Below are 72089 nucleotides of genomic sequence, written 5' to 3'. Positions count from 1 at the left end.
GCAAACCAACCTGAAGAGGAGGAAAAAGGGGTAAAATTGGTTACTAAAATCTACGCCATTGTTTGTAAATGTTAACCTAAAGGATCTGCCAAAAAGAAAAAAATGTTGTGCTTCCAAATATTGCAGCAGTCACGGCCTAGCCGATCTCACGAGCTTCTAGCCAATTTGAAGCAGAAACATGAACACACGAAGGGAAAGGTAAAATGAATAAAAGAAAATAAACGGGGGGGGGGGCGGATATAAACAGGGATAAAACATGTAAGAACTCAGCTGGAGGTGAAAGCGTAAAACCTGCTGAGGGACTTTGATTAGAACAAATTAGCCGAATTGAAGATCAGAATTCAGTCCGTCAAGTCAGGCAAAAATCGCAAAATAACTCCAGACCCCCGCTGCCGGCTCACGCCAACAGCGGCGAGTGGCTAATCCCTGAGTAGGATACACAAACGGGTAAACGGACCAACGTACAGCACTATAACACGCTAAAACAGCACAACAAGATCTTAACACTTTAACTTAAAACATACGTCGCGCGAGCAAAAATCTCAAACGACGGGGCGAATATATCGCTTGTAACAAGACGACTTCCATCGCCCCACCGCCTGGATTTCCGCCCTTGAAAAACCCGCAGCCGTCGTCGCAGCTCCTATGCGGAAGGAGTGTGTTCCGAAATCGGAGGGTGAAAGGCCCAAGCTCGTCAGACAGCGACCCAGCATCCAACGAAATTGATACTTTGTCACTGGCAGCCCGTTGTAGTGCAGCAACCACGACCCTCGACAGTCGGGCCTTACTGCCGCATATTGCACAGCCAACCGTACTGGGCATATGCTCTCCTCAAGTGACGAAACTAGTGTGACCCATCGACCTCTCCCCACCTGGTCCGTCTTAGAGCGTCGCAATCTGCAAAGCAAGGACCCTTCACCCACCACTACATCCCCGACGAGCATGCGCGAATCTGCTCTCTTAGAAGGCGCTACCAGTTCCGGAATCCTAAAGGCTCCGTGGTAAGCCATGGAGAACGCCACTCTAAAAAGCAGCGATTCAAACATGGACGACGCGATAGCTCCGACCGCCCCAATGACGCCCGGCATTAAGGCCGCATCAATGGGCCGCCTCCTGTCAGGCGGCGTCGGCGCCACCCGCGCCCATCCTTTCATCGCCTTCAGCAGAATACCACTTCTCGTAACGTCGGGAACACCCTTAATTTTGCTGAAGAACGAGATGCCTGCCAAGTACCGGGATACGACCGCTCTGGACCTACCCGAAACATAAAGCTGCCACATAAAAGAAAGCATCATCCGATGCCCGCTCTTACCTCGTTGATTCCGTCCTCGAGCAAATTCCTCCCACTCGCTCCAAGCTTGGTCGTAAGCCTTAAGCGTGGATGGCGCGACCGATCGCAGTGCTAGACCTTCCAGTCCGGCCCGATGACCTGCCAGACATAACCGGGACAGTGAAAACCCTGTTCGTCAGCCTCGGGAGCCAACAAGCAAAACCTGTCCCACTGCCCTCGTGACAACGCGTCAGCGATACCATTCTCCAGCCCCGGCACGTGTTGCGCGCGAAACCACACGTTCTTGCGTAGGCATGTCAATAGCAACTGCCCTAGCACCCGTAGAACCACAAGCGACTTTGCCCTTTGGTTGTTAATCGCGTGCACCACGCCCAGATTGTCGCATCTAAACAGGATGCTGCGATGTGCCAGCCTCTCGCCCCAGATCTCCAGCGCAGCCATGATGGGAAAAAGCTCAAGGAGCAAAAGGTCCTTCGTCAGACCCGCACGATGCCAATCCGCCGGCCATGAGGCCGCGCACCAAGATCCCTCCAGATAGCAACCGAATCCGGAGGCACCCGCTGCGTCGGTGAACAGCTGCAGTCTAGCGCTGTCGACTGTTGGGGCCTGCCATATACACACCCCGTTAAAATCCTCCAGGAACGAGGCCCATACTGCCAGATCCCGTTTTATCTCAGCGGACAAACATACGAAATGGTGTGGTCTGGCGCACCCCGCGGTCGCCCTTTCTAGCTTCCGGCAGAAAACCCTGCCCATCGGGATAACCCGACAAGCAAAGTTCAACATGCCCAGCAAGGATTGCGCCTGTCACAGCTTAACCTTGCGCGACCCCACGAACCGGCAAATGGCGTCGCGGAGCTTTGCCACTTTGTCTACAGGCAGCCGGCATAATCCCGCCACCGTGTCACTCTCGATGCCCAGAAATGACAGGCAAGAAACCGGCCCCTCAGTTTTATCTACGGCTACTGGGACTCCGAAGTGGCAAAACAAAGCTCGAATGCTGAAAAGCAACTCGCCACATCGCGGTGAATTCGCTGGTCCCGTACAGAGGAAGTCATCGAGGTAATGGGCGACCCCGTGACCTCCCGACGAAGACTCCACGCACCAATGCAGGAAGGTACTAAAACGTTCGAAATACGAGCATGACACGGAACATCCCATCGGCAAACATTTGTCGATGAAATATTCCGTCCCAATCCGGAAACCCATAAAGCGGAATGAGTCCGGATGCAGCGGCAGCAACCGAAAAGCGGACTCAACATCAATCTTTGCCATGAGGGCCCCAGCGCCGTAGCTGCGGACCAGCTCCAGCGCCTCGTCGAACGACTGATACACCACCAAGCAATGAGCCGGAGGTATTGCGTCGTTGACCGACGCCCCCGCCGGGTAAGAAAGATGTTGGATAAGCCGAAAAGAGCCTGGAGTCTTTTTGGGAACCACCCCCACCGGGGAGATGACCAAGCCTTCCACCGGGGGTGATGAAAACGGCCCCTCCATCCTGCCCAGCCTGACCTCTTTGTCAACCTTTTCTCGTAGCACCAAAGGCAAGGCTCGAGCAGACTGGAGGTTCCTCTGGGCCCGTACCGTAACATCGCTCGCAACGGGCAAGCGAAAACCAAAACGAAAACCTGAATACAAAAACGAGGCATCCGCCCTATTCGGATACCAATCCAACCATCTGCCCATCGTATCCAAATTAATTGGCGTTGGCGCCCTGAGGAGCGCTCCCGCCGGGGGCAGATCTTGGGTAAGTTTGCTTACTACGGGGACCTTGCCGACTACCCTTGAAGCAGGAGGAGGCCGAGTGGGAACCGCCACAATGCAGGCACGCGTGCCGAAACCGACACTGCTTGCCGTAGGAACATGTCGCGTTGTTAAACGCGAAACATTTTCCCTTCGCCGCGGGCTGCCCCCCTGCCCGGACGGCCGACCTACCGGGCTTGGCCGATCCGCCGTCCGCGCCGGGCACATGGGCGGACGACCCTGCGCGGTGCCCGTCCGCCCCCGCGCTCCGGGGCTCCTTACTCTGCTGTGAGGCCCGAGTGACCTTGAGCCAGACTTCTACGTCCTTAAACCCGAAGTCCATAACGTGCAACCCGTCCTGCTTCTCCCGGAACTCCTCATCGTATCTACGCCATTCGGTGCCCGACGACGTGTGCTGCATATCATGCACGAGATGCAGGTACCGAATGACATTCATGTGCTCCTCTGGCCTATCCTCAAGGTAACAAGCCGCGAAGACCCAAAAGCCGGCCAGCCAGTTATCGAAGGTACGGAACGCCTCGGCCCCGATGCCCTTCTTAGCAGCTGCCGCCTTGAATTCTTTCTTAGCGTCTTTTGTCAAGACGAACACATCTACGTAGTCCCCCCTGCGAATCTTTCTGCGGCAGCTGTCCCTTAGCCCCCGCATGACTGCAGTATACTCGCAGCGGACCACGCCAGGTAGGTCGCGTCGCTTCTTGGCCCTGCGAGAGTCCCTGCTAAGCCGCCTTCGCCTCTTCCGCCTCTCCCGCTGCCCCGCCGCCTTCTTGGCGTATTTAGTCGCCCGTTTCTTCGCCCTAGTCGTGCTACTGACTTCGGACGCTGGCGATGACAGGGAAGACGAGGAGGAAGAAGAGGATGAAGAGGAAGAGCTGCGCGAACTCGAACGCGTGTCAGAACCCGACCCCGACTGCTCCACCTCACCTGAAGCCGTAGACTGTTCGGACCCGGATTCCTCTGGCGTGACATACGCGACATCCTCATTCTCCGATGCCGACACCTCCGCACCTTCTTGATAATCTGCGGGAAAAAGAGGGGAGAGGACCCGGACAACAGCAGTGGCGCGCGCCTAGCCCCTCTGGGGGCAGGCGTCCCTGGTAACCGTCCTCGCTCGCCCTGTCCGGGCTGCTGATGGAGCTGCGCCGCGGCCACTCCCAGCTCACGACAGGCGCGTGCCACCCGCTGGGCGGCTGATATGTTATGCGTCCCAGATCCGCCCGCCACCTCCCCGGAACCGTCATCGAGCTCCGGGGCTGCGGCCAGCGGCCCCAGCGCCGCCACGACCGTGGCCAGGGCAGACGCCAGCGTACCGGGAGGGTTAGCGCCACCCCGAGACGCTGCGCCGTCCCCTGAGGGATGCCGGGCCAGTGGCGGCGTGCCCCGAGCCGCCCGGCTCCCAGGATTCGCCTCACTATGCCCCGCTGTCCTGCGCCCAGGTCGACTCGGCGGGGAGATGCCAGGGCCGCTGAGATACTGCGACCCGGCTTCCCACATATCACCACCCCGCACCCGGCCCCCGGGGCCTGTTCTACCATGTCTCCCTTCCCCCCCGCGGGAGCCCACTCCCCGCTGGGCGGAGCCAGCTCCACCATCGGGGTCGGCTCTGCGCCGGGAAAAGCTGCCTGCAATCCGCTCTGCGCCCGCCGCACCTACATTACTTGTTCCCCTAACACCTGGTTGATCCCTGCCAGGCCTCCTCCCCCCCCGCTCCACGCCGTGTTCCGGCTGCAGAGGAGAGGGCTGGGGGGACAAAGAGGACTGCGGCGCCGCTGCGCGCACCCGTGCGCGAGCGACGCCGCTAGAGCCGTGCGCGTGTCCCACCTCCTCCAGCCCGGGCATCCTCGGCTGAGGTCTCTGCTGGAGACGCCGCGCGAGGCCCTGCGACAGGCCTCGCTCGGCGCGTGACGAACTCCCGCCCGGTTCCCTCCCCCCGCCCGGGCCCACTATCCGGCCCCGGCAAGGAGGGAGAGATTGGAACCGAGCGAGAAGATCCGGATGGGCGCCCGGCACGGCGCGCTTGCGCGCGCCCGCGGGCACCCGGTGAGGGAGCATCCCCGGCCGTGATCGGAGGCGAGGGCTGTTGCCCATCCACCTCCGGGCGGCCAGACCGCCTCTCCACTCCTGTGCGTCGGCCGCGCCCGCCTATCAAGGCCGGACCGGCCGCCGTCGTAGCGATAGTCCGCGCCCGATGCCCTGCACCCCCGGAACCCATTAAGGCCCCAGGGGACGGGACGCCGTCTCCAGGGCAAGCCACCCCTTCCACGGGACTAGCCCCGTAACGGGCTGGGGTCCTGGCGGACCTACGCGGGCGAGAGGCAGCCATAAGGTAATCTAAACAATTGCAGGCCCAAATAAAACAAATGTAATGGGGAGATTCTGCACAGCAGCACTCACCCCAAGGCAAATTCACCAGCAAAGAGACCACAAAATGGCCTAGCCTGTCCTATATATATTAACCCTCCCCTTTTCCTAAGGGCTGTACTTCCTCACAGCTAGGTCCACCCCTCACAAGATGTTTAACTCATTCCTTTCCTATGCAGTCAATTCTCTCTCCTTCTCACACTGCAATGTAGATCTGAGCTAGGATATGCCCCTTCCACACCTAACTCTCTGCACATGTTACATCTGCCCCCTGCAGTGCAGCATGGTGTTACCCAGGTGCTCAGTTACTGGCTGCTTCTGCATGTAGCCCACACATGCTGGGCAGCTTTATTCTCACACTGCAATGTAGCTCTCAGCTAGGACATGCCCCTCCCACACCTAACTCTCTGCACATGTTACATCTGCCCCCTGCAGTGCAGCATGGTGATACCCAGGTGCTCAGTTACTGGCTGCTTCTGCATATAGCCCACACATGCTGGGCAGCTTTATTCTCACACTGCAATGTAGATCTGAGCTAGGACATGCCCCTCCCACACCTAACTCTCTGCACATGTTACATCTGCCCCCTGCAGTGCAGCATGGTGTTACCCAGGTGCTCAGTTACTGGCTGCTACTGCATATAGCCCACACATGCTGGGCAGCTTTATTCTCACACTGCACTGTAGATCTGAGCTAGGACATGCCCCTCCCACACCTAACTCTCTGCACATGTTACATCTGCCCCCTGCAGTGCAGCATGGTGTTACCCAGGGGCTCAGTTACTGGCACCTTCTGCATGTAGCCCACGCATGCTGGGCAGCTTTATTCTCACATTGCAATGTAGATCTGAGCTAGGACATGCCCCTCCCACACCTAACTCTCTGCACATGTTACATCTGCCCCCTGCAGTGCAGCATGGTGTTACCCAGGGGCTCAGTTACTGGCTGCTTCTGCATATAGCCCACACATGCTGGGCAGCTTTATTCTCACACTGCAATGTAGATCTGAGCTAGGACATGCCCCTCCCACACCTAACTCTCTGCACATGTTACATCTGCCCCCTGCAGTGCAGCATGATGTTACCCAGGGGCTCAGTTACTGGCACCTTCTGCATGTAGCCCACGCATGCTGGGCAGCTTTATTCTCACACTGCAATGTAGATCTGAGCTAGGATATGCCCCTCCCACACCTAACTCTCTGCACATGTTACATCTGCCCCCTGCAGCGCAGCATGGTGTTACCCAGGTGCTCAGTTACTGGCTGCTTCTGCATAGAGCCCACACATGCTGGGCAGCTTTATTCTCACACTGCAATGTAGCTCTCAGCTAGGACATGCCCCTCCCACACCTAACTATCTGCACATGTTACATCTGCCCCCTGCAGTGCAGCATGGTGTTACCCAGGTGCTCAGTTACTGGCTGCTTCTGCATATAGCTCACACATGCTGGGCAGCTTTATTCTCACACTGCAATGTAGATCTGAGCAAGGACATGCCCCTCCCACACCTAACTCTCTGCACATGTTACATCTGCCCCCTGCAGTGCAGCATGGTGTTACCCAGGTGCTCAGTTACTGGCTGCTTCTGCATAGAGCCCACGCATGCTGGGCAGCTTTATTCTCGCACTGCAATGTAGATCTGAGCTAGGACATGCCCCTCCCACACCTAACTCTCTGCACATGTTACATCTGCCCCCTGCAGTGCTGCATGGTGTTACCCAGGGGCTCAGTTACTGGCTGCTTCTGCATATAGCCCACACATGCTGGGCAGCTTTATTCTCACACTGCACTGTAGATCTGAGCTAGGACATGCCCCTCCCACACCTAACTCTCTGTACATGTTACATCTGCCCCCTGCAGTGCAGCATGGTGTTACCCAGGGGCTCAGTTACTGGCACCTTCTGCATGTAGCCCACGCATGCTGGGCAGCTTTATTCTCACATTGCAATGTAGATCTGAGCTAGGACATGCCCCTCCCACACCTAACTCTCTGCACATGTTACATCTGCCCCCTACAGTGCAGCATGGTGTTACCCAGGGGCTCAGTTACTGGCACCTTCTGCATGTAGCCCACGCATGCTGGGCAGCTTTATTCTCACACTGCAATGTAGATCTGAGCTAGGATATGCCCCTCCCACACCTAACTCTCTGCACATGTTACATCTGCCCCCTGCAGCGCAGCATGGTGTTACCCAGGTGCTCAGTTACTGGCTGCTTCTGCATAGAGCCCACACATGCTGGGCAGCTTTATTCTCACACTGCAATGTAGCTCTCAGCTAGGACATGCCCCTCCCACACCTAACTATCTGCACATGTTACATCTGCCCCCTGCAGCGCAGCATGGTGTTACCCAGGTGCTCAGTTACTGGCTGCTTCTGCATAGAGCCCACGCATGCTGGGCAGCTTTATTCTCACACTGCAATGTAGATCTGAGCTAGGACACGCCCCTCCCACACCTAACTCTCTGCATATGTTACACGCTCCCGAAAAGGGGGTGTGGCCTAAGAAAATGGGGCGTGACTTTGCGGGATCGCGGGCCACCCCCCCGTTTTCATCACTGAGGGGTCATGTCCAGCGCTCTGTGAGCCGCTGGCATGCCCCCTCTCCCTGCACTGAATAGACGCTGTGTGCATGCGCACAGCGTCTATTCACCGCTGCTCTGCTAAGCAGGGCAGCGAGTGCCTGAGCCTCCCAAAAAACGGGACTGTCCCGCGAAAATCGGGACAGTTGGGAGGTATGCATCTGCCCCCCTGCGGTGCAGCATGGTGTTATCCAGGTGCTCAGTTACTGGCTGCTTCTGCATGTAGTCCACACATGCTGGGCAGCTTTATTCTCACACTGCAATGTAGCTCTGAGCTAGGACACACCCCTCCCAAACCTAACTCTCTGCACATGTTACATCTGCCCCACTGTGGTGCAGCATGGTGTTACCCAGGTGCTCAGTTACTGGCTGCTTCTGCATGTAGCCCACTCATGCTGGACAGCTTTATTTTCACACTGCAATGCAGAGCCGGCCCTAACCAATATGATGCCCTAGGCAAGATTTTGGCTGGTGCCCCCTAGCACCACTGCTATTTCCACCTCTGACCCAGCACCCCTTTCCCAGCACCATCACCCCTCACCCATAGCAGTCCTCATTTTGGTGCTCCTACCCCTATATTTTAAATAGGAACATTGTGCACAAAAGGGGCGTGTTCTTGCTGGGAAGGGGCATGGCCACACAATAGTGCCCCCAATTCGAATTATACCACACAGCAGTGCAACTTTATTCACATTATATCATGCGATAGTGTCCCTTATTCACGTTACATCACACAGTAGTACCAATTTACCTTATATACGTTACTCCTCACAGTAGTGCCCCTTATTCACATTGCATCACACTGAATGCCTCCTTATTCACATTACACCACACCATATTGCCTTTATTCAAATTAGACCACATAGGAGTGCCCTTTCTACATGTTACGCCACACAGTAGAGCACCTTATACACATAATGCCACACATTGGTAATGCATTTATACACCTAATATCACACAGTAAGGCCCTTACACATATGACACACATTATTAATGTCCTTACACATTAAGCCAACATTTATTAATGCCCTTATACACATAATGTCCCTTACACATATGCAGTGGCGGATCCAGAAAAAAATTCCGGGGGGGGGGGGCACCATAAGTGGTTGTGCTATCAAGGAGGGGTGGAGTTAGAAGTGGAGTGGGCGTGACCAAGTTTCAGTGGGTGTGATCAATTGTGTGAGGGGCTGTGGTCACGTGCTCAATGTGAGTATCGAGTGTGTCTATGGTCGAAATGCGCTGCTGGAGGGGGTACAGGTCCACAGTTAGTTGGGGGTCATTCCGACCCGTTCGCACGCTACTGGTTTTCGCAGCTGTGCGAATGGGTAGGAACTGCGCATACGCAGTGGATGCAATGCGCAGGCGCGTTATTGCCCAGCGACGGCCGTTGCTGGGCAACGACAAGAACACTGAAGAAAGCGATCGCATCGGCGATCGCATGAAGATTGACATCAGGAAGGTCACCACCACCCAGCAAAAGACCGCTCACAGCAGCACCATTCTCCCTGCAGGTCAACCCCACACTCCCCTTCCCCCAGCAAAAGACTGCTCAGCCTCACAGCAGCACCATTCTCCCTCCCCAGGTCACCCTCCGGGCCCCCCCCCCCCCAAAAAACAAAACAAAAACAAAAGACCGCTCGCCAGCAGGAAGTAGGGGCCAGTCAGGCAGGCGTTGTCGTCTTGCTCGGTGGGCGGCGCTGGCGGCTGCTGTCCCGGACGGACCCTTGCGCTGCTGTGTACGGGTGGGCAGCGGGCTGCTGGTCACACAGGCGCACACCACTGTGCACTGTTCCTGGGTGCTGACCTTCAGCGGCGGCGGGCTGGATCTGTGAAGTTCCTCCTCCTGCTCGGCTGCTCTGCACTGACTACATGTCACATTTCTCCAGGGAGCCAATCAGGAGGAGGAACACACGTGAGCAGAGCAGCAGCAGCAGGTGACAGGGGAAGATGGGGACATGTCGGTGCGAGTGCGCGCAGCGGCGCGGTCAATACAATTATTTTTTTTAAATGACAGGGGGGGCACGTGCCTTGGTGCCCCCCCCCCCCCCTGAATCCGCCACTGCACATATGCCGCACATTATTAATGCCCTTATACACATAATGTCCCTTACACATATGCCGCACATTATTAATGCTCTTATGCACATAATGTCCCTTACACATAAGTCGAACACTATTGCACAATCAACACACCTGCACACACACACACACACAGCACTCACACTGCCGCTAACACTGTGACCTCTGCCTCTGCTTAGATACAGATGTGTCCTCATACATCTTTCCTCAATACACCATGCAGCTCCCATCCAGCTCTGCTAATGTTGGAAGCCTTTTTTTTTTTTTTTTGCTTTAAATGCATCTTATGGATGGTGTAGTGGTGAGTATTACTGCCTCACAGCACTGAGGTCATGGGTTCTATTCCCACCATGGCCCTAACTGTGTGGAGTTTGTACGTTCTCCCCGTGCTTGCGTGTGTTTCCTCCGGGTACTCCGGTTTCCTCCCACAATCCAATAATATACTGGTAGGTTAATTGGCTCTCAACAAAATTACCCCTAGTGTGAATGTGTGTGTACATGTGATAGGGAATATAGATTGTAAGCTCCACTGGGGCAGGGACTGATGTGAATGGCCAAATATTCTCTGTACAGCGCTGCGGAATATGTGTGCGCTATATAAGTAACTGGTAATAATAATAATCTTATTAGCGTTGCTATGTGACTAGGATGCTCAAGCAGCTTCTGCTGATTAGAATGATATGTGACATGTGTGCGACTGTATCTGCATACGAAAAGCTTAGAGATGAGCGGGTTCGGTTCGTCGAGATCCGAAAGCCCCCCCCCCCCCCCCCCCGAACTTCACCTATTTTACACGGGTCTGAGGCAGCCTCGGATCTTCCCGCCTTGCTCGGTTAATCCGAACGCGGCCGAACATCGTCATCCTGCTGTCGGATTCTCGCGAGATTCGTATTCTATATAAAGAGCCGCGCGTCGCCGCCATTTTCACTCGTGCATTGGAGATTGAACGGAGAGGACGTGGCTACGTTTTCTGCCTGAAAAGCTCCATGTCTGTGCTCAGTGTGCTGCAAGTATCTGTGCTCAGTGTGCTGCATTTTGGTGACCAACAGTATATAGTAGTACAGTACAGTAGGCCATTGCTGTATCTGGCAGCTCCGTGTCACTGCAAGTATCCATTCCATATCTGTGCTGCATTTTTGTGAGCAGTATATATAGTATTACAGTGCAGCATTTTGGTGACCAACAGTATATAGTTGTACAGTACATTACAGTAGGCCATTGCTGTATCTTGCAGCTCCGTGTCACTGCCAGTATCCATTCCATATCTGTGCTGCATTTTTGTAAGCAGTATATATAGTAGTACAGTACAGCATTTTGGCGACCAACGGTATATAGTTGTACAGTACAGTAGGCCATTGCTGTATCTTGCAGCTCTGTGTCACTGCAAGTATCCATTCCATATCTGTGCTGCATTTTTGTGAGCAGTATACTGTATATAGTAGTACAGTGCAGCATTTTGGTGACCAACAGTATATAGTTGTGTACAGTAGGCCATTGCTGTATTTTACAGCTCCGTGTCACTGCAAGTATCCATTCCATATCTGTGCTGCATTTTTGTAAGCAGTATATATAGTAGTACAGTGCAGCATTTTGGTGACCAACAGTATATAGTTGTACAGTACAGTAGGCCATTGCTGTATCTTGCAGCTCCGTGTCACTGCAAGTATCCATTCCATATCTGTGCTGCATTTTTGTAAGCAGTATATATAGTAGTACAGTGCAGCATTTTGGTGACCAACAGTATATAGTTGTACAGTAGGCCATTGCTGTATCTTGCAGCTCCGTGTGACTGCAAGTATCCATTCCATATCTGTGCTGAATTTTTGTGAGCAGTGTATATATAGTAGTACAGTGCAGCATTTTGGTGACCAACAGTATATAGTTGTACAGTACAGTAGGCCATTGCTGTATCTTGCAGCTCCGTGTGACTGCAAGTATCCATTCCATATCTGTGCTGCATTTTTGTGAGCAGTATATATAGTAGTACAGTGCAGCATTTTGGTGACCAACAGTATATAGTTGTACAGTAGGCCATTGCTGTATCTTGCAGCTCCGTGTCACTGCAAGTATCCATATCTGTGCTGCATTGTTGTGAGCAGTATATATAGTAGTACAGTGCAGCATTTTGATGACCAACAGTAGTTAGTTGTACAGTACAGTAGGCCATTGCTGTATCTTGCAGCTCCGTGTCACTGCAAGTATCCATTCCATATCTGTGCTGCATTTTTGTAAGCAGTATATATAGTAGTACAGTGCAGCATTTTGGTGACCAACAGTATATAGTTGTACAGTAGGCCATTGCTGTATCTTGCAGCTCTGTGTCACTGCAAGTATCCATATCTGTGCTGCATTGTTATGAGCAGTGTATGTATGTATATATATATATATATACAGATACATATTACCGGCACTCCTTAGGGTGGCTATTGCATTTCTGTGCTGGTTGCCCTCACAAACGGAAATAGATAACATCAAGTGGTGCGGCACTCCAGACGAAAAAAATTTCTCATAACGGCAGTGTTAGCAGCAACGTTTCAATGCCTTTATTGTGGCATTTTCATCAGGCTTTTAGACAAAGACATACAAAGATTCTTACCTTATATCCCCACCCGTCAGTAAGTGATGCCGTTCGGGTAGCGGGACCACGCACCCGTCCCGGCGGCTTCTAATGATGACGTCATCACGTCTCACGCTCTACGGCGCAGCCGGTGACCCATCACACTGTTTCCTTAGCAACTGTAAACACATATACAAATACATACAGGGCTATAGTTGCGTGTGACATAAAAACAATCTCGTATATCTAGACAATAAAAACTGACCTATTTCATTATTAACGGTATATTACCGAGAGTGAGCAAGTAATACTAATGCAATATCAATCATAAATAGACAGCACTCCAATATAATGATTACCTACCATATATATCGGAACCTTAGTAAATTCACACTGATTACCGGGTGTAACTCATATGAACTAAGGTGTAATAGAGGCATATATATCTCTGTTGTAAACCTAGACTCATTGGCTCTTAGTTAATTCTCTGTAAGATATGCCCCTTAAAATTTATAAAAAATTAAGAATTATGTGCTGATGATATTGACGAACCCAGATAAATTGTATACCTAGCTATGTTTTTATTATGTATGGCTACTGATCCACCCATTACAAAAAGTTATTGAGGCCCAAATGTTCATTGAGTCCTCTGGGTGCTAGGGTTCCCATTCGATGGATCCATCGGGATTCCATCTGTAGCAGCTTGAGGCCTCTATTGCCTCCACGTATGTTAAGGGGTACATGGTCAATCATCCTATATCGGATAGATGTTAAATTATGTCTGGCTTCCGAGAAGTGTCTAGCGACCGGTTGGTCACTACCTCCCGTAGCCAGGGCCTTCCTGATAGCGGATCTATGCGCGGTCATCCTCTCTTTAAAGCTGCGTTCTGTTTTGCCGATGTAGGATTTCCCACATGGGCAAATTATCTGGTAAACAATGTATTTAGTATTACAAGTGAGCTGATGGCGTATATAATATTTTTTACCTGATAATGGATGATTGAACGTGTCACCTGCCAACATAAACTGGCATGTGGTGCACGTACAACGTATGCAACCTAATTTTAGTCGGGCCCCACTAAACACTTCAACCCCCTGCTTGGGTGATATATCTGCCTTAACTAATATGTCACGGAGGTTTCTACCCCTAGTATGACAAGGCATGATTCTGGTTTCTGTCAGTGGTAGATCAGGGTCTGACTGTATAATCGGCCATAATTTTTTCACTTTCTTGGTGATAATAGGACTGGCCTGATTGTATCGGTTTACCCAAGGGAGTATCTTGTTTGGTTCCCGATTTTTATCAATATCTTGTTCTGAGTATCGTAATACTTTTTGTTTTGCTTCCAACAATAGATCGATGTAATATCCCCTTGCGAGGAATTTATCGATCAATGCATTAATTTGTTGTTCTGCTAATTTACTGTCTGTAGTAATACGTTTAATTCTCAGCATTTGTGAGTAGGGTAACCCTCTCACCAATGCTCTTGGATGGGCACTATTAAAGTGTAGCAGATTATTTCTATCAGTTTCCTTAGCATACAAACTGGTGTAGATGTTGCCCTTATCAATTTTAATAGCTACATCCAAAAAATTTACACAGTCTTCTGAGATGTTGTAAGTAAATTTGACCGGACCATTAGCTAAATTATAATTGTCTAACACATTGATCAATTCCTGCTTTTTACCACTCCAAATAATCAACAAGTCGTCTATGAATCGCGTATAGAAAACAATCTGATTAGAAATCTGTGCACTTGAAAAAAATGCATCTTGTTCAATGCTAAACATAAACATATTGGCGTACGATGGGGCCACATTCGACCCCATCGCACAGCCAATACGCTGCAGATAAAATCTGTTATCATAAATGAAGAAATTTGATGTAAGTATAAGTTGAAGTAACTCCATCACAAGACCCAAATCTGGTCCCATATAATTCACATTATCTTTCAAGAACCTATGTGTGGATTGTAGCCCCATATCATGTGGTATTACAGTATATAAGCTCTTAACGTCAATGCTGCATAACCATATTTCTCCTTGCAGCACAGGTAGTTCTCTTAATTTTGATAGGAGAGATGGAGTGTCCAATAGATACCGTGGATGTGCTCTTATTGCCGGTTGGAACAAGGCATCCAGGTATATCGATGTATTCTGCAGTAATGATCCTCTTGCGGATATGATGGGGCGCCCGGGGGGCTTTGTCATGGACTTATGTATTTTTGGTGTTGTGTATAAGAGTGGCACCACCGGGAATTCAGGAACAAGTGCCTTAGCTATATCTTGTGTGATCAGTTCCTTATCCACAGCGGTTTTGAGAATCAATTGTAATTCTCTTTTAACTTTCAATGTAGGATCACCAGATAATAATTGATATGTCTGACGATCTTCCAACTGTTTTTGGATATCTGCCTTGTAATTGTGTAAGTCCTGTATTACAAGGGCGCCGCCCTTGTCCGCGGGGCGAAAGACCAGTTGTTGATTTTGGGATAACTTTTTCAATGCTGTATGTTCTTGTTTGCTCAGATTGTGTCTCTATAAGGTAAGAATCTTTGTATGTCTTTGTCTAAAAGCCTGATGAAAATGCCACAATAAAGGCATTGAAACGTTGCTGCTAACACTGCCGTTATGAGAAATTTTTTTCGTCTGGAGTGCCGCACCACTTGATGTTATATATATATATATATATATATATATATATAGTAGTACAGTGCAGCATTGTGGGGACCAGTATACTACAGTACAATAGTCCAGTGCTGTTCTCACTGCTCAGTGTCAATTCTCCGTAGTATCATCAGTGCTCAGTAAAATCAGTGCTCAGTATAATCAGTGATTGATCAGTATAATCAGTTCTAAGTATAATCAGTGCGCTGTTAGACGTGCGCCCGTTTTCCGCCATTAGTGCATTGGGATTTAGACAGTTGATGAAGTTATTGTGTCCCCGGTACAAAATCCCATCTAGAGTCCACTTCACTAGGCAGGCGATAGCAAGATTTTACCAATTAATATCAGTGACTTATAATTAATTATTAATTACAGTGATCTTGCCAAATTATTCCAGTGATTTTGTCATTTTCTTCCAGTGATTTGGACCAATAATACCATTGATTAGAACGAATAATTCCTGTGATATTGAGGTGTTTGTGTCGCTTAGCTTAGTCACACAGCTACCTTGGTGCACCTCTTTTTCTCTTTTCTTTGCATCATGTGCTGTTTGGGGACTATTTTTTTAAGTGCCATCCTGTCTGACACTGCAGTGCCACTCCTAGATGGGCCAGGTGTTTGTGTCGGCCACTTGTGACGCTTAGCTTAGCCATCCAGCGACCTTGGTGCACCTCTTTTTTTCTTTGCATCATGTGCTGTTTGGGGACTATTTTTTAAATCTGCCATCCTGTCTGACACTGCAGTGCCACTCCTAGATGGGCCAGGTGTTTGTGTCGGCCACTTGGGCCGCTTAGCTTAGTCACACAGCTACCTCATTGCGCCTCTTTTTTTCTTTGCATCATGTGCTGTTTGGGGACTAATTTTTTGAAGTGCCATCCTGTCTGACACTGCAGTGCCACTCCTAGATGGGCCAGGTGTTTGTGTCGGCCACTTGGGTCGCTTAGCTTAGTCATCCAGCGACCTCGGTGCAAATTTTAGGACTAAAAATAATATTGTGAGGTGTGAGGTGTTCAGAATAGACTGGAAATGAGTGTAAATTGTGGTTATTGAGGTTTATAATACTCTAGGATCAAAATTACCCCCAAATTCTATGATTTAAGCTGCTTTTGAGGGTTTTTTGAAAAAAAGCGTCCGAATCCAAAACACGGCCGCGGAGCCGAATCCAAAACCAAAGCACAAAACCCGAAAAATTTCCGGTGCACATCTCTAGAAATGCTACATTACAGTGATTTCCATGAATACACCGTGACGTAGCGTTTCGTATGCAGATACAGCCACATTTGCTCACAGAATATAGGCATGTCGCATATCATTTTAATCGGCAGAAGCTGCTTGTGCCCTAGGCATTCCAAATGGGTATTTGGACTCCAGCTCGACACCAATTGGTCGACACGGACAATTGGTCGACATGAACAAGGTCAACGTGAATTTTTCACATTTTTTTTTTATTTTTTTGAACTTTTTCATACTTTATGATCCACGTGGACTACATTTGGGAACGGTTACCTGTGCCGAGCGCACCGGTAGCGGAGCAAGGCACCTTGCCCGAAGTTCGCTCGCCATGCGATGGGACACGGTGCACTAATTGGGGTTCCCAGTCACATTACGGAGAAAACGACACCAAAAAAAATAAACTCATTTCAACTTATTTCCATGTCAACTTTTTTTCCAGGTGTCAACCTAAGGTGTTTTGACCTAATTGGTGTCGACCCTGATTCCCAGACCCTTCCAAATGCCCCAGGCATTTGGCTAGTTTGCCTATGCCAAGGTACGGCTCTGCACTTTACAGTAGCTCTGAGCTAGGGCATGCTCCTCCCACATCTAACTCTCTGCACATGTTACTTCTGCCTCCTTGCAGCGCAGCATGATGTTACCCAGGTGCTCAGTTACTGGCTACCGCGCAACTCTCACTGCATGCAATTGATACATCCCTGCAATGTATTCAGTTATCGTATTGAGGATTTGGTCGTATTTATCATATCCTATTCAATTCTGAGATGCGGATTGTGATAAATATGCCATAAGGGGAATATCGCATTGGCTGATCACATGGGCCAGATCCGAGGTCAGTATTCACTGTCAGCATGCAGAGAAGGCTGTGCAGGTAGCAGGGAGCCGGAGGGAAGCCTGGATAACGCCACCTCAAGATAGCATTATTATCACAGGGCTCCTTCCTGTATTTTTTTTTATTTTTTAAATCCAATACTTTATTTATTATTTTGAATTTTCACAAAAAAACAACAAAAAGACAGAACATTACTCATAAACATTTCCCAGATTGAGGGAATACGCAGATTCCCAACTCTAACTAATACCAAATATGACATTAGAAATATGCAGGCTTAAATTCAAAGACTTGTATCTATAAATTCGAAGAAGTGTCACAGGTCGTCATATATTATTCAGATACTTTGCATAGAATCGCTTGTGTCAAAGAAACATATTTATGCAACACAACATACAACATAAAGTGCGGGCGCGGGAGTGGCTGGTCGCAGGCGCCAGAAAACGTCACATAGGAAGGAGAGACAACTCTCCCGGTGCAGATCTATTTTCGATAGTCTAACTCAGGCCACCTGATAGATGTCATAATCCTCTACACACCCAGATATCGGACACACAGTGGTAGGTGCTCAAACATTCCGGTTCAGTGATTGCGGGGACTCAAGCCATCTACCCCACAGGTCTTGATATTTTTTCCCTGCTTTCCTGGCTAAATATACATATTTCTCGTGGGCGGACGTATCATTAACAAGTGAGATCCAGGACTGTAATGTGGGAGCATCTTTAGCTAACCAGAGTCTGGCAATACACACCTTAGCCAGGCCACAAAGGTTAATTATGTATCGTCTGGCAGGGAGATCCAGGGCATCCTCCTCCATAGCTGATAACACACATCACCGGGGAGCATACAGAAGATGGAATTCCGTCGACACCAGGGCGTTGATAACACCAGACCAGAATATAGCCATCTTGGGGCAAAGCCAGATAATGTGCCAGAAATCTGCATCTAAATCGCCACACTTAGGACATCTGGTGGAGTGAGTACCTCCTATACGGCACAATCGCACTGGTGTCATATATACTCTGTGTATGATAAACAGTTGGATTTGTTGATATCTAGTGGTGGTGGTGGATAGTTGTGAGGAGCCCAGAACACCCTCCCATATCTCATCAGAAACGGAGCCCAGGTCAGATTCCCACTTAGTCCTAAGAAGGGATAGTGGGTCAGAGTAGTGAGGCCGAAGTACAGTTGTATAGATATTGGATACCAAATGTCGATTCCCCAGGCTTTGTAAAAGGGACTTGACTGGAGAGTCGATAATCATTGGAGGGGTATCGGGAAACTGTACGTTAATCGCATGTCTCAATTGTAAGTAGCGGTAGAAATGAGAATAGGGTATGTTGTTGTCCTGCTAGAGCTGCAGGAAGAATTTCAGTATATCGCCATTATATAAGTGTCCCAGGAATGTTACACCCCATCTCCCCCACACCGCTCCAGGTTGCAGCGAGGCCAATTCTGGGAAACCAAGGACATTGTCCAAAGGAGTATCTGGGTCTATACCCTGGCCTATTAAGAGAACATGTACCTGTTTCCATACAATAATGGCCTGTTTTATTATAGGAATCTTGGACAATTTACGGTTCCTACAGAGAAGCATCTGTAAGGGAGTGCCGTCAGGATACTCCTGTGGAAGCATTTGAGAGTGTATAGTGAAGGTATCAGAGTCAGTCAACCATTCCCACACATGTGCCAACTGCGCAGCGCAGTAATAGAATTTAAAGATAGGGAGAGACAAGCCACCCAGCAAACTTGGTCTGGACAAGATGTCAAGCCTCAACCGTGCTCTCCTGCTGGCCCAGATCAAGGAAGATAGCAGGCTATCAATCTGTCTGAATATTCTTAAGCCAATATATATAGGGGACTGCTGGTGGGCGTAAAGAAGCTTAGGCAAATACACCATTTTCACCAAGTTGACCCTACCAGTAACCGTCAGAGGCAAAGACCCCCAAACCTTGACCTTTGAGCGAAGATACACAATCTGCGGCATAATATTAAGAGAAACGTAGGTACACGGATCATCCGACACCCATATGCCCAGATATTTGAAAGAATCTACCCATTTAAGCGGGGTATGGATCAATGGGGCTATCTGGATCGGGACCCTAAGTGGGGTAATTGTGGACTTATCCCAGTTAATGTTGAGCCCAGAGAAGCGTCCGTAGGTAGTTATCAAATCAAGGCGTTTAGGCATAGAGGAAACATAATCAACAACAAATAATAAGAGGTCATCAGCGTATAATGCTATTCTGTCCTCTCTTGCGCCCACCCTAATACCCACAATATCTTGAGCAGCCCTAATTAAACATGCCAAAGGCTCAATAGCAATGGCGAACAGAGTTGGGGACAGAGGGCAGCCCTGTCGCGTTCCCCTAGATAGTGGGAAGGAGCGGGACACATACCCGTTCACGGAGACTCTGGCCATGGGCAGGGAATACAGTAGTTTAACATAGCTACAAAATAAAAAATAATGTGGGCGCTCCAAAAAGATATCTTTGCAACAGCTGCTGGTTTTGTAAATATACAAATTTTAATGGTAAAATTGTTTAAAATAGACACTAAACAACTTCAATGCTAAGTGTCACAACATGAGAATAATCAATTCAAAAGACAAGTGTCCTGTATCTCAAGACTTGCTGATAGTCGTGCACATAGTCTATTGTATATAACTTAATTAGCATGCATTAGCCGGCTGTTAGTGGTCATTAGTAATTTAGGCACACTGAGCTCAGTAGCAGGTTAGTAGAAGCAGTTCATTGCTTAATAAGGCCTGTTATACTTCACCAATACCGGACTGATGGTGTGAAAGTCCGATAATGTAGGAGTGTGATGACTGCAGACGGAAGGTATCCACGTCTGTAGTTGTCCGTACATAAAACTCACTTGCTCCACTGGCTGGTTTAAGGCAAGCCGCTCGGCGGCGTTTCCCCAGGGATGTAAATCTGTAACTCGTTGGCGGTGTCCTGCGCTAACAGACGCCGCTGTTAGCCAGGGAGGAGACGGAGTCAGGCAGTAAGCCCAGAGCTGCAGGGGATGCTGTATAGCCGCGATCTGCGGCTTCTGGGTTCGGGGCTTCCGGCTGCGTTCCACGATCGTAACTCGGTCACCTGACGCGTTTCTCCGCCTCTAGAGGGGGGGCGGTTTAATCAGCGGTATGACTGGGGAGGTTCAAAGTCTCTATTTATACCAGCTTATGATTCCTTATTGGTTACCACTAAAATGGGTTATTTTTAACCCTTTATGTGCACTGTCACCAGGGTATAATAAAAAAACAGCAATCAAACAATAATAGTCATATATAGATATATTCTAAAAATATATATAATCATCTAGCCAATATTATTCATAAAGCATTTAATAAAAAAATATATATAAAGAGAGGATAGTCTAATCCATAAAGCACATAAATATATGTGTCTACATATATGACTTTAAGACCACAATGAGGTGTTCAATAGTATGATTCTGCATAAATAGGGATTCATTTTAAACTTTAAAAATTTCCTGAATAGAATTAATTGTAAACAAATAATAATAATATACATTTTCAATACTGATTTTAAGTATACATAGAACAGAACATATTAGGTATGGGATAACAAGATCCAGAGAGACTGGACAAAATAGCAATACTTCTTTTATATGAAGTAATCCAATATGAGCAATCATTATCTATAGAGGTAAACTGATGATCTTTATAATGTGACCGTAAGTCCCCAAAGACCCCTATAGTCTACAGGGGCTGCATTGATAGTATATGGTGGTATATACTTTGTACAGAGTATAAAGAAAGAGACCAAATAGCTAAATGGCCAATACCTAGTTTGCAACCTAGTGGTATTAAAGGAGAAGAAGGAAAAGAGAATGGAATGAAGGAAGAGTACATGGAAAGAGGACCAATGAGGGGAGAAGAGTAACATCAATGGGAAGCAAAAGGCATACTTATACTAACATGCGCATTAGATGTTATTCAACTCAATGTTTTCGTTGAGGTCATGTGGTTCAAGGGTCCTCAAACGAAAAATCCAAAAAGCCTCCCTTCTACAAAGTAAAGTGAACCGATCTCCACCTCTTTCTGTTATTCTGGCTTGTTCCAAGGCTAATACCCGGATATTGGTTATGGCACCCTGTTCGCAGGAACTAGTATGTCTGGATAAGCTATGTAATAAACATTTCTTAAGTATGTTCCTTCTATGTTCAAGAAACCGCACTTTCAGTTTCCTAATGGTGCGGCCAATGTACTGGATACCACAACCGCATTCCACCAAATAAACTACATAGGTGGAGTCACAGTTCAAAAACTGTGCTATGACCAACTCTTCACCTGTGGTTTTGGATCTACACAGCTTATTTCTAGGATTTACATTATTGCATGTTAAACATCTAGATAAGGCACATTTAAAATATCCCTGAGGTTTCATTCTCAGCCAATCAGAAGAACTGGCCCCCATGGTTAAAACACTTGTCGTTACCTCCCCACCATAATCTCTTTGTCCATTTTTCTTTTTGTCTAAGTTAGTATTCCTGTTTTGATTGAACATACTAGGCGCTAGTTTAGATTGGAGGGTTTCTGATTTTTTATAAACTACTTTTATTTTATTACCAATTTCGGATTCTGGAAGACTTTAGACGACTTTGCCTATCTGCTGAGAAAAATCCACTAAAAGACAATTTGAAGGCCAATGAGAGGAAGGCCCTTAAGGTTTTAATGTCAGCCACCAACATAACCATAAAAATGTCTGATAAAGGGGGTGGCGTAGTGCTGCAAGATACATCGGACTATATTAAAGAAGCTAACAGACAATTAATGAATACCTGTTTTTACGCGGTACTGCCCACTAACCCCACAGCGCTTTTTCAAAGAGAGCTTGGAGTTTTGTTGGATGAGGCACAGGACGGGGGCGCAATATCCAGTGATACACGGCCATTTCTTTTACCATCTCACCCCATCACTTCTGTTTATTATAATTTGCCCAAGATTCACAAGACATTCACCTCACCCGCTGGGCGTCCTATAATTTCGGGAATAGGGTCCATCACATCTAATTTGTCACACTTTGTGGATGCTCACCTTCAGGGCTATGTAACATAACTTAAATCCTATATTAAGGATACAATCCAGTTCCTGAATATGCTTAAGGACATTAAATATTAACATTGAAAAGGAAATAAGCTGTGTAGATCCAAAACCACAGGTGAAGAGTTAGTCATAGCACAGTTTTTGAACTGTGACTCCACCTATGTAGTTTATTTGGTGGAATGCGGTTGTGGTATCCAGTATGTAGGCCGCACCATGAGGAAACTGAAAGTGCGGTTTCTTGAACATAGAAGGAACATACTTAAGAAATGTTTATTACATAGCCTATCCAGACATACTAGTTCCTGCGAACAGGGTGCCATAACCAATATCAGGGTATTAGCCTTGGAACAAGCCAGAATAACAGAAAGAGGTGGAGATCGGTTCACTTTACTTTGTAGAAGGGAGGCTTTTTGGATTTTTCGTTTGAGCACCCTTGAACCACATGGCCTCAACGAAAACACTGAGTTGAATAACATCTAATGCGCATGTTAGTATAAGTATGCCTCTTGCTTCCCATTGATGTTGCTCTTCTCCCCTCATTGCTCCTCTTTCCATGTACTCTTCCTTCATTCCATTCTCTTTTCCTTCTTCTTCTTTAATACCACTAGGTTGCAAACAAGGTATTGGCCATTTAGCTATTTGGTCTCTTTCTTTATACTCTGTACAAATTATATATCACCATATGTTATCAATGCAGCCCCTGTAGACTATAGGGGTCTTTGGGGACTTATGGTCAAGACATTATAAAGATCATCAGTTTACCTCTATAGATAATGATTGCTCATATTGGATTAGTTCATATAAAAGAAGTATTGCTATTTTGTCCAGTCTCTCTGGATCTTGTTATCCCATACCAAATATGTTCTGTTCTATGTATATTTAAAATCAGTATTGAAAATGTATATTATTATTATTAGTTTACAATAAATTCTATTCAGGAAATTTTTAAAGTTTAAAATGAATCCCTATTTATAGGGATTCATTTAGAATCATACTATTGAACACCTCATTGTGGTCTTAGTCATATATGTAGACACATATATTTATGTGCTTTATGGATTAGACTATCCTCTCTTTATATATATTTTTTTATTAAATGCTTTATGAATAATATTGGCTAGAGGATTATATATATTTTTAGAATATATCTATATATGACTATTATTGTTTGATTGCTGTTTTTTTATTATACCCTGGTGACAGTGCACATAAAGGGTTAAAAATAACCCATTTTAGTGGTAACCAATAAGGAATCATAAGCTGGTATAAATAGAGACTTTGAACCTCCCCAGTCATACCGCTGATGAAACCGCCCCCTCTAGAGGCGGAGAAATGCGTCAGGTGACAGAGTAACGATCGTGGAACGCAGCTGGAAGCCCCGAACCCAGAAGCCGCGGATCGCGGCTATACAGCGTCCCCTGCAGCTCTGGGCTTGCTGCCTGACTCTGTCTCCTCCCTGGCTAACAGCGGCGTCTGTTAGCGTAGGACACCGCCAACGAGTTACAGGTTTACATCCCTGGGGAAACACCGCCGAGCGGCTTGCCTTAAACCAGCCAGTGGAGCAAGTGAGTTTTATGTACGGACAACTACAGACGTGGATACCATCCGTCTACAGTCATCACACTCCTACATTATCGGACTTTCACACCATCAGTCCGGTATTGGTGAAGTATAACAGGCCTTATTAAGCAATGAACTGCTTCTACTAACCTGCTACTGAGCTCAGTGTGCCTAAATTACTAATGACCACTAACAGCCGGCTAATGCATGCTAATTAAGTTATATACAATAGACTATGTGCACGACTATCAGCAAGTCTTGAGATACAGGACACTTGTCTTTTGAATTGATTATTCTCATGTTGTGACACTTAGCATTGAAGTTGTTTAGTGTCTATTTTAAGCAATTTTACCATTAAAATTTGTATATTTACAAAACCAGCAGTTGTTGCAAAGATATCTTTTTGGAGCGCCCACATTATTTTTTATTTTGTTGTTATCTAATTCTTGGTGGATATCCAGATCCCCTGTTGTGGGCAGCCATAAAAGTAGTGAGCAACACTAAAAATACTAATTGTTATTTTTTTTAATCATTTATTTTAACCAATTAGCGCCCACTTTTTCTGTGTTTAACATAGCTGATAAAGTTGGGCCCAGGCCAAATCTACTCATAGTTTCCCATAGGAAGGCCCACTCCACCGAGTCAAAGGCCTTTGAGGCATCTAAAGAGGCTACAACGGAAGAGCAGGCCTCCCCCAGAGAAACCTGGAAATGAGTGAACAGACGTCTTAAATTAACAGCAGTGGACTTACCAGGCATAAAGCCCGTTTGGTCAGGGTGAATAATTTGAGTTATAACCTGATTAAGGGGGTCATTCTGAGTTGTTCGCTCGGTATTTTTTTCTCGCAACGGAGCGATTAGTCGCTAATGCGCATGCGCAATGTCCGCAGTGCGACTGCGCCAAGTAAATTTGCTATGCAGTTAGGTATTTTACTCACGGCATTACGAGGTTTTTTCTTCGTTCTGGTGATCGTAATGTGATTGACAGGTGTGATACCCTGAAACTGCAGCCCAAATCAACTGTGGCACTACAGGTGCCAGCATGACTTTAATAAAAGTAAAATGTTTGCTGGAGTTGCATAGCACTGTGCCAGCAGCCTACGGCTTGCAGCACAGAAGGAGTTAACAGCACAGCTCATAGCTATACAGATTAGTCTGCAAAATGCAAAAGGCATGACTCACTCATTTGCAGACTCAGAGCGGGAAACTGAGAGCGGGAAACACAGAGCGGGAAATCCCAGATAGAATGTGTACCTGGGAATGCAGGGTTATAAAAAGGTTGTCCTGCAGCAGCCTAGGAGGAGTACAGTCAGTGAGGAGAGTGAGCAGACAGTGAGGTGGATTTAGCCAGAAAGATGTAGCCCCAGTGAGGGCTCCCCACATGTTTAGGTGGGGAGTGATGCCAGCCACAGCAAAGCACTTGATGACAGAGGGAGACATCGCAGTGTGAGAGCAGCAGTATGCAGAATCTAGTGAAAGGGTGATGCCAGGAGAAAAGTGTGCTAATGGTGTGAGTCTCAAGAGGTATCTGGGTGAAGTGGTCGGAAGCCACGCGGCGTGAGTAAGCGCCCCCATGGAAAAGTATCTCGAGAGGTATCTGGGTGAAGTGGTCGGAAAGCCACGCGGCGTGAGTAAGCGCCCCCAAGGAAAAGAATCCTCGCTAAGTAAGAGAGAGAGAGACGGTCACCTGATGTGTAGCACTACTGGTCACAGAATGCCCTGGTACGTAATGCTATTTGCCATGTATATGCCGCTGCGACTAAGCGATGCGCTGGAGGAGGTGCCCTGATATGGGATCCACTGTAACTTATGCTTTGTGCTGGAGGAGTGTTCACAAGTTATCCCTGCAATATCTCTGTTTGATGTTAAAATAAACTTTATGCTGTTTATCTGAGATGGGCTGGCGCCCAATTCTTTATGCGCTGCACCGACACCTGTAGTCCACACCCACAATGCACTTGTAGTTAAAGACCTGATTCTTCAGGGGACCCTCTGGTAACTGTGCCTGAACCCATGACCAGCTGGGGCAAGGTAAGGGTGATGTACTATACACAGTGACTGCAGATCTTGCATACCTAGAGACAGTGGGCTATCACACAGGAAGTGGGTGTTTCTGGGCGGAAACAGGCCGTTTTATGGGTGTGTGCGAAAAAACGCTACCGTTTCTGGGAAAAACGCGGGAGTGGCTGGAGAAACGGAGGAGTGTCTGGGCGAATGCTGGGTGTGTTTGTGATGTCAAACCAGGAACGACAAGCACTGAACTGATCGCAGATGCCGAGTAAGTGTGGAGCTACTCAGAAACTGCTAAGAGGTGTCTATTCGCTATTTTGCTAATCTTTCGTTCGCAATTTTGATAAGGTAAGATTCACTCCCAGTAGGCGGCGGCTTAGCGTGTGCAAAGCTGCTAAAAGCAGCTTGCGAGCGAACAACTCGGAATGAGGGCCTAAGTCTGGAGGCTAGAACTTTGGCCAGGACCTTAATATCCGTGGGCAGTAGGGAGATAGGGCGGTAGGATTCAACCCTCTTGGGGTCCTTATCTGGTTTAGGAATCACTATAATTAATGCCTCCGCCATAGACGGGGGAAGCACGTTTTGGGCAAAAATTGTGTTAAATAAGGTAAGCAATTGAGGGGCAAAAAATTTAGCGTGTTTCTTATACAATTCTGATGGAATGCCATCAAGGTCTGAGGCCTTACCATCAAGGGAAGTAGAAATCGCCGTTTCAATCTCCTCCAATGATAAAGGAGCATCAAGAAGCACTCTGGCTTCACTGGAAACACAGGGCAGTTGAATTCCATTTAAATAATCAAACAGTTCCATCAGGGAACAGGTCAATTTGGAACTATACAGTCCTTGATAGTATGAAACAAATTCCGCAACAATCTGGGGGTTACGGTCCAGCACCGTCCCGGGCGAGTTCAAAACCTCCACTACTGTATGAGAGGATCGATCCCCTCTTGCAAGATTGGCCAAATAAGAGCTCGGTCTATCCAGAGTAGCATATTGGACATGCGAGGAGAAGAGAAGTATGTGTTGGATATTCCTTCCATTTTCCCCGAGCATGGAGCCAATCCAGCTTGGAAGTATCCAAGCCATCCTGCAAATATACCAACTCTGAAGCATCAACCCGAGCCTCCAACTCAGCTTCATGTTTTCTAAAGGAGGATTTAAGACTTCCTACCCTCTTGATCAAAGTACCTCTCAGAAAAGCCTTAAAGGTGTCCCAGAGCAGAGACACATCGGTGGTGTCTCCATGCAGAGCAAATAATTCTAGCCAGCTAGCCTCTAGTTCTGATCCCTCACCCATATGCGTCAGCCAGAAGGAGTTAAACCGCCACACTGCTTGTCCCCGCTGACAGTCTAAGTCAATATGTAATGATATAGAGGAGTGATCCGAAATACCCCATGTCTCATATGTAACATTATGATCTCTGGGCAGAGGCTCCCAGGAAAGGAGAGCCAAGTCTATCCTAGAAAAGGAGGAGTGAGAGCAGTGGCGGTTCTTGCCACGGGCAAGCAGGACTTTTGCCCGGGGCGCCGCCTTCCGGAGGGCGCTGGCGCCATCCGGAGGGCGCCGCACCGTGGCAAGATCCGCCACTGCTGCCCGCTGTGTCCCCCGTCCGCCTCCGCTGCCCGCTGCCGTCCCCGTCCTCGGCGCCTCCTGTGAAGGGAACTAGACGCTATGCGTCTAGTTTCCCTTCGTGGAGAGTAACTGCTGAGCGGTGCGCGATGACGTCATCGCGCACCGCACAGCAAAGGTCCTCTCCACGAAGGGAACTAGACGCATAGCGTCTAGTTTCTCTTCGTGGAGAGGACCTTTTGCTGTGCGGTGCGCGATGACGTCATCGCGCACCGCTCAGCATTCAAGCGGCGCTTTCAATGTACAGGGGGCGTGACTCACCACGCCCCCTGTATTAGGCCACGCCCCTTTCCTGCCCGGGGCGCTCTGCGCCCTTGAACCGGCCCTGAGTGAGAGTGTGAAAAACACGAATATTGCCCCAAATAGGGGTACCTTAATCTCCAGGGATCAACCAAACCCAGCTCAGAGACAGTGTCTGCAAATGGAGACTGCTCCGGCTGTGGGTTGGAGGATGCTGCAGATAACCTATCCATCTCGTGGTTTAAGACATTGTTAAAGTTTCTCATACATATAGCGGCTACTCCAGGGGATGCAGCCATAAAAGCAGACAATAGGGGGATGGAATTAACTTTACTTTTTAGAAATGCATATCTACCCCATTGATCTGTTTGCACACTATCAAGTGAGAAGGGAACAGATTTTTTAATTAGGATCGACACTCCCCGGGAAGCTGCAGTATGCATGGAATGGAAAGCCCAGCCACCCACGGCCTTTTAAGGGACATCATTTTAGTGCCCACTAAGTGAGTTTCCATCAAGCAGGTTATATCCGATGCATAATGCTTGATCTGTCGAAGTACTAGGGAGCGCTTGCTTATGTCATTGATCCCCCGCACATTCCACGACAGAAATCTAACCAAAGCCATAGCAAAGCATCATTTTAATAAAGCAGACTACCCGCGACCAGCCAACTCCAACACACATAAAGGAAAATAAGCTCTTTAGTAGCTGTGACACAAGCATACCAGGAACACGCACAATACACATCAGGAAATGAGAATAAAACAATAACATTTTCCTAAAGTAACCCCCCCCCCCCCCCACCCACCCCGTATACCACTTAAAACTTGCAGCATACCTGGTTCCCTAACAAACAAAACTCACTAAACATTAACAGTAACAACTAAGGCAGAAAATACCTTTGCATATTCCTCTAGTAAAAAAACAAAACAAAAACAAAACAAAACCCAGAATCCACTATCCAAAAATCCAAGAGGGGGCCAAGAATTTAATGACCTTAAGGCAGGAGAAACTCCCAGCTAAATTCAAATCCCCCCCAGGCCACGGCAACAACCCCAGCTATATAGGATATCTGGGACTATGCAGCAGAACAAACACCCATAACATAAAACAGTACAGAGGTATCAGTACTCTCCCCGTCTACACATGGCCGTATGACCCCGGCGATGTCACGTGTTAAGCCGCAGAGAGCCTTTATAGACCCGGCAAAGCAACTCTGCACAAAACATCAACATGAAAAGGAGCTTGGCTATGAACGTACGGGGAGGTGCCCCCGGAGGTAGTGGACGCATCGGGACTCTATGAGCGCGCTCCACTGCAAAGTGTGAGGTAAACTCCTCCGCTCCAAACGCATCCAGCAGCCAGCATTCAAGAAATTTTTCAGGGGAGGCACCCTCCTCTTTCTCAGGCAGGCCGACGAAGCGGACATTGTTCCGCCGCAGTCTCCCCTCCATATCCGTCATCTTCTTGCGTACCTCCGTCATTTGGGACTCCAGAGCAGTGGTGCGTCTACCGAGTGGCGACACCGTGTCTTCCAGCGTGGAAATGCGCGTTTCAACTTCACCGACCCTTTCCCGCACTCGCTGAAGGTCTTTGTGTATAATGGATAGGTCCGCCTGGACCTGACTGATTCTGTCGTTCAAGCGGGTTTCGCTGGCCGTGACCGCTTTCAGTACTTTCTGTAAGGCAGCATGCGTAGCCTCCACAGAGGAGGAGCTATTGGAAGGCGACGGTGGCGGCGGAGACGAGGCTGATTGTGCCTCCTCCCCACGCTGGGGCTGCACCGGTGGGTTCCTGGCATATTTCTCTAATTTCGCTGTGGCCGCAGTATTCTGGTGCTGTCTAACCATCATAGCCTGCTGATGGCGGGAATCGGGGAAATGCAGTATATCAAAACTGACCAGTGAGCGCTCGCGAGGACATATAGTATATCAGAAGCATCCAGTCGCCGCTTGTCCTGAAATATAAGCCTCAGCAGGGTAATCCTCAGCACAGGGGACGCATGCAGCATGTAATTTGGTCAAACGTGCCTTATAGTAGCCTGCCCATCCGAGCCCCAGGGGATCCCAGGGTGTGGGGTACTGAGGCAGAACAACAAGTAGGCCCTCCAGGGGTTAATACGGTGCAGAGCAGAGCAGGGCCGCACTTATGATGTAGAAAAGGCACAGAGAAGTATACAGCTCACCTATGCTGTGCCCTGCTTCCCCAGCAGCGCTGTCCGGAAGAGTAATATGGAAGCCGGAGATCAGACGCTAGAGCCGCAAGAGTGAGAGATGAGAGCGGCGGCGGGACACGTGTCAGGGTCGCAGCAGGAGATCCCACGGACACGCACCCGGACACAGACAGGGGCGGGAGGAGCGCTCACCGGAGCCTCCCCGGCTGCAGTATCGCCCAGGAGAGGCAGCAGATGCAGGTGCAGGCAGCGTACAGGGCGGCGGCCGGGCACAATCCCTCAGCGTGGGGAGACAGGATGGCAGCGTCCCATGTGACTAATCCGGCCCGGGAGCCCCGCACACAAAAGTCGTCCGTCGCCAGCGGGAGAGAGATGAACAGGTCCCAGAGTGGCACAGGGGCACCTCCACACCCTCACACAGGTTCTGGGGCAGTTTTCGGGCCCAGGGGGGGGGGGGGGGGACACAGGATGGGACAACAGGATAAATAAGCTGGAGAGTCGCACAGCCTGGGTGCTACTCCATGTCCGCCGAAGCCACGCCCTCCTTCCTGTATTTTATTTTTTTCCCAATTTTTATCTTAGTAAATTCGGCCAGATAACATTTCCCATTACAAGTATGGGAATTGCATTCTGGAATGTGAATTTAAAAGGCTGTCAAAGTCAGAAAAATGTCTCTATACACGTTGCCATATTTGCACCGCACACTGGTCCGCGCTGCGCATGCGTACGCTCTCCCGTGAAGGCGCATACCCGCAATAGCGTGCACCCGCGGGCGCACGGTATGCGTATTTACGGTAGAGTTTACGTAGTCGTAGCGTGCGACTCATTCGTTACACATTTTCATAATTAATGTAGTTTATAGATCATGATCCCTTTAATAGTTCCTGAAAGTTTGGTTAATATAGAACGTCCCTGAACGGAGGAATCCCTCTTTGTATTGTACGAAGGGTCTAACAGGAATCATATAGCAGTGTTTGGTACCCATCGGAAGAGTATTTAATTAACAATATTCCGGTGTTGGTTTGGAGCGTATTAATCGCTCGTGCGGATAGTTATGGACATAAGAAGTTTATGTCCATTTCTATTATTTACTCATACTCAGGTATGCGGCGGGAAAACCCAGTTTCCCACCCACCTGAGCTGTTGGAAATCGTCACAGCCCACCTGTATGAATCAACCTATGACCTTTTGTTATGATACGGGGCCGAATTCCTTCATCCAATGGACAATGGGATTGTAGGGACTATGAGATTGCATTGTGTGTGGGGCATAAATAGGCAGGCCGACCATGTCCAACTTCACTCTCATCAACGGTTTTCTTGCTGATAATCGGGAGCTGGATATCGAGGCGCATGCGATCATACCCTTTGTGCGTAAGTTTTCTCTCCGTAATCATTGTCATACTGTGAGCCAATTTCTCTCATCTCTTTCCATTTCTCTCTCTCTCTCCTTTCTCTTTTCTCTCACATCTCCCCTAGACTAGTATTGAATTGTATTAGATAGTATTGTATATTGGTTAGGAAGAATCTGTTATATTGTAGTGTATCATTTGTACTGTTATTCCCTTTTACAAGTATATTAGATATAATACAGTTAATAGGCTTTGGACCCTAAAACCAGTATCTGTGTATTTCCTATAGTGTTGTGTTCACTTGAGCGTCGGTGACGCTCAAGCAGCTTTATAGTTAGTCAGGTTACACAAGGTTGCACTTACACCCTGTATTCACATTAAGGTATTCTGTGTATTTCATTGGTAAAAGGTTTAGACATAAAGGTATAGCGTTGTGAGCGTCTGCGCCGCTGGTGATCTCCTCGTGGTCTCGAGCGTCCGCTACGCCATAGCGAATCATTACTCTAGTCATAGCCAACAACGTGCTGTCTGATCACTGGGCCGTGAGCGAACGTGACGCTTGAGCGTCTCGCCTACGGCTGAGCGATCGTTACGCAACTAGCGTACCCTTCCGGTACTTCTTAAGTGAACAGCGTACAGTGTTCTTAGACTTCATTAAGGGTTGTTTATACGACAAAAGAATTTAGTATTGTCAATTGGGGACTCGTCCTGTCCTTCTCATATCTGCACTAGGTAGATCAGCAGACATTATCCCCCAGCAAAGGGTGGGAGGTTGTCTCGCAGTGCTGACGGGATAAGCGTCTGCTTCGCTTAGATAAAGAGTGCTGAAGGAATCCGGGAACCGGAAGTAAGAACAAAACGCTTGTGTCTTTTAAAACTGTTTATTTCTCTTCTGTCTTGCGTATACACGCACGCATACATATATATCTGCATTTCTTTTTCAATTTCGTATATCACTATTCCTGTTTGCCAATTTTTATAGTTGATAGAAAGTGCTAAAAGAGATTTGCTGTTATTTCATAATAGAGGTAATAGTTAAAGTATAGACCAACACACGGCTTGTCTGGGAGATAAGGCAGTCAGTGTGGTGGGCGGTAGATGATCAGGGATCATCTACATTGATAAAAGTAGAAATTGTGTTACGGTGGATCTTTGTTTTGCGTACACGTGTCTCTAACAAAGACTAGCGTACGCAATCCAAAGGCAGACGCACGCAGCGTACATTACGCAACGTAGCGTCCGGTTACGCCCACGTAGCTCAAAGTCACGAAAAATCGAATTAGCACAAAGCGATAATTAACGCAAAGGCGATAGATAACGCGACGCGGTAAATAACGCAAATCTATTTTTGGAAAATCGGAAATTTAGTTTAACAGATCCTGCTCCTAATTGGTAACACAGCTGGGCTGAAGAATAATTTCTGCGCAGAAATAGATATATAAATGAAAGTGTACATGTGTTGAGTGAGTGTGTTTTTGTATACAAGTTTATACAACTTAGAGGTTGAACCAAAAGAAATCGGGTAGGACATACGTGTAAGTGACATACACGGTGGCTAGGGAGGCATCCCTGGTTAAACATAATATTTGAGCATTAGAGTATAGCGGACCAGTACAAGACCAGGAGGTCAGACCAGGAGGTCGTACAGACAAGACAAAGAGGTCCGCTATAAAGGTACAAGAGGCACAACCCCGGGGGTTGGTGCAGAACCCATATAGGCCATAAGCTCTTGCTGAAGGAATCGCGGCCGGAAACATCGATTCCACTGATCTCTCAGTACATAACAGGTAGTGCTTATGTACTGAACGATTGTACCGCACGTAATTGTGTGCAGTAGTTAGTAATCTGACCTAATACCATTAGAGTAAAGTGGTCACAAACGCTATTTGTACATTCTGACGTGATTTGTGTAATTTTTTATTTTTAAAGGGAAGTTCGCTGGTCACTCAGGAACTATCTAACAACCCCACCTTTACTGGAAAGAGTAAGTGTCCTGCGGGTAACCCTCATATGTTCCAGTAAACAGAAGGTTCTTTCTGGTAGGGCCCTGTATCGAGTACGCCAGCACCATATCGGTGTGATCAGGTCGTATTGGTCGAGGTGGGCGAGTGAGTGGGGTACTCGGTAAACCGCCACCGCCGGCCTATTCTGAATAATTTGGTTTGCTGTAAGGGTTCGCTGAAGACCGTGATATAAAGATCAAAGGAGTAGTAAGCAACACCTGCAGATTATGGGGGCCAATTGTTCAGGTAGGGGGCGATCAACCTCGGTTCGGGTTGATTCAGAGAACCGACCAGTCGGGTCGGCAAGATACATCATGTGTGAAAAATACGGAAGTCACACAGAGGTTTTATGTGATGAATGGGAGAGAATGACTGTACAAGACAGGGACAAATTCCCAAGAATAGGTAGCTTCAGTCCAGAAGTGTTACAAAATTTAAGGAGGAGGATATGTCTCATAAAATAAACAAAGAGACGAATTCAGCATCATGATTATTTACAGTTATGGCACCAGGAAGGTGAGATACAGAGAGGTTTGGCTCTGGCGGCGGGGGCTGGCCCTAACAGAAAATTGATTGCCACAGCCCCGCCACCACCATATATAGCAGGAGAGAAGTTGATTGCGGAGAGAAACGCACTGGGTTGTAAAACACAAACACTTAGTAACCCTGTAAATGTTAATGATGTTAACCAAGTAACTCATGCAATTATTAACCCGTGCAAGTTGTACCCTGTTTTGAACTTTCCTCAGGAGTGTGATCAAGAAGACGATTCAGCAACAATTTCAGCTCTCTCTCTCGCAGCCACTATAGCAGAGACCACAGTAGGCACAGCAACACCCACGAGATTAGCGAAGGCCCCTAGCGGAGGGATAGGTGAGGTCGTGTCAACGGGTAAGTACGGCACCATGCACTACACTGAAACAATTGTACCACAACAAGCTGTAGAATCTACACAGGAAGAGGCTGTTAGAATTGCTCCTGTAAGGGTAATAGCAGTTCCCAATGGAAAAACAGATGTGTCTGGAGCCACTCCCATAAGGAACATTGCCATGTACACTCCATTTTCCCGAATGGAATTAAGAACAATAGTGTCCGAATTTCCTGACCCCAGGAAAGACTTAGTTGCTAGCCAAAAATACATCAGGGATCTAGGTAACACTGTAGAACCCAACAACAAGGATTGGCAGATACTGCTGAGAGCTTGTTTACCTTCCAATGTCGACTCAGTTCAATTCTTGGCTGATTGTGGACTAGATAAAGATGTACCGCTTTCAGATGTGTACAACAAAGATAACGTAAAAAGGATAAATTTACAGCTAAAGGAGTATTTCCCAGCCGTTGTTAAATGGAACAAGATATTCTCCATTAGACAAAAAGAGTCCGAAACGGCAGCAGAATATTTCCACCGGGCACTATTAGAAATGGCAAAGTACACTGGAATAGAAGACATTAAGACCAACCCAAACCATCAAGACGTAGCAGTATCTGTACTGATGGATGGTTTAAAGGAAACATTAAAGACTAGGGTTCAGACCACGCAACCATGTTGGCGAGGTCTGTCGGTGTCCACATTGAGAGAGGCTGCTATTGATCACGACAGAAACACCACTAGGCACAGGGAGTCGCAAAGTGATAAGTTGATGTCAGTAAGTATACAGGCGCTGACCACAAGGCAGCCTGCGTATGTACCACCGAATCCTGTGGGTAAGTCAAGTGTAATAACATGTTTTTCTTGTAACAGACAGGGACACTATGCACGAGACTGTAGAACAAAGAGTGTACAAAGATCTTTTCAACCCCCTAGACAACGACACGACACACGACATTGGGAGCAGGGTCCACAGAGGCGGAGTTTTGAGCCACATACAGGAGAAACAAAAAGATATCCCCCGAACAGAGACTGGCATGCTTCTGGTAGTTCCCAACTAACTCCCTCACAAGTAGTTGCTGCCAGCGGGATTCAGGGAGGTCAGCATACCCAATAGGGGTGTGGCCATACCTGTAATCTGCAGCCAGTTAAATTGATTGCCAGTCTTGGAAGTGAACCAGAGATTGCAATCAACGTAGCTGGTAAAACTTTAAATTTTCTTGTAGACACAGGGGCGGCCAAGTCAGTGATAAATTCGACAGTGGGCATGAGAACCACTGGTAGGACAGTTCCAGCCATGGGAGTAACAGGAGTAGTCCAGCACTACCCTGTTAGCAAACCAGCCGAGATTACAATAGGGCCTTTGCATACCAAGCATTCCTTTTTGCTGGCTGCATCTGCACCAACCAATCTCCTGGGTAGAGACCTACTATGTAAAATGGGTTGCGTCATTTACTGTACTCCTGAAGGTGTATTCTTGGACATTCCTGAGAATCACGCTCAGGAAGTGCGAGACATGTTAGACTCCCCATCAAAATTAATGTCACATACCATTATGACAAATAGGAATCCATCCCAAGTAGAAGAGATGACATCTCAGATACCAGAGTCACTTTGGACAAAAGATGGACAGGACACTGGATTAATGGCAAACGTAGCTCCAGTAGTTGTACAAGTAAAAGATGGTAGGATAGCTCCAAAAAAATCCCACAGTATCCTCTGAAGCCAGAGGTGGAGTTAGGAGTTTTCCCAGTAATAGAACGCTTGCTACAACAGGGCATTCTAGTAAGAACGTCCAGCACAGCAAATAGTCCCATCTTCCCTGTTAAAAAGAGTGGGGGGAGGGGTTACAGGCTCGTGCAGGATCTAAGGGGGATTAACAAAATAGTTGAGAGTCAGTTCCCCGTAGTGCCAAATCCAGCTGTCATCCTAATGCAAATTCCTCCCACTGCCAAATTTTTCACTGTTATTGACCTCTGCTCCGCTTTCTTTTCGGTACCTCTGCACCCTGACAGCCAATATTTGTTTGCATTCACATACAGAGGAGTCCAATACACGTGGACTCGGTTACCCCAAGGTTTCATAGATAGTCCAAGTATATTTTCTCAGGCTTTGCATGATTGTTTACAGTCTTTCCAACCAGAGAGTGGATCAATATTGATACAGTATGTGGATGATTTACTACTGTGTTCTGATTCATTGGAAGCATCCCTGAAGGATACGAAACAGCTCCTGTTTCATCTTTCAGACACAGGACACAAGGTTTCCAAAGACAAGTTGCAATTATGCCAAACTAAGGTAAAATATTTGGGACACTGTCTAACACAAGGACTGAGACACCTGACCGCTGATAGAATCCAAGCAATTAGAGACATGACTCTACCACAAACCCAGCAACAGATCAGAACGTTTTTAGGAATGTGTGGGTATTGCCGTAATTGGATCCCAGGGTTTTCCATATTGGCGTTACCTTTGCAGGAAATGGTCTCCTCAAACAAACCTGATAGGATTTCGCATACTGACGAATCCGAAACAGCATTTGAGAGACTCAAACAGTGCCTAACGCAGGCGCCAGCACTAGGTATGCCAGACTATGGGAAACCCTTTGAACTATACGGAACAGAAAGTGCTGGTTGCGCAGCAGGTGTACTAACCCAAAAACACGGTGACGCCAGCAGGCCAGTTGCATACTACAGCGCTCAGCTAGACACGGTAGCGCGATCCCTCCCCACATGCTTGCGTAGCGTTGCGGCGATAGCATTACTAGTGACAAAAAGCGAAGATGTCGTGCTAGGCCACAACCTCACAATCCATACACCACATGCGGTATCTGCCTTATTGAATTCTGCCCAAACCAGACACGTCTCATCAGCAAGGTTTACAAGATGGGAATTGGCATTAATGGCCCCAGTAAACATCACCATAAGGAGATGCAGCGCATTAAATCCTGCAACATTTCTCCCAGGTGTGCCTGGTCAGACACAAAGGGTGGAAGGTGAGAGTGATGGGGAAGGAGGATTTAATACAAAGGAAGATACACATGATTGTATGGAATATTTGACCCAAAATTTTACCGCAAGGCCTGACATCAGTGACAATCCACTGGAAGATGCAGAACTCACGTTCTACACTGACGGTAGTTGTCATAGACAGTCAGACTCGGGAGACTTGTGTACTGGATACGCAGTCGTAGATGACCAAGACACCTTAGAAGCGGAACCGCTAGGCCCACCTCACTCAGCCCAGGTTGCTGAACTGGTCGCCCTAACCAGAGCATGTGAATTGGCTAAGGGTAAGTCAGCCAATATCTACACCGATTCTAGATACGCCTTCGGGGTAGTACATGATTTCGGAGCCCTATGGCGCCTCAGAAATTTCATGACGGCAGCTGGTACACCGATAGCGCATGCAGCTTATATAAAAAGGCTTCTAACAGCGATACAGGAACCCGACAGAGTGGCCGTTATCAAATGTAAAGCACATACATATAGCCAAGACCCAGTATCCCTTGGTAACAGCCGAGCAGACGAAGCCGCAAAGCTTGCAGCTGCTACCCCCATACAGACAGACACCACACAACTGATGGTATTTAATACCATCAACACACAGAAGTTGTGTGAGATGCAGAATTTGTGTTCCACACAGGAAAGAGCAGTCTGGAAGGCAAAGGGATATGGCCAGGAGTCCTCAGGGCTCTGGACGGATGGACATGGTAAACCAGTGGCCCCCAGGACATATCTTCCATGTCTGGCTGAAGCAGCTCACGGGCTGACTCATCTAGGCAGGGAGGGGATGTGCAAATTGGTAAGAGCATACTGGTGCGCCCCAGGATTCTCCTCTCATGCGAGTAAAAGAGCAATGTCATGCCTTACCTGTCTGAGAAAGAATATTGGAAAAGCAATACCTACAGAACCATCCCATATCCCACCTGCCGGCGGCCCTTTCCAGGTAATACAAATTGACTTCATTCAATTACCCCCATGTCGAAATTTGAAATATGTACTTGTCTGTATAGATGTTTTCTCGAATTGGGTCGAAGCATTTCCAGCAGCTACAAATACCGCTATGTTTACAGCTAAGAAAATTGTACAAGAATTTGTGTGTAGATATGGTATCCCTAGGATAATCGAAAGTGATAGGGGTACCCATTTTACAGGTGATGTCTTTCAAGGAATGTGTAAGTTGATGGGAATTGATAGCAAGCTGCACACTCCGTACCGTCCACAGGCGAGTGCGAAGGTCGAAAGAGTGAACAGCACTATTAAAAATAAATTGAGTAAAATAATGGCAGAGACAGGATTGACGTGGCCAGAAGCTTTACCCATTGTTTTGTATAGCATTAGAACCACTCCCAGGTCCCCTCTTAACCTGTCCCCTTTTGAAATTCTGTTTGGTCGACAACCGCATGTCATGATTAACCCTCAGGATGATTTGAAATGTAACAATGAAGTAACTGTAAAATACTTGATTAACATGAGTAAGCAGTTGAGGAATCAAAATGATAATCTGAAGTTGGTGATTCCTGATTTACCAGATAGTAATTGTCATGACATTGAACCTGGGAATTATGTAATGATACGAAATTTTCTACGCTCAGGTTGTCTTATTGATAGATGGGAAGGACCATACCAGGTCTTATTGACTAGCACCACAGCATTGAAGGTTGCTGAGAGAGAGACTTGGGTCCATTCATCCCACTGCAAGAAGGTTGCTGATCCAGAGAAGTCCCGTGATAAGGAACAGACGGTAGAGGTTGTATCACTGGAGTGTCTGTTCCAGGAGGACTGAGGCGGCACCTGAGCCTTGAAGACCGAAAGCAGTTGTCGACTCCCTTCTCCCCTTTATTGTTTTCCTCCACTTCCCATCCCCTCTTCCTTGAAATTTCTTTTTCCCCCTTCTCATTCTTCTCTGTTTTCCCCTCAAAGATGGACTTGCCCCAAGAGACTGTGATCCGGATTTTGATGTTAACCATGATGTTGACCAGAGCAGTCTGTTCCGGCAAGAGTACCATAGAGGTCGAAAGAGGTTCTGGAATGGGTTCCGATTATGATGATGGAGGCGTAGTTTTCCAAGATCAACCAAACCAACAAGCAAAGGCGAGTATCAGAAAACGATCCGATAGCATTGATCATAGAAGGAATTGTGACGGATTGTTAGCTGAAGAAAACTGTATCTGTAGGCTTTGTGACAATTTGATTGAAGATGGATGCATAAAGAAATGCCAATCCAGTTTTAATATCCATATGGACCGGCATCCATTGAGTGACTATCACTCCTTAGTGGGTAACGTATTAAACCAAACAGATTGTTGGGTATGCTCTCAAGTACCTCAGGGTCATAGCAAATCAGGGCTAGTACCATTTCCTTTAACGTTAGGGGAGGTACTTGAGCTAAGTGGTGGGAGACCGGTGGACCGGAGGTTTAACATCTCCAGCCCTCCTAGTTTGAAGCTCCACCAATACCATGTGGATAGGTCCCTCTTATGTTTTAATATCTCCAATCCCCGTAAGCCGGGAAATTGGGAAGTGTCATGGAGCAACCTTACCATGACCTTTTCGCATAGAGCAGATAGAATGCCTACAGATACAGAGCTTGTACGCCACATAGCCAGTAGAGGAAAATCTTTCCGGTATCGATATACCTTAGGAAATAGGATTACTAGAGTTGGAGAGGTATCACCAGGATACTGTGCACATATCGTACAAACTGATACGTGCATTAAGCAGATGGAAGAATTAGGGTCAGGAGAGTTCACCTGGAAGGTGTGTAACATGGTAATGTCCTTCTCCGTCCCATATGTCCTCCCCGATGATGCATATTTCATATGCGGGAGAAAGGCGTACAAGTGGCTTGCCCCAAACTCTGAAGGATTGTGTTATATTGGAAAAGTATTGCCTGAAGTGGTGACTGTAACACATGACAAAATGAAGGACATACACCGTGGTGCCCAAGCTCCTTATACTCACACCCATTACGAGCACCGAGTTAAAAGACAACTGTCAGAAAGGTTAGAGCATCCGGCCTCTGATCTTATCCATGAATCCACCGGGATTCAGGTTCTGGTAGCGTTAGATTTCACTCGCACCGCTCGAGGAGTGATGAATTATAGATACATTTCCGCACTCGCCAATTTGTTAGATAATATCACTGAAATGTATGATGACACGTTTAGATACACTGGAAGAGAACTCCAAGCTTATAAAACAGAACTGGTACAGCATAGAATGGTTCTTAATTACCTCACAGCAGTGACAGGCGGATATTGTGTTACATTGGCAACACAGTACGGCGTGAAGTGTTGCACGTATATCACAAATAACACAGAGGATCCGGTAGAGGTCATAGACCAAAAGATGGACGATATTCTCCAATTGAAGTGGGAATTTCGCCGAAAACACAATCTCACTCTTGCTGCTGTAGGTAATGAGCTGACTGGTTGGGTGTCATGGTTGAACCCGCGAAATTGGTTCTCCGGTTTGGGAGACTGGGCTCAAGGAGTCATAATGGATGTTGGAAAGTTTCTACTATGTATCTTGGGTGTTGTTATATCTATTGGATTGATATTTAGATGCGGGCAGGCTTTAATGAGGTGCAAACAAAGTACAAAAGTGATGAGCTTGAGGAGTGAGGAAACTGTAATTAACCTGGATTTGATTTATGACCCAATGATAGAAACCAGGATGTGATGAAAATGCGATTATACGGTCCGTTTCTTTCACCTGTTTTTCTGCTTTTCTCCAAGATACAAAGACCCCCTTTGGACGAGGAAGTTGATGAGACACTATACAGACAACAGACAAGCACCATAGATGAAGTTTTGACCACTTGAGAAATGGACACTTGATGAACTTTGCCATGGATCCCCAGTTTCCCTAGTATTTTTAAACTCACGCTAGCCCAACATTTTTTGTAAATCTGATGGCACTGACAAAGCTTGTTGCTCATGCCTAAGGAGCAAAACAGCGCAAAGAAGACGACTTTCAACTGATACCGAACAAAACTTCGACGACAGATGTACATTTACCTGACATAGAATATCATTGCATTTTCCATAAGTGTTCTTCATCTTCATCTCTACAACCCTCAGGTAATAACACACATAGTATAGGGAATACAGGCACAGATATCAGCAATCACATATTCCCCCATTCATGTATCATCAACTAAAATGTGCTCCCCATTTTGTTCAAAAATCCGAAAAGAGCTCGGTAAAGTTTGACAGCCCATCCACAGACCTGTACCACAGGATAAGAAGGAATTCAAATGTATACTTCGCAATACCTCGAAGCTTGATTTACCACACGTACGGCACGATGATACATGACCCTCCAAACATGGACTCATACACACATGCTTCTGCTTTCTCACTAGGTCATACCCTCTTCACACCTACTCCACTCTTCTTCCTTACCCCACCATGGAAATCAATTAACCCCTGACTTACATTTTTCTCCTTTTGAAATGTTTTAGAAGGTGGCAGTTATTATTGACTGCCAAAGGGTGGACTGTCAAAGTCAGAAAAATGTCTCTATACACGTTGCCATATTTGCACCGCACACTGGTCCGCGCTGCGCATGCGTACGCTCTCCCGCGAAGGCGCATACCCGCAATAGCGTGCACCCGCGGGCGCACGGTATGCGTATTTACGGTAGAGTTTACGTAGTCGTAGCGTGCGACTCATTCGTTACACATTTTCATAATTAATGTAGTTTATAGATCATGATCCCTTTAATAGTTCCTGAAAGTTTGGTTAATATAGAACGTCCCTGAACGGAGGAATCCCTCTTTGTATTGTACGAAGGGTCTAACAGGAATCATATAGCAGTGTTTGGTACCCATCGGAAGAGTATTTAATTAACAATATTCCGGTGTTGGTTTGGAGCGTATTAATCGCTCGTGCGGATAGTTATGGACATAAGAAGTTTATGTCCATTTCTATTATTTACTCATACTCAGGTATGCGGCGGGAAAACCCAGTTTCCCACCCACCTGAGCTGTTGGAAATCGTCACAGCCCACCTGTATGAATCAACGTATGACCTTTTGTTATGATACGGGGCCGAATTCCTTCATCCAATGGACAATGGGATTGTAGGGACTATGAGATTGCATTGTGTGTGGGGCATAAATAGGCAGGCCGACCATGTCCAACTTCACTCTCATCAACGGTTTTCTTGCTGATAATCGGGAGCTGGATATCGAGGCGCATGCGATCATACCCTTTGTGCGTAAGTTTTCTCTCCGTAATCATTGTCATACTGTGAGCCAATTTCTCTCATCTCTTTCCATTTCTCTCTCTCTCTCCTTTCTCTTTTCTCTCACATCTCCCCTAGACTAGTATTGAATTGTATTAGATAGTATTGTATATTGGTTAGGAAGAATCTGTTATATTGTAGTGTATCATTTGTACTGTTATTCCCTTTTACAAGTATATTAGATATAATACAGTTAATAGGCTTTGGACCCTAAAACCAGTATCTGTGTATTTCCTATAGTGTTGTGTTCACTTGAGCGTCGGTGACGCTCAAGCAGCTTTATAGTTAGTCAGGTTACACAAGGTTGCACTTACACCCTGTATTCACATTAAGGTATTCTGTGTATTTCATTGGTAAAAGGTTTAGACATAAAGGTATAGCGTTGTGAGCGTCTGCGCCGCTGGTGATCTCCTCGTGGTCTCGAGCGTCCGCTACGCCATAGCGAATCATTACTCTAGTCTTAGCCAACAACGTGCTGTCTGATCACTGGGCCGTGAGCGAACGTGACGCTTGAGCGTCTCGCCTACGGCTGAGCGATCGTTACGCAACTAGCGTACCCTTCCGGTACTTCTTAAGTGAACAGCGTACAGTGTTCTTAGACTTCATTAAGGGTTGTTTATACGACAAAAGAATTTAGTATTGTCAGGCTTGGAGGAGAATTTTTGAAAACTCTCCTCTAGTAGCTCATGAGTACACTCAAGTGATACTAAAATGTGAAAAGGGCGTGACAAAAAAACGAAATAATTAAATAAATAAATAAATAAATGATATACTATTTATCTATATAATATACATAGAATCAGGATAAAGGCGTAGGGCCCTAGTCTGAGAGACGTGCCTGACGTTCTTACTTCTGCCAACCTCTGGTTCCTGTCTTTGTTGAGAACGTTGAGAAGGAAGTGGTTTGTTTTGTTCCTTTGAAGTGCATCTCACATGACGGGTTGACCTACTCTCTCGTTTATTTTCTTATCGTGCAGATAATCGTATAATCACATATTTTATACATCTGCTATCTGGCATGTGATGCAGGGCACAGGTGTAATGGCACAATATACCCACCTAACCTTTCTAGCTGTATTTAGTTAAGGGAAGAATGTTGTGATGTGAACGTGGTAAGAGAAAATTGCAGTTCAGTTTGTAACGGGATAACTGGTGAAGGGGTGGATTAAGAGAAGAGGGGACCTGTGTGCGGTCTCCACATCTCTCGCTAGCGCATCATGTGCTCGGTAAGAACCTGGCGCTGGGCAGATCTCCAGTAAAATGGCACTGGTGCCATGTTCCTGGTGACTTCTCTACAACGCATTTGCAGATCTTCAGCGGCATTAGCAAACAAGTAAGTATATAGGCTGTGGGTGCAGGGTGTGGGGCCCTCTGGACCCGTGGGCACCACACACCCTGTACCCACTATAGGTATGGCCATGAACTGGTGCTGAATGAAACCATTTTTATGTTGTTGCAGTTGGAAGGAAGTAGGAGAAGCAGATCCTTGTTACACGGAGTTACATTTGCAGGCGTGCTATTCCATTTTGCATCCTTCATAAGCTTAGTTACTGTATGTGGGTGAGTTATCCCCCACTACACACCCCTTATATGCCATTAGGCCCCTATATACATCCCTTATATGCCATCAGATCCCCACTACATTCCCTGTGTATGCCATCAGACTCCTAATATGCCGTCAGCCTCTCAGCACCATCCCTTATATGTCATCAGACCCCCCACCACATGCCCCTTATATGTCATCAGGCCCCCCACCACCTGCCCCATTCTATGTCATCAGGCCCCCACTACACACCCTTATATGCCATCAGTCCCCTCTACATGTCTCTTATATGCCATCAGACCCACCCACCACATGCCCCTTATATGCCATGAGAATGTCGATTTGATTACCTTATTAAACACTCTAAGAGGTTAAGAGACTTTGTACGCTATTGGAGTATGTAGTACCGTAAGGGTACGCTCTTAGCGTAGCGGACGCTGTATCGGGAGCGAGCCGCTCGAGCGACACAAACGCTCGCGAGAATACGCTGTTGGTATCGGGCACACAATAGTTGGGCGAATATCGTAATGCTACGCTATCAGCGTAGCGGACGCTCGAGACCACGAGGAGATCACGAGCGGCGCATACGCTCACAAGATAACAATCATTAAACCTTGTATGTAACACACAGAAAAGATATTCTTATGCTGTAAACCTTGTACTAGAACCAATGTAGCGATATAACGCTGTTTAACCTTGTTTACACTAAAGCTGTTTGAGCGATTGAGACGCTCTTATTACCCCTTGCAATATAATGAATACACACTACCGTGTTAAGGGTCCAAAACCTTTTACTAACAAGAGTCTTAAGTTATTTCAAAAAGGGGAAACAATTCACAAGTCATACGCTACAAACTAACATATAAATCTAACAGAATATCTAGACAGAAATATACAATAACGTTACAATCTTAAACTAAACCGAAAGAGAGAGAGAATGTGGCAAATACAAACAAAGAGCAATGATTACAGAGAATTACTTACATACACACACTGGGAACGATCGCAGCGCAGCTTGGTACCAGACCCCAAGTTTGTCAATATGATAACCCTTTGTGGAGAGAGTCTGATCCCTGTTCAGGCTGGCTGACCTTATATACACTACACACAATACAGTACAATGGTCCCTATATTCTTATTGTTCATTGGACACAGGAATTCGGCTTCGCATTATAACAAAAGGTCATAGGTTGATTCATACAGGTGGGCTGTGGCTATTTCCAACTGCTCAGGTGGGTGGGATACTAGGTTTCCCGCCGCATGGCTAAGTAAGTGCAAATAATAGTAAATGGACATAAACTTCTTATGTCCATAACTATTCGCACGCGCGATTAATCCGCTTCAAACCAACACCGGAATATTGCTAATTAGATACTCTTCCGATGGATACTAAACACCACTGTATTACTCCTGTCTCAAACAAAGGGGGATTTCTCTGTTCATGAACATTCTACATTAACCAAACTTTCAGAATCTATCAAAGGGACCATGATCTACAAAATACATTATATAGTGAAAATGTGTAACGATTGAGTCGCACGCTACGAACACATGAACTCTACCGTAAATGCACATACCGCGCGCCGGCGGGTGCCCGCAACAGCGAGTATGCGCACGCACGGGAGAGCGCACGCATGCGCAGCGCAGACCTGTGTGAGGTGCAAATATGGCAGTGTGCATAGAGAGATTTTTCTGACTTTGACAGTCCATCCTTTGGCAGTCAACAATAACTGCCACTTCCTAAAACATTTCAAAAGGAGAAAAATATATGTCAGGGGTTAATACATTTACATGGTTGGGTAGGGGAGGAGAGGAGAAGGTAGGAAAAAGGGTATGACCTAGTGAGATAGCAGAAGCATGTGTGTATGAATCCGTGCTTGGGGGTCATGTATCATCGTGCCGTACGTGTTTTAAATCAAGCTTCGAGGTATTGCGAAGTATACATTTGAATTCCTTCTTATCCCGTGGTACGGGTCTGTGGATGGGCTGTCAAACTTTACTGAGCTCTTTTCGGATTTTGGTTGCAACAAAATGGGGGAGCACATTTTAGTTGATGATACATGAATGGGGGAGATATGTGATTGCTGATATCTGTGCCTGTATTCCCTATCGACTATGTGTGTCATTACCTGAGGGTTGTAGAAATGAAGAAAAGACATAATTATGGTAAATGTGGTGGTATTCTATGTCAGGTTAGTGTACATTCGTCGATTGAGGTCTTGTTTGGTGTCTGTTGAATGCAGTCTTCTTTGTGCTTTTGCCCATAAGGTGCGAGCAAAAGCTTTGTCAATGTCCATAGATTTACAAAAGTGTTGGGCTAGCGTAATTTTAAAATTTCTAGGGAAACTGGGGATCTATGGCAAAGTTCATCAAAAATCTGTGTATCAGGTTGTCAAAACTTCTTCTTTAATCCATCTGTTGTCTGTATATCTGCTCATCAAATTCCTCGTCCAAGTGGGTCTTTTTACCTTGGAGGAAACGGAAAAACAGGTGAAAGAAACGGACCGTATAATCGCATTTTCATCACATCATTGTTTCTACAGTTGGGTCATAAATCAAATCTATTGGAATTACCATTTCCTCACTCCTTAGACTCATTACCTCAGGTAGTACTTTTCCAATATAACACAATCCTTCAGAGTTTGGGGCAAGCCACTTCATACGCCTTCCTCCCGCATATGAAATATGCATCATCGGGGAGAACATATGGGACGGAGTAGGACATAACCATATTACACACCTTCCATGTGAAATCTCCTAACCCTAATTCTTCCATCTGTTTAGTACACCTATCAGTTTGTACGATCTGTGCACTGTATCCTAGTGATACCTCTCCAACTCTCGTGATCCTATTTCCTAGGGTATACCTATATCGGAAAGATTTTCCTCTACTGGCTATGTGGCGTATAAGCTCTGTATCTGTCGGCATTCTATCTGCTCTATGTGAAAAGGTCATGGTTTGGTTACTCCATGACACTTCCCAATTTCCTGGCTTTCGGGGATTGGAGATGTTAAAACATAATAGGGACCTATCCACATGGTATTGGTGGAGCTTCAAACTAGGAGGGCTGGAGATATTAAACCTCCTGTCCACCGGCCTCCCACCCTTTAGCTCAAGTACCTCCCCTACTGTTAAAGGAAATGGTACTAGCCCTGATTTGCTATGACCTTGAGGTACTTGAGAGCATACCCAACAATCTGTTTGATTTAACACACTACCCACTAAGGAGTGATAGTCACTCAATGGATGCCGGTCCATATGGATATTAAAACTGGATTGGCATTTCTTAATGCACCCATCCTCAACTACATTGTCACGGAGCCTACAGATACAGTTTTCTTCAACTAACAATCCTTCACAATGTTTACAAATAACATGGCTGCTAGATTGTTTCCGGTACTCGCCTTTGCTTGGTGGTTGTGTTGCTATTGGAAATTTACACCTCCGTCTCAGTCATCGGAACCTTTCTGGATCCTTTCTCGACCTCCATGGTACTCTCGCCGGAACAGACTGCTCGGGTCAACATCATGGTCAACAGGAAAATCCATATCACAGTCTCTTTGGGCAAGTCCATCTTACAGGAGGAGAAAAGAAGAAATTTGTAATGGGGGTACAGAAAAACAGTTTGAGGGGGAGAGAAACTTGTCACGATAATTAAGTTCTCTAGTCTTGTTGTTCTTCCTGTTCTGTCGTCATCTCAAGGGTGCTGTCTCTCAGTCTTCCAAACGAACATTCCGGTGATGCAATATTTCTTCCAAACCAGCGATCTTTCTGTAAGGAGCAAAAATCTTGCATCACCATTTGTCTAACTGATGGGTGACATACCATCTTTAAATCATGAAAACATGAGAAAGAAGAGAGGAAACAAAAAAACAAAAGAGAGAGAGAACAATTCATATATGTATATATCACATAAATCAACAGTGAACAACAACAGGGGAAAAAAAACATTTTTCAAACATTTTAAAACATTGTCAGATCATCAGGCTGTCATATCTACATGTCCAATGGTTTCCTTGCGCAGTCCCTCCCACCAGCACCTCCATACTCCACCCTCTGTATCTGGCCAGAATACATTGATGTGGATAGGTCATGCTGGGGTTTGGTAGACTTCTGCAAAGACCAAGTAGATATGCAATGTTTGAGTCCTATCAATGATCGTCAGAGATGGGGAGAGAAAAGAAACATTTCACAGATACATTTACAACGTTTCACCCGGTCATTCCTGCGTCGTCAGGGAATGACCTCCCAATTTATTAACTGTTACCTCAGGCTTACCATCCGTCCTAGTGATCACCTTTCCTGACTACATGTTACAGGTGCGGCCTATGTGATCCCTGATTATAATTTGGGGTGTTATAACTTTGCTCGTATTCATGTCTAGGGGGTCTGACTTTATGTGGGCTGTTGCAGTTGCTGGCATAATGCCCTTCTCTTTTACAACGATAACAAACCCTGGGCTTCCTCCAAGTGTCAGTGAAATGGGGTCTTGGTTGATTTGATGCCTCTTCAAACGCTTGGATGCTCATCACCATCAACCGCTTTCCCTGTACCTCCCTGATTCCTTGGATATCATGATTATGTGGTTGTCTAGGGGGTTTATATACCTTCTGTAAATTTCTTGATCTACAATCTCTTGCATAATGGCCTTCCTTCTGGCAATTATAACACCTTATCACCTTGGACTTACCCACAGGGATCTGAGGCTCCTTACGTCTCTGCGTTTCCCTGTGCTTGCTGATGTTTTGCTCATGCCCAACAGCAGAGTCCCTTAATGCAGTTACTGATTTATCTCTCCAGTATGGATTGGTAATCTGTATCCTTGCTCTCAACACTTCCTTTAAACCATCCATTAGCACAGATACTGCTACTTCTCTGTGCGGTGCACTTGTTTCGATGTTTTCTATACCCGTATACCTAGTCATGTCCTGTAATGCCCGATGGAAATAATTAGAAGTACTTTCCCCTTCGTTTTGTCTTATGGAGAAAATCTCATTCCACTTGACAACGGCAGGGAAATATACTCCTAACTGTCGGTTGATCTGCTTAATACATTCCTGATTGTTTTCCTCCGTACGAGGTACCTCTGTGTTTAATTTACAATCAGCAATACATTTCGCAGGGTCAACACTGGAGGGCAAACATGCCCTCAGCACTGTCCGCCAATCTTTGTTGGTGGGTTCTGTGGAGTTTCCTAGTTCTTTAATAAACTTTTGACATGCATCTAGATCTTTCCTGGGATCAGGGAATTCAGACATGATTGACCTTAATTCTGTCCGGGACCAGGGACGGCGCAGTGCACTGTCCTTGACGGGAATGATTCCCTAATCGTCAGTCTTCCCGTTGGGGACTGTGATCACCCTGACAGGACTAAATTCAATCATATCATCTTGTGTTGGTTCTTCAATATGAGGTACATTTGTTAGTGCATGATATATAACATTGTACGTACCTGTGGACACGACCTCACCTGACCCTCCGTTAGGGGGTTTGATTATTGCCTTTACCGATTTGGTCGCGTCCACCTGGATGTCTTGTGTGATGGCTTCTGGAAGAGGTGCCGACATCGTTCTGGGCTCACTTTCTTGCTGATAATCCTGAGGGAAGTTTAACATGGGGTGCGACTTGCACAGGTTAACATTTGTACATTTAACACTTTCGTTTTCATAAACATTATTACATTTTACACTTTCATTCTTAACACAGTTACTAAGTGCATTTTTATCATTCACCAGTGTGTCATTCTCTGTAACCACCTTCTCTTTCACTGCCACACTTCTCTCACCAAGGTGAGAGTCAGCTGTATGAGCTAGCTCTCCTTGTATTTCACTTTCCCGTTGCCATAACTGTAAACAATCATTTTGTCTAATCCTCTGCTTAGCAGATTTTATTAGACCTATCCTTTTTCGTGGGTTCTGCAATACCTCAGGGTTCAGACTGCCTACCCGGGGAGACTGTTCCCCATCATCCTCTGTCATAAGTTCCCATTCGTTGCATAATACCTGATACCTGGCAGACCCTTTGGGCCAGCAACTACCAACGTGAACCCTTGTTGGACGTCCCTTCTTTGAGCAACTGGCCCCCATCGTTTGCAGATATTGCTGTCTTAGCTAATTCTGACAAACAGACCAAATTGCCCGCGGTAAGGCGACGGTGAAAGTTCAACTAGTGCTTTCACTCACTCTGCGCCCCAATTGGCCTATCCAATCCGTGGGATCTTTTGTAACCTCTATTTACTGGGGCGCGTGGGAGTATGCGATCCCTCCCCAGTAAGTATTGGTCGTTAGAGATTTGCTTAGTGAACAGCGAAACTCCCTTAAAATAACAAAAACCTACACAAATCACGTTAGAATGTACAAATAGCGTTTATGATCCCACAATAAATTGTTGATGGGTACCAAGGTAACAAACTAATGCACACAATTACGTGCGGTCCAGTCGCACAGCGCATAAATAACTAAATATTTATACGCTTTACGACCAATGGAATCGGTTGTTTAGGCTGCGAAACCTTCAGCCGGAGCTTTAACTATATGGGTGCTACGCAAACCCCCCCCGGGGCTGCGCTTAAATACCTCGCAGTCCTTTTGTCTGCGGAAACTACTTGCTCCTTTACCTTATACAATGTTAACGTGGGCAAGCCAGTCCACGCCACCAAGTGTCCACTCACCTGATGTGGTCTCCGACGGGATCCCGATTTGTGGGTTCACAAAAAATAATACCTTAAGTTCCACACTCACTCCTATTCAATCATATACACTTTTAATCTTTCTGTACAGAAATTCCTTTTATACAGGCAGGAGTCCAATCCCTGGGTTTGCAGTAGAAAAAGGTTTTCTTTTAACTAATACTTTTTTTTTTTTTTTTTGAAAACTGAACTGAACAACTGTGTGCTATTTATCAGGTGGCTATACTATACCGCCCACCCTAAACAAGGTTATTGTGTGATATGAGTCTCAATGGGCGTATCCGTACGCTCCGTTGCGTAAAACACGCCACGTGCGTATGCCTTTGCGTCACGTACGTGCTTTTGCACGTTGTCCGAGACAAAAGTGCAGATACGCCCACAGCGACACAATCAACACGCTTCTATCAATGTAAACAATACTCAACAGAAATCGCTTACCGTCCACCACACAGTATTTGCTATGCTGTGTGTGTGTACTTTACACTTATACCCTTAACAATTTTCCTTTGTAATCTTAACTAAATAGCACCAGATTTCTTCAGCACGTGTCTAGTAATCAATTCTAATGGCAACAAGAAAGTGAGCTGTAACAATGCAGGTGTGTGCGTATGCAAAAGCAGAAATAAACAGTTTTAAAAGATAATAGTGTATTGTTCTTACCTCCGGTTCCGGATTCCACCCCAGCACTCCTACAGCGTAGCGAAACAGACGCTTATCTAGCCAGCACTACTGTATCCCTCACCACCAATACGGATACGAAAGGATACTGCGTTCCCGCCCTTTGCTGACAGATAAAGTCTGTTTTGGCTAGTGCGGATGGATGTGTGGAGGGAGGACGAGCCCTCAATTGAGAATGTCGATTTGATTACCTTATTAAACACTCTAAGAGGTTAAGAGACTTTGTACGCTATTGGAGTATGTAGTACCGTAAGGGTACGCTCTTAGCGTAGCGGACGCTGTATCGGGAGCGAGCCGCCCGAGCGACACAAACGCTCGCGAGAATACGCTGTTGGTATCGGGCACACAATAGTTGAGCGAATATCGTAATGCTACGCTATCAGCGTAGCGGACGCTCGAGACCACGAGGAGATCACGAGCGGCGCATACACTCACAAGATAACAATCATTAAACCTTGTATGTAACACACAGAAAAGATATTCTTATGCTGTAAACCTTGTACTAGAACCAATGTAGCGATATAACGCTGTTTAACATTGTTAATACTAAAGCTGTTTGAGCGATTGAGACGCTCTTATTACCCCTTGCAATATAATGAATACACACTACCGTGTTAAGGGTCCAAAACCTTTTACTAACAAGAGTCTTAAGTTATTTCAAAAAGGGGAAACAATTCACAAGTCATACGCTACAAACTAACATATAAATCTAACAGAATATCTAGACAGAAATATACAATAACGTTACAATCTTAAACTAAACCGAAAGAGAGAGAGAATGTGGCAAATACAAACAAAGAGCAATGATTACAGAGAATTACTTACATACACACACTGGGAACGATCGCAGCGCAGCCTGGTACCAGACCCCAAGTTTGTCAATATGATAACCCTTTGTGGAGAGAGTCTGATCCCTGTTCAGGCTGACTGACCTTATATACACTACACACAATACAGTACAATGGTCCCTATATTCTTATTGTTCATTGGACACAGGAATTCGGCTTCGCATTATAACAAAAGGTCATAGGTTGATTCATACAGGTGGGCTGTGGCTATTTCCAACTGCTCAGGTGGGTGGGATACTAGGTTTCCCGCCGCATGGCTAAGTAAGTGCAAATAATAGTAAATGGACATAAACTTCTTATGTCCATAACTATTCGCACGCGCGATTAATCCGCTTCAAACCAACACCGGAATATTGCTAATTAGATACTCTTCCGATGGATACTAAACACCACTGTATTACTCCTGTCTGACCCTTCGTATCAAACAAAGGGGGATTTCTCTGTTCATGAACATTCTACATTAACCAAACTTTCAGAATCTATCAAAGGGACCATGATCTACAAAATACATTATATAGTGAAAATGTGTAACGATTGAGTCGCACGCTACGAACACATGAACTCTACCGTAAATGCACATACCGCGCGCCGGCGGGTGCCCGCAACAGCGAGTATGCGCACGCACGGGAGAGCGCACGCATGCGCAGCGCAGACCTGTGTGAGGTGCAAATATGGCAGTGTGCATAGAGAGATTTTTCTGACTTTGACAGCCATCACGCCCCCACCACATGCCCCTTATATGTCATCAGGCCCCCACTACACACCCTTATATGCCATCAGTCCCCTCTACATGTCTCTTATATGCCATCAGGCCCCTTTACATGCCCCTTATATGCCATCAGGCCCCTTTACATGCCCCTTATATGCCATCAGACCCCTCAGGCCCCTTTTCATGCCCCTTATATGCCATCAGACCCCTCACCACATGTGGGCAGCAGCTCCGGCCGGGCCACTCCTCCCCCTGTCACACAGCAGCGGCGGCCAGGGACTGAGGGCAGGAGCAGCTGGGGACTCCCCATCAGGACTGCAGCTCCCCGTACCCACTGCGGTATGGGCGGGCATGGCAGATGACCCTCCATTCGTGCTGGGGAGGCCGCGCTTCTAGCAGGTGGGTGATGCCCGCTCCGCGGTCTCCGGGGTCCATGAGAGCCGGGTGCGTGTGATGTGACTACTGGCCCCGCCCCACGCCTTGATCAGGTCACTCTCATTAGGTGCCTTGCCCGTCACTCACTTTATAGGCACTTTATAGACGGTTAGTCATGAAGCCGTCTGCTAGCCGATTGGACGACTCGGAATGATGAGGGCATGGTTGGTGTGAAAGGGCGTGGTCAGGGGGAAGTGCGGCAGGGAAACATCATGTGGGTCCCATTTTATTCCATAGGGGACGCAATGTATAGTGTCCTGTGTTCATGTATGTGCTGTGACATAGTCATGTGCCCAGTCATGTATGTAGTTACCTATAATAATGTATGTCCTGTACTTAGGACTACAGGAAAGCACAGACATATCATCAGTCATGTATGTAGTGTCCTATAGTCACGTATGTACTGTCCTGTAGTTTATATCTGTTTTTCTCTATGGGGGTAATTCTGAGTTGATCGCAGCAGGAATTTTGTTAGCAGTTGGGTAAAACCATGTGCACTGCAGGTGGGGCAGATGTAACATGTGCAGAGAGAGTTCAATTTGGGTGTGGTGTGTTCAATCTGCAATCTAAATTGCAGTGTAAAAATAAAGCAGCCAGTATTTACCCTGCACAGAAACAAAATAACCCACCCAAATCTAACTCTCTCTGCACATGTTATATCTGCCTCCCCTGCACTGCACATGGTTTTGCCCAACTGCTAACAAAATTCCTGCTGCGATCAACTCAGAATTACCCCCAATGTCTTTAGTAAGGTATGTGTTGTCTTATAGTCATGCCCTATAGTCATGTATGTGGTGTCCAGCTTACAGCTACAGTGGACAAAACTACAGGGGGCACAACTCTACTGGGGGTACAGCTACAGGGGCACAACTACAGGGGGCATAACTGTGGTCACGCCCTTCCCAAATGAAACCACACCTATTTTTTTTGACGCGCACTAACCCAGTATTGCCTGTGCGTGTGTGTGTGTGGGGTGGGGAGAAGGAAACTTTTGCCCTGGGCACCACAAGGTCTAGAACCGGCCCTGCCATCAGGCCCCTGTACATGTCCCTTATATGCCATCAGACCCCTCTACATGCCCCTTATATGCCATCAGACCCCTCTACATGCCCCTTATATGCCATCAGGCCCCTTAATACAGTAGCAAATACGGGGCAGCAGAATCCAGAAAGTACCCAAAAGCCTTGCCTGTCTCTTTCACACGGACAATAAACAATTGACACATATAGTGTCTCGTTATCAGGAATTCTGGCTGAGGCCGTATTATAATTATTTTAACCTGTGTACGTTTTAACTTTGTTGAGTTTTATGTTTGTATGTTTTGTGGGTCTATATTTCGCCTTTTTAACATGTTTTTGGAGTTAAACTTACTACCATTTTATCTTGTGATAATGAATAAAAGCTACGTTTTATTACATTTTGTTTGCCCACTGTATCCGGACTGTAATTCTCTAACAGAAAAGAGTGCCCAAATCCAGGAGACCCTGGTGCTGTGATTTTGCTGTATTATTCTGTAAGTGCCCCCACCACATGTCCCTTATATGCCATCAGACCCCTGTGCATGTCTCTTATATGCCATCAGCCCCCCCCACAAGTCCCTTACATGCCATCAAACCCCTACCACATGTCCCTTATATGCCATCAGACCCCTACCACATGTCCCTTATATGCCATCAGACCCCCCACCACATGTCCCTTATATGCCATCAGACCCCCCACCACATGGCCCTTAAATGCCATGAGGCCCCCCTACATGTCCCTTATATGCCATCAGACCCCCTCTCCATTCAGTTATCAGAGTTGCTATCTCAACACCTAATCCTCACCGTATAGACCCTTCCCCCTCTCCTCCCCCACCCATTTTTTATTTTATATCCCCATCCCCTAGATACAACACACATGCACAATAGATATTTTGTTTTGCACTAACTTTATATTTTTTTGCACATAAGCACATCAAAGCACTTTTCAACACTGCCCTTTCCCTATCTTTTGCCTTTCACACGTCCTCATCACAAGTATTTGACACCCATGTTCAATGTTATCTACACCGATATGCCACAACAACATGTGGGACACAACGGTCCCACCATTCCCCACATATTACTGCACACTATAACTCTGTACTATACTCTGTATATCAATGAGAGTCCTAAGGTAGACATACACATTTATACTTACAATCCAATGTCCAAGCATGATGGTACTTTGGAACCTCGCACATTTATTATAGGGATCATAGTATTACACTTTGTCATTCAATATAAATCCCTTTTTATGCTGAATACCTCACTATTTTTAGTTTATTATTTACATTAATTATCCCCCTACTTCACCATTATCTTAATGATGAATGGAAGATCTAACAGTGAGCTGCTATATCCAACAGTAATAATGTTATTCAAAGCGCAAACGTAGTTCCTTCATAGGGATTACCTTTCATGAAACAAAAAAATAGGGGAGTGTTATGATTGATATCAGATTACCTCACAGTAATGCAAGCCACTCTTCTTGATCTTTTTTATGGGGCATGCCTTATAATCTTATAAGGATTCTAGTTCATACCTGACTGTTATTCTGTCCGTGCTGATTTGGTATAATCATGCCCAGCACTAATGAACTACAATTATTATTAATATGATTACTGTTATTCTAACAAGAACGCATAATGGGGTCTATTCAAGAAGCAGTGAAAAGTGTGGAGAAGTGAGCCAGTGAAGTTGTCCATGGGCAACTAATCAGCACTGATGTAACATTTATGATTTGCATACTATACAATTGTACAGAGCAGCTGATTGGTTGCCATGGGCAACTTCTCCACAGGCTCACTTCTCCGCTCTTTTCACTGCATCATGAATAGACCCCAGTATGGCGGTTGCTAGCTCATATGTCCTGTGACTAGGAGCATTAGGTAGGAGCCACTCCTGATACGGAGGCACCTGGCGTGAGAAACGCACATTTGCCTCTAATTCTCTCCTCCCCTTTTCCCTCCCCACTACACTATCTCTGCAGCATGTAAGTTTCTTATACTTGCCATTAAGAGAGACGGCACATGCATATTCATTAGGTAAGCACCACATCCGCACCGGAAGTAGCGCTATAAGATGCGCTACACAGTGGACCTCAGTGTGAGCTGTTCTCCTTGTGAACAAGCCGCCTTACGGCGAAACGTACGTCTACGAAGGAGCTTTCCAGGCCTCACGCTGACTGCACACAGCGGGTCACCCGCTACACAGGTCCTGTATAGGTCATCCTGATGACGTCCATTTGATACTCTCTCTATTTGTGTTGTCCATTATTTGAAGCTCATATACAGTATGTATTTGAGTGTGTAAAAAGACAGTCACAAGCAAAATTTAACCTTGCTGATTAAGCTATAGCCGTATGAACAGATATTGTGGGTATTTTATATGTGGAACTAAGCTGTCAGAAAGGGCAGGAAACATTGGAACCAATGAGAGGTTATTCATTTTAAGTTGGACAGCCAGCTAATTGACAACAATATGAACAACACAGTATACTTGCTTTTTTTATGCTGTTTAATATTGGAATTACTAGCACTAATGCTGACGGGTGCTTTCCACACCACACAAGTAGTTGTTCTGACTGGAATTGAAACCATGGTTGCTGTTTAGCTTATTTTGTTACAATAATTGGAAGCATTTCTTTCCTGTATGCCTTATTTGCAACATTGTATTCTCCTTTTCTGTTCTCAGTCAGTGTAGCCCACAATTCAAACAGACTATATATGGATAAGAAAATATGTTTTCAGCTATTCAAGCTGGGATATTCACCCATGACACCAGTGTTGTTTCATGTGAATTTCATCATTTATACTTTATTACTTCTTTCTATACCAGAGTATTGGGGTGCCAGTAGTTCTCTCATCGGCTGCGCTGGCCTCGTGCCATCAGCCGAAAGCATAAACGAAGTCACACACCATATATACCCGGGTATCTTCTGTTCTTTCTATTGGCTGGTATCAGTATGGGCCTCTCACCCCATATTCAGTGCAGTAGCAAATACGGGGCAGCAGAACCCAGAAAGTACTGTAAATGCCAAATTGCTTTCTAACAAATATTTAAAATGCCCGCTCTAATATATACTGCGGACGCCAGGCGCATCTTATTAGCATATACGATAAAAGTGTGCTGTACGTCGCAAAACACTACATCCCTTAAGAGAAAACAATACACGCACACCTTGTCTGAGTTCCAAAGCTCATTGATGTATATTTCTCTGACGTCCTAGTGGATGCTGGGAACTCCGTAAGGACCATGGGAATAGACTGGCTCCGCAGGAGACTGAGCACTCTAAAGAAAAGATTAGGTACTATCTGGTGTGCACTGGCTCCTCCCTCTATGCCCCTCCTCCAGACCTCAGTTAGAATCTGTGCCCGGCCAGAGCTGGGTGCTCCTAGTGGGCTCTCCTGAGCTTACTAGTAAAGAAAGTATTTATTAGGTTTTTTATTTTCAGTGAGCTTCTGCTGGCAACAGACTCACTGCTACGTGGGACTAAGGGGAGAGAAGCGAACCTACCTGCTTGCAGCAAGCTTGTGCTTCTTAGGCTACTGGACACCATTAGCTCCAGAGGGTTCGAACACAGGCACCTGTCCTCGATCGTCCGTTCCCGGAGCCGCGCCGCCGTCCCCCTTACAGAGCCAGAAGAACAGAAGCTTGAAGACGACGAAATCGGCGGCTGAAGACTCCTGTCTTCATTAAGGTAGCGCACAGCACCGCAGCTGTGCGCCATTGCTCCCAGCACACTTACACACTCCGGTCACTGTAGGGTGCAGGGCGCTGGGGGGGGGGGGGGGGGGGGGCGCTCGCCCTGGGCTGAAATTGAGGTACCTTTGGCATACAAATACATATATACAGTCTAGCACTGTATATATGTAAAAAACCCCGCCATTATTTTACACTGAAAGCGGGACAGAAGCCCGCCACTGAGGGGGCGGGGCCTTCTTCCTCAGCACACCAGCGCCATTTTTTCTTCACAGCTCCGCTGGTAGCAGCTCCCCAGGCTCTCCCCTGCAGTATCCAGGTACAAGACGGGTTAAAAAGAGAGGGGGGGCACATAAATTTAGGCGCAAAGAATACAAAAAAAGCTATTGGGTATATCACTTATTAGCAGTGACAATCCCTGTGTTATATAGCGCTGTGGTGTGTGCTGGCATACTCTCTCTCTGTCTCCCCAAAGGACTTTGTGGGGTCCTGTCCTCAGTCTGAGCATTCCCTGTGTGTGTGCGGTGTGTCGGTACGGCTGTGTCGACATGTTTGATGAGGAGGGTTACGTGGAGGCGGAGCAAGGGCAGATAAGTTTGGTATCGCCCCCGTCGGGGCCGACACCTGATTGGATGGATATGTGGAAGGTCTTAAATGACAATGTAAACTCCTTACATAAAAAGTTTGATGACGTTGCAGCCTTGGGACAGCCGGGGTCTCAGCCCGCGCCTGCCCAGGTGACTCAGAAACCGTCAGGGGCTCATAAACGCCCTCTATCTCAGATGGTTGACACAGATGTCGACACGGAGTCCGACTCCAGTGTCGACGATGATGAGGCACATTTACAGTCTAAAATGACCAAGGCCATCCGATACATGATTATTGCAATGAAAGATGTATTACACATTTCTGAGAGTAACCCGTTTAATACCAAGAGGGTTTATATGTTTGGGGAGAAAAAGCAGCCAGTGACTTTTCCCCCATCTGATGAATTAAATGAATTGTGTGAAGAAGCGTGGAGTTCCCCTGATAAGAAATTAGTGATTTCTAAGAGGTTACTGATGGCGTACCCTTTCCCGCCAACGGACAGGTTACGTTGGGAAACATCCCCTAGGGTGGACAAGGCGCTGACACGCCTAAACAAAAAAGGTGGCCCTGCCGTCTCAGGATACGGCCGCCCTAAAGGAGCCTGCGGATAGAAAGCAGGAAGCTATCCTGAAGTCAGTGTATACACACTCTGGTACTCTACTGAGACCTGCTATTGCTTCAGCCTGGATGTGTAGTGCTGTAGCAGCGTGGACAGAAACTCTGTTAGACGACATAGATTCCCTCGACAGAGATACTGTTTTGCTAACCCTGGGCCATATCAAAGACGTCGTCTTATATATGCGAGATGCTCAGAGGGACATTTGCCTGCTGGGCGCTTGAATTAATGCTATGTCCATTTCCGCCAGGAGGGTCTTATGGACTCGGCAATGGACAGGAGATGCTGATTCTAAAAATCACATGGAGGTTTTGCCTTATAAGGGTGAGGAATTGTTTGGGGACGGTCTATCGGACCTCGTGTCTACAGCGACAGCTGGAAAGTCCACTTTCTTGCCCCAGGTTTCCTCACAGCCTAAGAAAGCACTGTATTATCAAATGCAGTCCTTTCGTTCCCAAAAAGGCAAGAGGGTCAGGGGTGCATCCTTTCTTGCCAGAGGCAGGGGTAGAGGTAAGAAGCTGCACCATGCAGCCAGTTCCCAGGAACAAAAGTCCTCCCCTGCTTCCACTAAGTCCACCGCATGACGTTGGGGCTCCACAGGCGGAGCCAGGTGCGGTGGGGGCGCGTCTCCGAAATTTCAGCAGCCAGTGGGTTCGCTCACAGGTGGATCTCTGGGCTATACAAATTGTATCTCAGGGATACAAGCTGGAGTTCGAAGCGACTCCCCCCCGCCGTTACCTCAAATCAGCCTTGCCAGCTTCCCCCATGGAAAGGGAGGTAGTGCTGGTGGCAATTCACAAGCTGTACCTCCAGCAAGTGATTGTCAGGGTCCCCCTCCTTCACCAGGGAAGGGGTTACTATTCCACAATGTTTGTGGTACCGAAACCGGACGGTTCGGTGAGACCCATTCTGAATTTAAAGTCCTTGAACACTTATATAAAGAAATTCAAGTTCAAAATGGAATCGCTCAGAGCGGTTATTGCAAGCCTGGAAGATACTTGCATGTCCCCATTTACCCACCTCACCAGGAGTACCTCAGATTTGTGGTACAGGACTGTCATTACCAGTTCCAGACGTTGCCGTTTGGCCTGTCCACGGCACCGAGAATATAGAATATTTACCAAGGTAATGGCCGAAATGATGATACTCCTTCGGCAGAAGGGAGTTATAATTATCCCGTACTTGGACGATCTCCTCATAAAGGCGAGGTCCAGGGAGCAGTTGTTGATCAGCGTAGCACTCTCTCAGGAAGTGTTGCAACAGCATGGCTGGATTCTGAATGTTCCAAAGTCGCAGCTGATTCCTACGACGCGTCTGCTTTTCCTGGGCATGATTCTGGACACAGAACAGAAGAAGGTGTTTCTCCCGGTGGAGAAGGCCCAGGAATTAGCATCTCTGGTCAGGGACCTCCTGAAACCAAAACAGGTATCGGTGCATCACTGCACACGAGTCCTGTGAAAGATGGTGGCTTCATACGAAGCCATTCCCTTCGGCAGGTTCCATGCGAGGATCTTTCAGTGGGATCTGTTGGACAAGTGGTTCGGATCGCATCTTCAGATGCATCGGCTGATCACCCTGTCCCCAAGGGCCAGGGTGTCTCTTCTGTGGTGGCTGCAGAGTGCTCACCTTCTCGAGGGCCGCAGGTTCGGCATACAGGACTGGGTCCTGGTGACCACGGATGCAAGCCTCCGAGGATGGGGGGCAGTCACTCAGGGAAGAAACTTCCAAGGGCTGTGGTCAAGTCTGGAGACTTCTCTACACATAAATATACTGGAATTAAGGGCCATTTACAACGCCCTGAGTCAAGCAGAGCCCCTGCTTCGAAACCGGCCAGTGCTGATTCAGTCAGACAACATCACGGCGGTCGCCCATGTAAACCGCCAGGGCGGCACAAGAAGCAGGATGGCAATGGCGGAAGCCACAAAGATTCTTCGATGGGCGGAGAATCACGTGCAAGCACTGTCAGCAGTGTTCATTCCGGGAGTGGACAACTGGGAAGCAGACTTCCTCAGCAGACACGAGCTCCACCCGGGAGAGTGGGGATTTCATCAAGAAGTCTTCCAACTGATTGCAAACCGATGGGAACTGCCACAGGTGGACATGATGGCATCCCGCCTCAACAAAAAGCTAAAGAGATATTGCGCCAGATCAAGGGACCCTCAGGCGATAGCTGTGGACGCCCTAGTGACACCGTGGGTGTACCAGTCGGTATATGTGTTTCCTCCTCTTCCTCTCATACCAAAAGTACTGAGAATAGTAAGAAAGAGAGGAATAAGAACAATACTCATTGTTCCGGACTGGCCAAGAAGGACTTGGTACCCGGAACTGCAAGAAATGCGCACAGAGGACCCATGGCCTCTGCCTCTCAGACAGGACCTGCTGCAACAAGGGGTCCATAAAGGTCCAGATTTCGGCCCTATCCATTTTCTTTCAAAAATAACTGGCTTCACTGCCTGAGGTTCAGACATTTGTTAAGGGAGTGCTGCATATTCAGCCCCCTTTTGTGCCACCATTCGCACCCTGGGATCTTAACGTTGTGTTGGATTTCCTGAAATCCCACTGGTTTGAGCCACTTAAGACCGTGGAACTGAAGTATCTCACGTGGAAAGTGGTCATGCTGTTGGCCTTAGCATCAGCTAGGCGTGTGTCGGAATTGGCGGCTTTGTCTTGTAAAAGCCCATATCTGATCTTCCATATGGACAGGGCAGAATTGAGGACTCGTCCCCAATTTCTCCCAAAGGTAGTGTCCTCGTTTCATTTGAACCAACCTATTGTGGTGCCTGCGGCTACTCGGGACTTGGAGGACTCCAAGTTGCTGGACGTAGTCAGGGCTTTGAAAATATATGTTTCCAGAATGTCTGGAGTCAGGAAGACTGACTCGCTGTTTATCTTGCATGCCCCCAACAAGCTGGGTGCTCCTGCTTCAAAGCAAACTATTGCTCGCTGGATCTGTAGCACGATTCAGCAGGCTCATTCTGCGGCTGGATTGCAGCATCCAAAATCAGTAAAAGCCCATTCCACAAGGAAGGTGGGCTCTTCTTGGGCGGCTGCCCGAGGGGTCTCGGCTTTACAGCTTTGCCGAGCGGCTACTTGGTCGGGTTCAAACACATTTGCAAAGTTCTACAAGTTTGATACCCTGGCTGAGGAGGACCTTGTGTTTGCTCATTCGGTGCTGCAGAGTCATCCGCACTCTCCCGCCCGTTTGGGAGCTTTGGTATAATCCCCATGGTCCTTACGGAGTTCCCAGCATCCACTAGGACGTCAGAGAAAATAAGAATTTACTCACCGGTAATTCTATTTCTCGTAGTCTGTAGTGGATGCTGGGCGCCCGTCCCAGTGCGGACTTTCTGCAATACGTGTATATAGTTATTGCTTAACTAAGGGTTATTGTTATGAGCCATCCGTTGAGTGAGGCTCAGTTGTTGTTCATACTGTTAACTGGGTAAGGTATCACAAGTTGTACGGTGTGATTGGTGTGGCTGGTATGAGTCTTACCCTGGATTCAAAATTTCCTTTCCTTGTAATGTCAGCTCTTCCGGGCACAGTTTCCCTAACTGAGGTCTGGAGGAGGGGCATAGAGGGAGGAGCCAGTGCACACCAGATAGTACATAATCTTTTCTTTAGAGTGCCCAGTCTCCTGCGGAGCCCGTCTATTCCCATGGTCCTTACGGAGTTCCCAGCATCCACTACGGACTACGAGAAATAGAATAACCGGTGAGTAAATTCTTATTATTTGTTATTAAAAGGATATGTATTCAATATATCACAATATACAGTATATATATATATAGTTACATGGTTACACTTTATACAGTAAGTAGTTAATACTAACTAAATCAAATACATACATGGCCAGCGATACAATTACCATATTTTGCTCAATGCTTTCTACGCTCCAGTTCCTCCATCTTTAGCTCTCAACTCCAACTAACAGAAGCAAAACATTACCAACACTCCATCTCGCTCAGGGCCCAGGGGAAAAAGAACAGAGACTTCTGTGTGTCTCATCAGCAATGTACTATGTAGTTTGGGGGAGTGCACAGACTAGTCTAAGGGAGGGAACTTTCTCATTCATGATGAGTCACTGGTCAATTCATATGCAAACAGGGTTCAGCCTTGATGGACAAATTACAGGAGATAGCCACTGGTCAAGCATGCGTGGAAATGCGCATTTCAGCTTCACCGACCCCTTCCCGCACTCGCTGAAGGTCTTGGTGTATAATGGATAGGTCCGTCTGGACCTGACCGATCCTGTTGGCCAAGCGGGCCTCGCTGGCGATGACCGCTTCCAGTACTTTCTGTAAGGCAGCATCCGTAGCCTCCACAGAGGAGGAGCTATTGGAAGGCGACGGTGGTGGCGGAGACGAGGATGATTGTGCCTCCTCCCCACGCTGGGGCTGCACCGGTGGGTTCCTGGCATATTTCTCTAATTTCGCTGCGGCCGCAGTATTCTGGTGCTGTCTAACCATTATAGCCTGCTGATGGCGGGAATCGGGGAAATGCAGTATATCAAAACTGACCAGTGAGCGCTCGCGAGGACATATAGTATATCAGAAGCATCCAGTCGCCGCTTGTCCTGAAATATAAGCCTCAGCAGGGTAATACTCAGCACAGTGGACGCATGCAGCATGTAATTTGGTCAAACGTGCCCTATAGCAGCCTGCCCATCCGAGCCCCAGGGGATCCCAGGGTGTGGGGTACTGAGGCAGAACAACAAGTAGGCCCTCCAGGGGTTAATACGGTGCAGAGCAGAGCAGGGCCGCACTTATGATGTAGAAAGGGCACAGAGAAGTATACAGCTCACCTATGCTGTGCCCTGCTTCCCCAGCAGCGCTGTCCGGAAGAGTAATATGGAAGCCGGAGATCAGAGGCTAGAGCCGCAGGAGTGAGAGAGGAGAGCGGCGGCGGGACACGTGTCAGGGTCGCAGCAGGAGATCCCACGGACACGCACCCGGACACAGGCAGGGGCGGGAGGAGCGCTCAACGGAGCCTCCCTGGCTTCAGTATCGCCCAGGAGAGGCAGCAGATGCGGGTGCAGGCAGCGTACAGGGCGGCGGCCGGGCACAATCCCTCAGCGTGGGGAGACAGGATGGCAGCGTCCCATGTGACTAATCCGGCCCGGGAGCCCCGCACACAAAAGTCGTCCGTCTGCAGCGGGAGAGAGATGAACATGTCCCAGAGTGGCACAGGGGCACCTCCACACCCTCACACAGGTTCTGGGGCAGTTTTCGGGCCTGGGGGGGGACACAGGATGGGACAACAGGATAAATAAGCTGGAGAGTCGCACAGCCTGGGTGCTACTCCATGTCCGCCGAAGCCACGCCCTCCTTCCTGTATTTTATTTTTTTCCCAATTTTTATCTTAGTAAATTCGGCCAGATCACATTTCCCATTACAAGTATGGGAATTGCATTCTGGAATGTGAATTTAAAAGGCTTGGAGGAGAATTTTTGAAAACTCTCCTCTAGTAGCCCATGAGTACACTCAAGTGATACTAAAATGTGAAAAGGGTGTGACAAAAAACTAAATAATAAAATAAATAAATAAATGATATACTATCTATCTATATAATATACATAGAATCAGGATAAAGGCGTAGGGCCCTAGTCGGAGAGACGTGCCTGACGTTCTTACTTCCGCCAACCTCTGGTTCCTGTCTTTGTTGAGAACGTTGAGAAGGAAGTGGTTTGTTTTGTTCCTTTGAAGTGCATCTCACATGACGGGTTGACCTACTCTCTCGTTTATTTTCTTATCGTGCAGATAATCGGATTATCGCATATTTTATACATCTGCTATCTGGCATGTGATGCAGGGCACAGGTGTAATGGCACAATATACCCACCTAACCTTTCTAGCTGTATTTAGTTAAGGGAAGAATGTTGTGATGTGAACGTGGTAAGAGAAAATTGCAGTTCAGTTTGTAACGGGATAACTGGTGATGGGGTTGATTAAGAGAAGAGGGGTCCTGTGTGCGGTCTCCACATCTCTCGCTAGCGCATGTGCTGGGTAAGAACCTGGCGCTGGGCAGATCTCCAGTAAAATGGCACTGGTGCCATGTTCCTGGTGACTTCTCTACAACGCATTTGCAGATCTTCAGCGGCATTAGCAAACAAGTAAGTATATAGGCTGTGGGTGCAGGGTGTTGGGCCCTCTGGACCCAGGGCCCGTGGGCACCACACACCCTGTACCCACTATAGGTATGGCCATGAACTGGTGCTGAATGAAACCATTTTTATGTTGTTGCAGTTGGAAGCAAGTAGGAGAAGCAGATCCTTGTTACACGGAGTTACATTTGCAGGCGTGCTATTCCATTTTGCATCCTTCATAAGCTTAGTTACTGTATGTGGGTGAGTTATCCCCCACTACACACCCCTTATATGCCATTAGGCCCCTCTATACATCCCTTATATGCCATCAGATCCCCACCACATTCCCTGTGTATGCCATCAGACTCCTAATATGCCGTCAGCCTCTCAGCATCGTCCCTTATATGCCATCAGACCCCCCACCACATGCCCCTTATATGTCATCAGGCCCCCACCACATGCCCCTTTCTATGTCATCAGGCCCCCACTACACACCCTTATATGCCATCAGTCCCCTCTACATGTCTCTTATATGCCATCAGACCCATCTACATGCCCCTTATATGCCATCAGACCCACCCACCACATGCCCCTTATATGCTATCAGGCCTCTCTACATGTGCCTTATATGTCATCACGCCCCCCACCACATGTCCCTTATATGCCATGAGACCCCCACCACATGCCCCTTATATGCCATCAGGTCCGTCTACATGCCCCTTATATGCCATCAGGCCCCTTTCCATGCCCCTTGTATGCCATCAGACCCCTCACCACATGTGGGCAGCAGCTCCGGCCGGGCCGCTCCTCCCCCTGTCACACAGCAGCGGCGGCCAGGGAACGAGGGCAGGAGCAGCTGGGGACTCCCCATCAGGACTGCAGCTCCCCGCACCCACTGCGGCGGGGGCGGACATGGCAGATGACCCTCCATTCGTGCTGGGGAGGCCGCGCTTCCAGCAGGTGGGTGATGCCCGCTCCGCGGTTCATGAGAGCCGGGTGCGTGTGATGTGACTACTGGCCCCGCCCCACGCCTTGATTAGGTCACTCTCATTAGGTGCCTTGCCCGTCACTCACTTTATAGGCACTTTATAGGCGGTTAGTCCTGAAGCCGTCTGCTAGCCGATTGGACGACTCGGAATGATGAGGGCATGGTTGGTGTGAAAGGGCGTGGTCAGGGGGAAGTGTGGCAGGGAAACATCATGTGGGTCCCATTCTATTAAATAGGGGACGCAATGTATAGTGTCCTGTGTTCATGTATGTGCTGTGATATAGTCATGTGCCCAGTCATGTATGTAGTTACCTATAATAATGTATGTCCTGTACTTAGGACTACAGGAAAGCACAGACATATCATCAGTCATGTATGTAGTGTCCTATAGTGACGTATGTACTGTCCTGTAGTTATATCTGTTTTTCTCTATGGGCCTAATTCTGAGTTGATCGCAGCAGGAATTTTGTTAGTAGTTGCGTAAAACCATGTGCACTGCAGGTGGGGCAGATGTAACATGTGCAGAGAGAGTTAGATTTGGGTGTGGTGTGTTCAATCTGCAATCTAAATTGCAGTGTAAAAATAAAGCAGCCAGTATTTACCCTGCACAGAAATAAAATAACCCACCCAAATCTAACTCTCTCTGCACATGTTATATCTGCCCCTCCTGCAGTGCACATGGTTTTGCCCAATTGCTAACAAATTTACTGCTGCGATCAACTCAGAATTACCCCCTATGTCTTTAGTAAGGTATGTGTTGTCTTATAGTCATGCCCTATATATAGTCATGTATGTGGTGTCCAGCTTACAGCTACAGTGGACAAAACTACAGGGGGCACAACTCTACTGGGGGTACAGCTACAGGGGGCACAACTACAGGGGGCATAACTGTGGCCACGCCCTTCCTAAATTAAACCACGCCTATTTTTTTTTGACGCGCACTAACCCAGTATTGCCTGTGCGTGTGTGTGGGGTGGGGAGAAGGAAACTTTTGCCCTGGGCACCACAAGGTCTGGAACCGGCCCTGCCATCAGGCCCCTGTACATGTCCCTTATATGCCATCAGACCCCTCTATATGCCCCGTATATGCCATCAGACCCCTCCACATGCCCCTTATATGCCATCAGGCCCCTTAATACAGTAGCAAATACGGGGCAGCAGAATCCAGAAAGTACCCAAAAGCCTTGCCGGTCTCTTTCACACGGACAGTAAACAATTGACACATATAGTGTCTCGTTATCGGGAATTTTGGCTGAGGCCATATTATAATTATTTGACCCTGTGTACTTTTTAACTTTGTTGAGTTTTATGTTTGTATGTTTTGTGGGTCTATATTTCGCCTTTTTAACATGTTTTTGGAGTTAAACTTACTACCATTTTATCTTGTGATAATGAATAAAAGCTACGTTTTATTACATTTTGTTTGCCCACTGTATCCGGACTGTAATTCTCTAACAGAAAAGAGTGCCCAAATCCAGGAGACTCTGGTGCTGTGATTTTGCTGTATTATTCTGTAAGTGCCCCCACCACATGTCCCTTATATGCCATCAGACCCCTGTGCATGTCTCTTATATGCCATCAGACCCCCCCACATGTCCCTTATATGCCATCAGACCCCTACCACATGTCCCTTATATGCCATCAGACCCCCCACCACATGGCCCTTAAATGCCATGAGGCCCCCCCACTACATGTCCCTTATATGCCATCAGACCCCCCTCTCCATTCATTTATCAGAGTTGCTATCTCAACACCTAACCCTCACCCCATAGACCCTTCCCCCTCTCCTCCCCCACCCACTTTTTATTTTATATCCCCATCCCCTAGATACAACACACATGCACAATAGATATTTTGTTTTGCACTAACTTTATATTTTTTGCACATAAGCACATCAAAGCACTTTTTAACACTGCCCTTTCCCTATCTTTTGCCTTTCACATGTCCTCATCACAAGTATTTGACACCCATGTTCAATGTTATCTACACCGATATGCCAGAACAACATGTGGGACACAACGGTCCCACCATTCCCCACATATTACTGCACACTATAACTCTGTACTATACTCTGTATATCAATGAGAGTCCTAAGGTAGACATACACATTTATACTTACAATCCAATGTACAAGCATGATGGTACTTTGGAACCTAGCACATTTATTATAGGGACCATAGTATTACACTTTGTCATTCAATATAAATCCCTTTTTATGCTGAATACCTCACTATTTTGAGTTTATTATTTACATTAATTATCCCCACATACTTCACCATTATCTTAATGATGAATGGAAGATCTAACAGTGAGCTGCTATATCCAACAGTAATAATGTTATTCAAAGCGCAAACGTAGTTCCTTCATAGGGATCACCTTTCATGAAACAAAAAAATAGGGGAGTGTTATGATTGATATCAGATTACCTCACAGTAATGCAAGCCACTCTTCTTTATCTTTTTTATGGGGCATGTCATATAATCTTATAAGGATTCTAGTTCATACCTGACTGTTATTCTGTCCGTGCTGATTTGGTATAATCATGCCCAGCACTAATGAACTACAATTATTATTAATATGATTACTGTTATTCTAACAAGAACGCATAATGGGGTCTATTCAAGAAGCAGTGAAAAGTGTGGAGAAGTGAGCCAGTGAAGTTGTCCATGGGCAACTAATCAGCACTGATGTAACATTTATAATTTGCATACTATACAATTGTACAGAGCAGCTGATTGGTTGCCATGGGCAACTTCTCCACAGGCTCACTTCTCCGCTCTTTTCACTGCATCATGAATAGACCCCAGTATGGCGGTTGCTAGCTCATATGTCCTGTGACTAGGAGCATTAGGTAGGAGCCACTCCTGATACGGAGGCACCTGGCGTGAGAAACGCACATTTGCCTCTTCTTCTCTCCTCCCCTTTTCCCTCCATACTACACTATCTCTGCAGCATGTAAGGTTCTTATACTTGCCATTAGGAGAGACGGCACATGCATATTCATTAGGTAAGCACCACATCCGCACCGGAAGTAGCGCTATAAGATGCGCTACACGGTGGACCTCGGTGTGAGCTGTTCTCCTTGTGAACAAGCCGCCTTACGGCGAAACGTACGTCTACGAAGGAGCTTTCCAGGCCTCACGCTGACTGCACACAGCGGGTTGCCCGCTACACAGGTCCTGTATAGGTCATCCTGATGACGTCCATTTGATACTCTCTCTCTTTGTGTTGTCCATTATTTGAAGCTCATATACAGTATGTATTTGAGTGTGTAAAAAGACAGTCACAAGCACAATTTAACCTTGCTGATTAAGCTATAGCCGTATGAACAGATATTGTGGGTATTTTATATGTGGAACTAAGCTGTCAGAAAGGGCAGGAAACATTGGAACCAATGAGAGGTTATTCATTTTAAGTTGGACAGCCAGCTAATTGAAAACAATATGAACAACACAGTATACTTGCTTTTTTTTATGCTGTTTAATATTGGAATTACTAGCACTAATGCTGACGGGTGCTTTCCACACCACACAAGTAGTTGTTCTGACTGGAATTGAAACCATGGTTGCTGTTTAGCTTATTTTGTTACAATAATTGGAAGCATTTCTTTCCTGTATGCCTTATTTGCAACATTGTATTCTCCTTTTCTGTTCTCAGTCAGTGTAGCCCACAATTCAAACAGACTATGGATAAGAAAATATGTTTTCAGCTATTCAAGCTGGGATATTCACCCATGACACCAGTGTTGTTTCATGTGAATTCCATCATTTATACTTTATTACTTCTTTCTATACCAGAGTATTGGGGTGCCAGTAGTTCTCTCATCGGCTGCGCTGGCCTCGTGCCATCAGCCGAAAGCATAAACGAAGTCACACACCATATATACCCGGGTATCTTCTGTTCTTTCTATTGGCTGGTATCAGTATGGGCCTCTCACCCCATATTCAGTGCAGTAGCAAATACGGGGCAGCAGAACCCAGAAAGTACTGTAAATGCCAAATTGCTTTCTAACAAATATTTAAAATGCCCGCTCTAATATATACTGCGGACGCCAGGCGCATCTTATTAGCATATACGATAAAAGTGTGCTGTACGTCGCAAAACACTACATCCCTTAAGAGAAAACAATACACGCACACCTTGTCTGAGTTCCAAAGCTCATTGATGTATATTTCTCTGACGTCCTAGTGGATGCTGGAAACTCCGTAAGGACCATGGGAATAGACGGGCTCCGCAGGAGACTGGGCACTCTAAAGAAAAGATTAGGTACTATCTGGTGTGCACTGGCTCCTCCCTCTATGCCCCTCCTCCAGACCTCAGTTAGAATCTGTGCCCGGCCAGAGCTGGGTGCTCCTAGTGGGCTCTCCTGAGCTTACTAGTAAAGAAAGTATTTATTAGGTTTTTTATTTTCAGTGAGCTTCTGCTGGCAACAGACTCACTGCTACGTGGGACTAAGGGGAGAGAAGCGAACCTACCTGCTTGCAGCTAGCTTGTGCTTCTTAGGCTACTGGACACCATTAGCTCCAGAGGGTTCGAACACAGGCACCTGTCCTCGATCGTCCGTTCCCGGAGCCGCGCCGCCGTCCCCCTTACAGAGCCAGAAGAACAGAAGCTTGAAGACGACGAAATCGGCAGCTGAAGACTCCTGTCTTCATTAAGGTAGCGCACAGCACCGCAGCTGTGCGCCATTGCTCCCAGCACACTTACACACTCCGGTCACTGTACGGTGCAGGGCGCTGGGGGGGGGGGGGGGGGGGGGGGTGCCCTGGGCTGAAATTGAGGTACCTTTGGCATAAAAATACATATATACAGTCTAGCACTGTATATATGTAAAAAACCCCGCCATTATTTTACACTGAAAGCGGGACAGAAGCCTGCCACTGAGGGGGCGGGGCCTTCTTCCTCAGCACACCAGCGCCATTTTTTCTTCACAGCTCCGCTGGAAGCAGCTCCCCAGGCTCTCCCCTGCAGTATCCAGGTACAAGACGGGTTAAAAAGAGAGGGGGGGCACATAAATTTAGGCGCAAAGAATACAAAAAAAGCTATTGGGTATATCACTTATTAGCAGTGACAATCCCTGTGTTATATAGCGCTGTGGTGTGTGCTGGCATACTCTCTCTCTGTCTCCCCAAAGGACTTTGTGGGGTCCTGTCCTCAGTCTGAGCATTCCCTGTGTGTGTGCGGTGTGTCGGTACGGCTGTGTCGACATGTTTGATGAGGAGGGTTACGTGGAGGCGGAGCAAGGGCAGATAAGTTTGGTATCGCCCCCGTCGGGGCCGACACCTGATTGGATGGATATGTGGAAGGTCTTAAATGACAATGTAAACTCCTTACATAAAAGGTTTGATGACGTTGCAGCCTTGGGACAGCCGGGGTCTCAGCCCGCGCCTGCCCAGGCGACTCAGAAACCGTCAGGGGCTCATAAACGCCCTCTATCTCAGATGGTTGACACAGATGTCGACACGGAGTCCGACTCCAGTGTCGACGATGATGAGGCACATTTACAGTCTAAAATGACCAAGGCCATCCGATACATGATTATTGCAATGAAAGATGTATTACACATTTCTGAGAGTAACCCGTTTAATACCAAGAGGGTTTATATGTTTGGGGAGAAAAAGCAGCCAGTGACTTTTCCCCCATCTGATGAATTAAATGAA

The sequence above is a fragment of the Pseudophryne corroboree genome, chromosome 8, assembly GCF_028390025.1.
Source record: "Pseudophryne corroboree isolate aPseCor3 chromosome 8, aPseCor3.hap2, whole genome shotgun sequence".
NCBI lineage: Eukaryota > Metazoa > Chordata > Amphibia > Anura > Myobatrachidae > Pseudophryne > Pseudophryne corroboree.
The sequence above is the reverse complement of the archived record's forward strand: the minus strand, read 5'-3'. Positions refer to the sequence as shown.